We start from the raw sequence: 72,089 nt of genomic DNA on the forward strand, positions 1-72,089 counted from the left end.
TTTGGCTTAAAATGTTTTAATAATACTGGCAATACTAAAGGCAGAGAGGCAAATACAGGCCATTCTGAAGCAAAATAGTGCCTAGAAAAAAAACATTTTTTAGATTTACTACTGTTGGGTCACATAAAATCTCAGAAGACTTATATAGGATCACTAGTGGTTTTGGATAGTACATAAAATGGATATTTGTGTTGTCATGGCGACCCCTGGTTCCTACCACCACCACTGTAAAGACATCTGAGTCACTACATTTCTACAACGAACCTTTTTACATTAAACCACTCTGAATTACAGCAACAGTCACTGAAAAATGAGTGGAATTCCCCTTTTGAAGGCACAGAGCTTTCAAAACCTGCGCATAACATTTTATATATACATACATACATACATCATCTAAACTGCTTATCCTTCTGGGTCACGTTGGGGTGCTGGAGCCTATCCCAGCTGTCATTGGGTGGAAGGCAGGATACACCCTGGACAGGTCGCCAGGGCAGACAGACAGACATACATACATATACAAATCACACACACACACAGCTAGGGGCAATTCAGCATGTCTAATTGGCCTGACTACATGTTTTTGGACTGTGGGAGGAAACCGGAGTACCCGGAGGAAACCCACACAGACACGAGGAGAACAGGCAAACTCCACACAGAAATGACCCTGGTCACCCGGCTGGGTATCGAACCCAGGCCATTCTTGCTGTGAGGCGACAGAGCTACCCACTGCGCCACCGTGACGCACATTTTATATATTAATTCTAATTATAAAATAACATTACATTGCATGTGGGATAATTTATTAATCAGTGGTTTAATGTAAAAATCTGCCATTATAAAGAAACTAAATCAGAACTGTTGACATCTGAAAGGTTTAATGTCTCGAAAAGCTAGATCAGGATGTTATTACACAAAATACCTACAAAATTCATTGCCTGCGGTCCGAGACATTGTTTTCATACTTGTAGGATGTAAGACGTTGAAAAAGTCCCCAAACAAAACTTCTCCAGACACTTCACTATTTTCATAGTAGTCACCGCCAATACACAAGCTGGTTCACTGGTTTTCATATATACTCACGGTTTCCATCACCATCACTGCAAAGAAATCAGTCAGTTTCTCTACAGCCAACCATTTCACTTCAGTTTCACAGGAGTTACATCAGCAACTCTGAAGTGAAACCCAAGTGGAATTCCCCTTTTAAGGCACGGCAACAATATCTATCCATCTATAGACACACTACCTACATACACACCTCTATCTATATATGGACATATGGGCGAACAATATTAAAACTATTGTTTTAATGTCATTAGTTTTAATGTTAAAGCCCTCTCTGAATATGGTGAAAATGTTGCCTTTGAATTTTAGTCACTCGAAGAAAACAATTATTCATAGATACACCTTCAATATAATGAACAGCCTTATTTTATCACCCAAATCTCAATTCACAGAAAACACAAGCAGATGTTAAAGAATAGGTTTAATTAGCAGGTGAATAAACAAGAGCATTACGTATATGAAACAATGCATTAAAATCTGCATGTACATTTTTTCCTCCCATTAAAACTCAGTTAAACATTAACAGACGCATAATTTAACAGATTAAAGCTATTACAGTTACCGCAGCATCAAAGAAAGAGTTTACCCCCAGTCTGATGACCCGGAGCCTTTCAGCCTGGCTTCTCCTCCAGACCACGTTGAGCTGAAAGCCTCCAGTGAGGGGGATCAGCAGACCTGTAAAAGGCTCTTAAACACAGAGGAATCTGAAGGGCAAGCAACAGACCATTCACAGCACTTTCAAACGCCAACACCTTCAGACTGACCATGTATACCTGCGGGAGGGACAGGTTTACCTGTTGGTCACGTGGTCTGACCAGGCCTGGACGGGGCAGACTGACCGTGGACACCCGCAGGAGGGACAGGTTTACCTGTTGGCCACGTGGTCTGACCAGGCCTGGACGGGGCTCTCGCTCTGTGTAGGCAGCGGACACGTCCCTGCACTGCTGTGAGACAAGGAGAGCCAACCCTTATAATCAGTGCATACATACAACAGGACAATGAAACTGTGAGGGGGGGGGGACCCCCAACCTTGAGTTTTATAAGCGGATGATTCAACAGAGATTAACAATAAATAAAGATTTACAGCATTTACGCACATATGAACACAATGTCTCTGCGTTCGGCTGCTCGGCTATCTCCGCCTTCGGTGTTCGGAACCTGTTCGTTAAGTCTCGTCACAGCTCGTGGAGAAAGTACACGTCCTCGAAGTCCCGCTGCTGGAAGTCCATAGTTTCGTCGTCGGAATACAGAGACGAATAAACACTATGAGGAGAGAAAGGTTCCTCCCGACTAGAAGTCCGATTAACCTTACTCGGATTAGAGAAGTCCGACTCGCCCCGTGCTGAAAGGTCTGAGTAGACGAGCTCCATCAAGTACTGCGTCGTGTTTCTCGGCGCCATCGCTCCAGACGGCAGGCCGGCCTGCCCTCCACATAGCCTGGGCGACCTGCGGTGGCTCCTTCGCTTCTTCGCCTCCCACAGCGCCGTGTATCTGCGAACTGCTGCTTTCAGAAGGTTCACATACACGAGTCTCTTCTTCTTGGACCTGGACCCCGACGGTCGATCCACACGCTGCCGTTTCTCTTCCGCTGGCATGGCCTCAACGCACATAGCACCAAATACCACCCTAAATAAAGTCCGGTTCGCTGTGACGCCACTGAGAACGGGTGTGAACAGAAGCGAATGTGTGGAAGAAAAACAGAGTGTATTGGTTTTTGGTGGATATCGTTAATATTATTTGTTCCGAGAAAAGCTGAGTAACTCTCCGACTCCTGCCGTGAACGCGCCTCCAACGTATGTGCGCCGAAACCGCGCAGCCGCGTTTATATGGAACCAAGCAGAGTTGACGTAATTTTAATCGGCGGCCAACCACAGGCGTCGCTTTTCTACTTCGAAGTTGTGTCGCGTTGTCGCCCTTTTGCTCCAAAACTCTCTACCTCCCCCTGTTTCTCTTAGAAAGAGAGAAAGACCAGACAAGTTCAGGCAGAAGTCTGGTGTTACGTCTTGTTATACTAAATTCTGTCTTGGGAAACGTTAAACATAAACATTCCCCCAAAAAAGTTAAAGATGTATCCCATAAGCTTATTTGTTAGTTTTAGCCAAATGAAACGATATCTTTTATTATTATTATTATTATTATTATTATTATTAATTTTTTTTTGTAGACCCCGATTTATATATCCCAAGAAGTATATATATATATGTATATGTATGTATCTATGTAATACGAGAAATACAAACGATTTTTACAATACGATTTTTATTTATTTATTTTTAGAACATGTGGGGCCTAAATAACGTACTGTAATTTGTATGTCTGGTATTACATATATACATACACACACACACACACACACACACACACACACACATATATATATATATATATATATATATATATATATATATATATATATATATGAAAAAGAAGTCCCTCTTTTTTATTTATTTATTTTTAGAACCTGTGGGGCCTGAATAAAGTACTCTGTGCACTTTATATGACCGAAAAAATCCCCTTTATTTATTTATTTAGTTTATTTGTTTGTTTGTTCATGTGTTTTTTAGAACTTGTGGGGCCTAAATAACGTACTGTAATTTGTATTCCCCGTATTATTTATAAAAAAAAATAAATCGTATAAAAATGTAAAAGTGTGCTGCTTCGTGTCACCTTCAACTCACTTTTCTCTGTTAAAAAAATAAAAACACTCCAGTTTTAATCAGGTTAAGTGTCTGAAGCCCGACGCGTGCGGAGCGCGCACTCGAAAAGGCGGAAGCGAGGCGCCTCCATTTCCTTCGAAGTGCCCTTCGTGTACGCACTCGTCCACTTCGCTCCGCGAGTGAATGAAACTTTTCAGCATGGACCACGCGCTGTATGTCGTGCAGACGCCGCCCGAAGAGAACGACGACATCCTGATTAATCCGGATTTCACGTATAAGCGTGAGTACGGGCGCTCGGCGGGCCGCGGCGCGGCGTTTTCGGCTCTGTTCACCGAAACGGATGCGGCCATCTTGACTAGCAGCTCCAGCGAGTAGACTAGAGAGGAGACTCGAGTCCGAGTCCGAGACTACAGAGCAGCTGGATAATCGCAGCCCTGCAGCTTAGCGGCTCTGTAGCTGCGTCCAGGAGCGGAGCTGGAGTTTGTTTAGCCGTGTTGAGGGTCTCAGACGAGGCGGCCGAGAATAGTTACGCCTTCTCTTTGTTTCAGTGCCCAGTTCACCTTAAATGAAGCTTCAGCCGCGCTGAGCCTCTAAACTGACATGGTGATGATTTGTTTAATTAAGGCGTGCCCACAAATTAACCTATTTGGCCATGGATTGCTATATTAAGGCCATACATTGATTTGTTGAGGTCATGAATTGCTATATTAAGACCACGAATTACAATATTGAGGACACAAATTCATATATTAATGCTACAAAAATATATTGAGGCAATGATTTGCTGTATTATATCCAAATATTAAAATATTAAGGCCATAAATGACTATATTGAGGCTGCAAATTAATATATTGAGGCCATTAGTTACTATATTAAGGCCACAGATTACTGTGTTGTGGACAAAGATTAATATATGGAAGCCTGAAATTAATATACTAAGGGCATGAATTAAAATGTTGAGGCCGTGAGTTACTCTGTTGAGGCGACAAATTACTATGTTGAGGCCACAAAATAGTATATTGAAGCCACAAATTAATATATTGAAGCCACAAATTAATACACCGATCAGGCATAACATTATGACCACCTCCTTGTTTCGATGCTCATTGTCCATTTTATCAGCTCCACTTACTATATAGGTGCACTTTGTAGTTCTACAGTTACAGACTGTAGTCCATCTGTTTCTCTGATACTTTGTTAGCCCCCTTTTACCCTTCAGTGGTCAGGACCCCCATGGACCCTCACAGAGCAGGTACTATTTGGGTGGTGGATCATTCTCAGCACTGCAGTAACACTGACGTGGTGTGTGGTGTTGCGCTGGTCTGAGTGGATCAGACACAGCAGTGCTGCTGGAGTTTTTAAACACCTCAGTGTCACTGCTGGACTAAGAATAGTCCACCAACCAAACATATCCAGCCAACAGCGTCCTGTGGGCAGTGTCCTGTGACCACTGATGAAGTACTAGAGGATGACCAACACAAACTGTGCAGCAGCAGATGAGCTATTGTCTCTGACTTTGCATCTACAAGGTGGACTGACAAGGTAGGAGTGTCTAATAGAGTGGACAGAGAGTGGACACAGTGTTTAAAAACTCCAGCAGCACTGCTGTGTCTGATCCACTATATATATATATATATATATATTAATTTATGTCCACTCCTTATTAAAAAATAATCACTATGTCACCTTAGGGGCTCTATAGATAAGGAATTCATATTTCTTTAATAGACCTATATGTTAATACTTTAAGAAAACAGTTGCTTTGTTGACGGGTTATTGCTGTAAGCTTAAATCACACCGTAGATCAAAAATCATATTTTATTTACCCAAAGCGTGTTTTGTTTCTGTAATTGTCCATTGTAAGTTAGATAATATGGAGAAGTGTTCAGAAGTGAAATCCCCCCTTTTTTTGAACTAGAAAGATTTAAATATTAAAGTCACAGTTCACACAATTACAGCAAAGCACACTGTTAGGTGAAGAAATTCTCTTGTAAAATAAAAGGTCTTGAATTGCAAAATGAGACATTTTGGCATTTAAATCATTGCCTTTTAATCTGTATGTGTATATTAACAGTAAATCTGGAGATCATAAACTGTGTAAAGATCTACATACTTTAATACCGTGTTAAGTATGTAGATCACTGTATATTGGTTTATTTTATGGTCAAAATAGGATTTGAAGCATCTGCATTCCTTTGGATAATTATAAAAAACAGCATAAACTCAAAAAAACCATGTTTTTTATCTGCTTCTCCTTGAAGAAAAAAAATATAAGTTTGGCCTTTTTATCCATTGTGAAGTTTAAAAAGGAATTCTACAGGTTTTTTCAAAGTTTCTACATAATTAAATGGTTAAGATGTAAACAGAGTCATTCAGAGTGGTTTGGTGTGAAACACTCCGTTCTAGAGAAACTTACAGAGTCAGAATTGTTCACAGTGGTGGTGATAGGAACCCGACGTCCACCTCCAAAAGCTCCCTCACAGAAAGGTATTATTTAAAATGGTTATGCAAAATGTATTATATGTATTATTTAAAATGGTCGCCTGATGCCTGAAACATTTCTGAAAACTCAGAAGACTCGTGTAGGTTCACTGGTGGTTTTGGGTGGTAAATAAAATGTCTATATTTGTGTTGTAGTCATGGCGACCCCTGGTTCCCATCACCACCACTGTAAAGACATCTGAGTCTGCAAGTTTCTCTAAAACAAAGCATTTCACATTAAAAATGCTCTGTATAACTGTTTACATCTCAGTGGTTGAATTATCCAGAATATTTGAAAAACCTATGGAGTTTCCCTTTAAGCTTCAGGGTTAACAGTTCTGGATTTTCCTCAGTGTCCGAAGCCGAACTGGTGAAGTTTGTGAGGTTACGTGCTGCTAACGATGCGCTCTTCACTGGAAAGAGAAACACATCAGTCATTGCTTGGAGGTAATGCAGTCAGTCTGCACACTTCACTCACAAACTCACACAAATCCACTAAATACAGCACGAAAATATAAATAATAATTACAGTAGCTTTACAATAGTCTTGCTGTGGTCGGTGTGGCAGGGCCATCCTGAAAGAGATGGGAATCCAGAGGAAGATGTCCACCAGTCAGGCACGAAAGAAGTGGGAAAATCTCAAGAAGAAATACAAGGTGAGTCGTCGTCACACTTTCCCCCAAAGAGGAGCTTTTACAGTTCACTGTGCTTATAAACACAAAACCCAATTAATATAGTAATCAGCTCAAAAATACAGCTGAGTGAGACCAGGGCTGCCCAGAGTTTCTCTGAGACTACATTTGATTTGGCAAGTCAGAGAGTTTCTCTAACCCCACCCCCTCCTCTAATGAGAAAACAGTTTTATACCATATATAACTTCTTCAAGTCTTATTTTCACGTTAAAATTGTATTGTCCGAGTAGTTCAGTAACAAAATCTAGTGTATTGTTAAAAAATACATTTCTAAACCTCAGATATCTACACAGTTCAGTTGTTAAAGGGGAATTTTTGAAAACTTTGGAATAATTAAGTCCTTGAGATGTCAAATTCAGAGTGGTTTGGTGTGAAATGGTTCACTGTCGAGAAATATTCAGACTCAGGTGTCTTTACAGTGGTGGTGATAGGAACCAGGGGTCACCATGACTACAACACAAATAGCTATTTTATTTACTATCCAGAACCACCAGCGAACCAACACGTGTCTTCTGAGTTTATATGGAATGTTCATGATGGAAAATCTGAAAAAAAATGTTTTTCTTTTAAGAACTTTCTGTGAGGGAGCTTTTAGAGGTGGACGTCTGGTTCCTATCACCACCACTGTGAACAATTCTGACTCTAAGTAAGTTTGTAAGTTTCTTTATAACAGAACGTTTCACACCAAACCACTCTGAATGACTCTGTTTACATCTTAACCTTTAAGATGTAAGCAGAGTCGTTCAGAGTGGTTTGGTGTGAATCGCTCTGTTCTAGAGAAACTTACAAACTTACTTAGAGTCAGAATTGTTCACAGTGGTGGTGATAGGAACCAGACGTCCACCTCTAAAAGCTCCCTCTCAGAAAGTTACGACATGACGTTGTGAATTCACTGCCTGATGACTGAGACACTGTTTTACAGCAGTTTTTGGCATAAAACATAATCCATTAAATACACTTAAAATCCGTTCAAGGCAAAAAAAGTCCCCAAATATTTTTTTCCCCCACTATTTTTCCATCGTCAACATTCCATATAAACATAAAATGTCTATATTTGTGTTGTAGTCATGGTGACCCCTGGTTCCTATCACCACCACTGTAAAGACATCTGCGTCAGTGAGTTTCTCTAGAACGGAACATTTCACATCAAAGTGCACACTTGAAAAAGAGGGTTCTTTAGTAAAGTATAGTATAACAGTAGATATGCCTCTTGCAGACTGTGTCCCGGAAAAAAAAAACACTACATAACTGCAGTTTCATTTGTGCACAGCTAGAGGGAGCTGCAACCAGGAGAGTAAATCTCTGATCTCACAATGATTTAGTGCTGATTCCTTAGGAAGTTCGGTGCATCTCAAATTGACAAAACCCATTTAATAAAGCGATCGGCTTAAAACTACAGTTGAGGTAGACCAGTGCTGCCCAGAGTTTCTCTGAGAAGATGTTTAATATAGCAAGTCAAAGTTTCCCAACCCCACCCCCTCCTCGAATGAGAAAACAAACAGTTTATGCTATATAGAAGTTACTCAGTTCCTGTTAAAACTGTTTTGTTCATGCCTTCCAGTAACAAAATATAGTGTATTATTATAAAATATATTTTTAAAACTCAAATATCTGCACAGTTCAGTTGTTAAGATGTAAACAGAGACGTTCAGAGTGGTTTGGTGTGGAAGGCTCCGTGATAGAGAAACTTACAGAGGCAGAATTGCTCACAGTGGTGCTGATAGGAACCAGACGTCCACCTCTAAAAGCTCCCTCAGAGAGAGTTATTACATGACATTGTTATGAATTCACTGCTTGATGTCTCAGACTTTGTTTTATCGCAGTTTTTGGCATAAAACATAATCCATTAAATGCATTCATGGTGAAGAAAGTCCCTAAAGACGTACAGTGACTCTCAATGATTTAATGCTGATCCTTTAGAAAATTCAGTGCATCTCAAATTTCACCATGCAGAAGATTATTGTAGTCTGATTCAGACTGATAGAGCTAACGCTGGCCATATCTAGCGTAGCCATAACGTCTGACCTCTGCTCTTCTGAGAGATACTGCATCTGCTACACACTTCCCTGTCAGTGAGTCGATGTGCACAAATAATAATAATAATAATAATAATAATAATGATAGTAATCATTTGATTTATTTAGCATTTTTCATGCCGGTGGCAGCTCAAAGTGCTTTACAGACAGGTGATAAAACAGTTATACAAGAAATCATTAGTATTTATTTCGAATCAGAAGAAAATTAAAGATCAAATTGAAAGATAAACACCACAAGACGTGGAGTTTTATTTAAATGCTAACTTAAAGAGATACGTTTTTAGGTGCTTCTTAAAAGTGAGCACTGAGCTTGACTGCCTAATGAAAGGTGGAATTGAGTTCCACAGATTAAAAGCATAATAACTGAAAGGCCTCTCCATGGGCCTCAGAGTAGATGAAGACTGAGGATGTTTACATTTCCGCATTAAAATTTACTGGCTTTTTTAAATTTTAGCCAAAAATGAGCAAATGCTTTCAGTGCAATTCAATATAAGGAATATATCGTCAGCGTCTAAAGAAAAACAAGTATGTCCAAAATGGCGTCTTTACTGGGAATGACAACAACAGTATTTACTTTTGATGTAAAATAATGCAAAATAGTTTTATTCCGAGCAATTTTGGAGCATTTCATTATGAAACGTTCACACAGTGTAAAGGGCAGCCGCTGTGCTCGAATGATGTAGAAAAATGAAAAAAAAAATGCAGTTCGTTTTTCTGAATAGCGACAAAATGTTTCAATACTTCAGAACAAAACCTTGTATCTCCATTTTTGACAGAGATGCCTAGAAATCCTGATATTTATACTATTCCACTGTTTAATATTCTGTGTTACAAATAAAACATATTAAGCTTTAATGAATGTCATTAACTGGTCAGATGACATTTGAATGGTTTCAGCTATGAAATGTTGCTGTGTTGCTTTAAATGCAGTTAAACAGGACTAATTTTGCTCTGTTTATGATGAAACAGGCAGTTGGTCACTGTTCTACAAGTACAGACGATGTGTTCAGGAAAGCATATTGTACTGTATTGTGATATTATTTATCATGATCACAATATGTATTGCCATACTGCCCAGCCTGCTATGTCCACTCACTGTCCACTTTATTAGACACTCCTACCTCGTTGGTTCACCTTGTAGATGTAAAGTCAGAGACGATAGCTCATCTGCTGCTGCACAGTTTGTGCTGGTCATCCTCTAGTCCTTCATCAGTGGTCACAGGACGCTGCCCACAGGACGCTGTTGGCTGGATATTTTTGGTTGGTGGACTATTCTCAGTCCAGCAGTGACACTGAGGTGTTTAAAAACTCCAGCAGCACTGCTGTGTCTGATCCACTCAGACCAGCGCAACACACACTAACACACCACCACCACGTCAGTGTTACTGCAGTGCTGAGAATGATCCACCACCCAAATAGTACCTGCTCTGTGAGGGTCCATGGGGGTCCTGACCACTGAAGAACAGGGTAACAAAGTATGCGGAGAAACAGATGGACTACAGTCTGTAACTGTAGAACTACCAAGTGCTCCTATGTGGTCAGTGGAGCTGATAAAATGGACAGTGAGTGTAGAAACCGGTTGGCACAGTTGAATTTTAAATGGTATCTATCGTCTTTCAGGAAATGAAGAACCCACCGCCCGGGGTTACGGTGAATCCCACTAACTGGCAGTGGTTCTCCCTCATGGATGACGCCATGGAGGGCCGACTGAAGGACAGCGAAGCCATGGTGTCCACTTTGTCGCTCGGTGACGACAGTGACTTCCGCCCCGACAGGCCCAGGAAGAGAGGCCGCGAGTCGTACCAGAGCGAGATCGAGTTCCTCGTGGAGGGAGATGAGTCGAGGCTGTCGGGGGACCGGGTGGACGCGGGCAGCGACCGGGACGAGATGGAGCAAGAAAGGGCCCTGCTGGAGAGCGACCGGGCCGCCCTGGAGAGCGAACGCATGGTGCTGGAGCGAGAGAAGATGGTGCTGGACAGGGAGCGGGCCGGGTTGGAGAGGGAACTGGCCTCTCTGGACCGGGACAGGGCGTCTCTGGAGAGGGAGAAGGCCGCCGTGGAGCGGGACCGAGCATCGGTGGAGCACGAGCGCGCCCAGCTGGAGAAAGAGCGGGCCGAGATGGAGAAGGAGAGAGCGAAGCTGGAAAGGAACCGAGCCGCCCTGGAGAGACAGCGGGGGGGCGCTGGGGGGGAGCAGGAGGGCGACCGGGACGACTCCGGCCAAGAGAGCGAAAAATCGGCGGAAGCAGAAATGGAGACGGCGTCTCTAGAGAGGAGACAGAAGTTCCTGGATTTGTTCGAGAAGCTGATCGAGAACTTTTAGAAGGTGATCGCGTCCAAAAGAACTGAACTCTTATCATGTGTAGATAATGTCCTTACAGTGTGCAAAAGTTTGGGCGCCCTAGTCAAATTACATGTTTTGTTGATTGGAGAATAATAACTTGACACATCCTCTACAGAGACACACTTCTGCACATTTTAATGCACAATTACTGTTTATTTGATGAATTTAACGTACAGGGGGGGAAAAACAAACAAAGAATGTGGCTTGTGCAAAAGTTATGGCACACTTTATAATTATGTTTTTATAAATAAATCGGTGCTGTCGACGATCACCATTTTTTTTGTTGCTTTTCATTTTTTGATATCATTTGAAAACACCAGCTACCCTTTATATTTTTTAAAATGTTGTTATGATTGGACCATATATTTGGAAATTACTTGGAATAGATATTCGCTGCATTAACTTCCATTAACACTCAAGGGGGAACTCCACCGATTTTGCAAAACTACTTAATCTTTTGATAGTTGATGTAAACAGAGTCATTCAGAGTGGTTTGGTGTGAAATGTGCCTTTCTAGAGAAATTTACCAAGTGAGAATTTTTCACCATTACAGTAATAGGAACCAGACGTCCGTATGTCTGCACTACAAATATCACCATTTTATCTGCTCTCCAAAATGACCAGTGAGCTTACGTGTCTCATAAGGTTTTGAAAGTCATGCTGACGATGATAAAATAGTGCGAAATCCAAAAAAATTGTTTTCTTTGGGTTCTATTTATCCTTACAACGCCCTGCGTGTACCTCATGTACTGCATCTACGGGTGAGTAACTACAAAAACGTTAGCATTGCGCGCATTGATCTCAGTTGAGATGCGGTTTTGAGAGAAAACACTGAAGTAATCCTGGAGTAACAGTTTAGACTAAAAACATGTTTTAGCAATGCATTCATAACCATTTTATATAATAACAGAATGTAGCTTTTAGAGCCATTAACTGCTTTGGACGTCCGGTTCCTGGTACTATAATGGTATATAATTCTGACTCAGTAAGTTTCTCCAGAAAGACACATTTCACACCAAACCACTCTGAATGACTTTGTTTACATCCAAACCATTAAATGCTTGAGTAATTTTGCAAAATTGGTGGAGTTCCCCTTTAAGAACGTTTTTCCTTCTCCTGTAAAGTTACCATTTTTGTTCCGTCAGTGACGAAATACAAATTTTGCACTAAAATTTGCAGAAAATTGTAAAATTTAGGGTAACACTTTTTTTGGATAGTCCACTGTAGATGCTTTGTAGATACTTAATTTACTTTCAAGTTACATTCAACTAAATATCTACTAAACTGACCATAATTCTGTTTAATCTTAAACCTGCTCTAATCCTAAACCTGACCTTAACCTCAACCCAAAACCCAAACCCAACCCTCACCCTGGTGCTAGCTTTAACCCTGGTCCAAATCCTAACCCTAACCCCACCACTGTTAGAGCTTCAGCAGATAGTTTGTTACCAATTTGAACATCTGTAGATAAACTATAGGGGCCTACAGTGGACTATCCAAATAAAGTGAGACCGAATTTAGGCTTGTTCTGCAGAAGATTTGTTAACTTTTCATTTAGAAATTCAACAAAACATGTCATTTGATCAGATGCGCACCAGCTTTTACATACGACCTCTTCTTTTTCGGTTCTCTGTTGGACGATACAGCTTGCTTTGCCATGTTAGAAGTGATTTCTTTCTGTGGTAGTACTGAAGTGAACAGCGGTCAGTTTTGCTGTGTTTTTAGACATGTTCATCAAAAAGAGGGGATGGTCAAGCATTCTGAACACCCACACTGCAAAAAAAATGGCATCTTGTCAAGTGAAATGATCTTAAATCCAGTCAATATGTCTAATATTTTCCATTTTGAGATTGTCGTGCACTTATTATTAGATTATTTAGCTGATTTCTAGACATTATTTACCTAAGTAATTTTAGTTATTCTCCATATTTTGGTCTTTCCATCTGAATTTACATGCCCAAATCCTAAGGCAAATTATTCAGTAACTGCATGAAATAAAGTTAAAATGTTGGTGTTTTTTTGTAAAAGCTCCCCTCAAATTAACAAAAAATGTGTTTTATGATCATAAACATATTGCTATATGCTTACAATTTACTGCTGAAAGCCAAAAATCTTAGACGCTCTTTATATTTTTAATAAAAGGAATTTTTTACAGAGCAGATCACTGAAGAGACGCCATCTGTTTATAGTTTATAGCCCAGATTTGTGAAAAATGGGTCGACTTTCAGTAGAAAAAAAAAATTGTGAGTTCAGCTTCTTTTATTATAAGGGTTTAAAATTACATCACCCATCTATTTGACTGGAAAGAAGACAGTTACAGCTCTCATACGACCCCCACCTTCTGAATGTAGCTTATGAAATATGAAAGTTATGAAGTAAAGAATATGGCGAAGTGCGTTTTGGAGCCACCGGTGATCTCAAGGAGTTAAAGAGGTTAAGCAAAATTATCTCACTATACTGGCAGATAATGTGGCTGGTTTTAAGCACATTCCTTAAAACAAGCAAAATTATGTACTGGGATTATTTTACTTAATAAAATTACTTAGAACTGTCTAGAAATGGGCGGCACGGTGGCGCAGTGGGTAGCGCTGTCGTCTCACAGCAAGAAGGGCCTGGGTTTGATTCCTGGCCGGGCGACCAGGCTCCTTTCTGTGTGGGGTTTGCCTGTTCTCCCCGTGCCTGCATGGGTTTCCTCCGGGTACTCCGGTTTCCTCCCACAGTCCAAAAACATGCAGTCAGGCTGATTGGACATGCTCAATTGCCCCTAGGTGTGAATGTGTGTGAATGTGTATGTTTGTCTGTCTGCCCTGCGATGGACTGGTGACCTGTCCAGGGTGTATCCTGCCTTCCGCCCAATGACAGCTGGGATAGGCTCCAGCACCCCACTGCGACCCAGAAGGATAAGTGGTTTAGATGATGTCTAGAAATGCTCTAAATAATCCTAAATTAAGCTCACAACAATCTCAACAGGAGAAATATTAGGTTTACTGACTGTATTTAACTTGACAATATACCAATTTTTGCAGTGCAAAGATTCATCGCTTTAAGTTTTACAGCCCGGCATAAGCCGTCAATGAAAACGTTGAGCCACCTGTGTTGGAGCGGTCATGAAGACAACTTTATTCAATTGTGGTATTTCCATACAAAGCACACATTGCCAGGCTAGTATAATAGCCCCCCCTCCGTCCCCATTGGCCCCCACACAGTACAATAGTTTTGTTCATTTGAAGGCTGCTGCCTTGTGGTCAGAAAAACATTTTTGAATCGTTCTATACCAAATACTGCAGTTCACATACAAAAGGTTTCAGAATATATATATTTTTTATATTACAATACAGACTTTACAACAAAGTGTTCGTGTTTATAATGCTTCTTTTATTGCATTAATCAATTTTACCTTCCAAATTCATCGAGCACCAGCTTCAATTGGCGTTAAGCTATGCGAGTTTCCAAAAAAAGTGTTAGAATTATGTGAATATTAAGAATATTAACAATATATCATTATTTTTTTTCTTTACAAAACAAACATATTTATTTATTTCATTACTTATTTCATTTATTTGTCATGGCCAGTGAAACAAGTGGAAGATTTCTGGTTTTTTTTGGATCAATAAGACAGTTTGCGTTCGCTTATGTGATCCGAAACTCATTCGTCTGTGCAAGAAGTGTTCATTTTAACCACCTCAGTGAGTTTGAGCAGGAAAGCGTGACTGTCTCCTTTAATTTAGTCCAAATTATAATGAGTTATTAGGAATTTAAGTGACTGAATCCAGAGATTCAGAGGTTTATTGCACATATGTAGGTGTGGGTGAAGAAAACACAACAAAACAAAACAAAACAAAAAAGAACTGAAAAATGGTGTTATTGAGAGGAACGAGCAGCTGAAGAGTGGAAGTGTGTGCAAACCTCCAGTATAAGACAGCCATTCATATACAAGTGTTTACTCCAGCCCAAAGTAAAAAAAAAAAAACGTTGGAAACTCTCACAGAGGTTTTGGTGTGTATCTGTGCGTGTGTGTGTGCTTAAATTAGGGCGCCGACAGGAATACGCGGCAAACACACGTAAGCCTGCGGGGTTCTGCTGAGGTTGATGGGGTTGCCGTCCAGGCGGACGTCCTCCAGCGCTTTGCGAATGTAGTTCAAGTCGTTCAGATGGCAGAAAGTGTCCTCGTGTATCATCTGGATGTTGTTGTTCTGCGGGAGACATTGTTAACAGAGAAGTATGTCATGACTCTGCTCTTAAAGGGCCCATATCACAACTTTTTCTTGTATTATTTTCCTTCCTGAGACTCTTGTGTAGCATTTCTGTCATTTAATGTACCAAAAACAGTCATAATTCATTTGTACATGACTGTTTTCCCTTAGAATTCCTTTAGAATTAGGAATGAATTACATGTTTTGTTGGTTTTCTGAGTGGAAATAAGTTTATACATCCTCTACAGGGTACACAGTTCTGCACAGTCACTGTTTATGTGCTGAATTTAACATATTGGGGGGCGGGGTTACGGCTCATTTTATATTTTTGTGTTTTTTTTAATATCTTAAACACATTAATAGAAATTCTGCACTAGAATTTGCAGAATAATGCATTACTCACGTTTGCTCCCTGTAGAGGATTATGTAAATGAGCTCCGTTCTGATTGGCTGCCACATTCAAAAATCAGGCTGAGCTCCACTGCTGTAGGCTAAATAAGTTGATATATACACTCTCAGAAATAAAGGTGCTAAACTGTCACTGGTGCAGTCCCCTTCTTGTCACTGGGGTGGGACCCTCGAGGGTTCATCTCAGTACCTTTAGTCAGGGAACATAACTGAACCATAATCCACTGAAATGATATGTTCTAAGCTGTACTGACTCCACACACCCCGTCTCGTCTCCAGGCTTTTATTTTACTGTTCTGTTTAAAACATTCAGTTATGAAAAGGTACAAATACGAACTTTTCACCTGGAAAAACTTATTTAAGGTTCACAATCAGACCTTAAAACCACTGTTGTACCTTTGAGGGAACATTTACACTGTTTGTACCTTGATGAATGAAAAATGGACCTGCAGTTAAACAGTTAATTAAAACTGAGACTGTATAGACTGAGGAGCGAACAGCACATTTTAAAACGTAAACTGTGCTGATGTACTACATCAAACTCTTTTATTTGAAAATAAAAGTGAGGAAGGTTCAGTTTGAGGTGGACCCTTTAAACCAGATGCACATTTCTGGTAGCTGGTTTGAATTCAGGACTTTCTAAACAAGCTTAAACAACTGTGCGTGTTCGGATGCGTTAAACTTAGCCAGATATAAAGACGTTTCTCGAATCAAACCCTTAGATTCAGTCTAAGGTTGATAACAGGTGAGATGTTCTACCTCTGCAGTGGCAAACGGGGTTGCAAACGTTGATATGCAGCTCAAATGTGGAGCACATTAAAAGTAAAGTATGTTTTTTCCTTCTCCTGTAAAGTTACCATTTTGGAGATACAAGGTTTTCTTCCGACAACAGCAAAAGTCTGTAAAGTTACACCACTGTTGACTGTTCTTACTAAAATCTGAGCCCTTCTAAAATACAGTCCACTGCCGCTTCAGTTTCAAAGTCTCATTGTGTGTAGAAATGTACAAATATTGCGTTCATCTGCTTATTTGATTTCAATTTTAAAATCACTTAATGCTTCATGAGAAACGGACACAGTGTTTTTTGCGACACATGGAGCTGCCTGTCTTTACTGGACTTCTCAGAGTTAGTCTTTCTTCTAATGAGAGTCATGCAGGGTGTCATTAAAAAAAAATGACATTTTATGTTTCAACATACAAAGTGATATTTACACTGATCAGGCATTACATTCTGACCACCTCCTTGTTTCTACGCTCATTGTCCATTTTATCAGCTCCACTTACTATATAGGTGCACTTTGTAGTTCTACAGTTACAGACTGTAGTCCATCTGTTTCTCTGATACTTTGTTAGCCCCCATTTACCCTGTTCTTCAGTGGTCAGGACCCCCATGGACCCTCACAGAGCAGGTACTGGGTGGTGGGTCATTCTCAGCACTGCAGTAACACTGACGTGGTGGTGGTGTGTTAGTGTGTGTTGCGCTGGTCTGAGTGGATCAGACACAGCAGTGCTGCTGGAGTTTTTAAACACCTCAGTGTCACTGCTGGACTGAGAATAGTCCACCAACCAAAACTATCCAGCCAAAAGCGTCCTGTGGGCAGTGTCCTGTGACCACTGATGAAGGACTAGAGGATGACCAACACAAACTGTGCAGCAGCAGATGAGCTATCATCTCTGACTTTACATCTACAAGGTGGACTGACAAGGTAGGAGTGTCTAATAGAGTGGACAGTGAGTGGACACAGTGTTTAAAAACTCCAGCAGCACTGCTGTGTCTGATCCACTTGTACCAGCGCAACACACACTAACACACCACCACCACATCAGTGTTACTGCAGTGCTGAGAATGATCCACCACCCAAATAGTACCTGCTCTGTGAGGGTCCATGGGGGTCCTGACCACTGAAGAACAGGGTAAAAGAGGGCTAACAAAGTATCAGAGAAACAGATGGACTACAGTCTGTAACTGTAGAACTACAAAGTTCACCTATATAGTAAGTGGAGCTGATAAAATGGACAATGAGCGCAGAACCAAGGAGGTGGTCATCATGTTATGCCTGATCGGTGTGTATATTTGAAATAATTTTAACATTGTACAGACAATAAATTAAACTGAACAACAAATATCAAAATTGTTGTTTCACATAAAAATAATACCATCCGAGTGCGGAGGGGTGTGTTGAGCTTGATCGGCTACAGCATGTTCTCATTTAGTGACTGGCTCAAGGTCTGTGGTCAGAACCAAAGGCTGTGTACAGCATCCTTAGGCAGGTCATGGTTGGTGCCAGCTATTTACACGAAGGCACAGGTCAGCAGTGAAAAAATGTCTAAGGCTTGTCAGAGTCTTTATTTAAAATCGGCTGAAATCTTTCAGAAAATGTATCATTTTTACAGGCATGGTTTTCTTATTTTCTGAATAATGTCAGCGTAAAATAAATGCTTGCTATGCTGCTCATATCTCTGTGAATGCGACAGGCATTGTTATAAGTTCCTTGGATATGCATCGTTTATGCATCATCGTTTGACCTGCTGTCATGCTTTATTTGTATTTTGGGTTCATTTTAGTGGCTTCAAAGTTGTGGGGCACCGTTTGCCACCACAGTGGTAGAATGATCCATGTCCTGTGTGTTGCAAGTTGTGGTTACATAAAAAAGAAACAAAAAAACCCTACTTTGTTAATGCAAGTTAAGTTTTGTGACAGGTATTCAGCTGGATGCATAAAGTAGATATTTTCGTATCTTTCCTGACTATCATGAAGAAGCCCCTCAACAGAGGAATTGGCTGTATTAGAGAAAGAAAACAGTAAAATGTGGCTAATAATGTAAAGTAAGAATGCAGGCGGAGGAGCTCTGATGTAAAGTTTAGTCCCTACAATTAAGTAAAACAGTGAATTAGAGAAAGAATTTGTGAGAAATATATGTGAAAGTGAAATGTCACTTGCTGTGAATGTCCACTAGGTGGCAGCAGTGAGGTGGGAGTACAGGTACCTGTAGGTGCAGAGAGCGCAGGCTGTCCGGCAGAGGAAGAGGGATGTGGTCAATGTTGTTGTCCGTCAAGTAGAGGTAAAGCAGCCCAGTCATGTCCTAAAACACAGAGATACCGGCGTTACAGACGGACCATCCTGTCTGTGAGCTTCTCATCCTCTCAGAGTAAAACAGTAAAACGGGCCCCAAAAAGGGTGTTAAGATTGGCAGTTTCTTCCACCAAAAAGTAGCTCCACCACTGTTGTTATTCAGAAACCGGTGTTGAGCAGAATGACTCAGGTATGATGGAAAAAAAGGATATATACCATTTAAAATCATCCATATAAACATAGTTTTTTATATATAAATGAATGTTTCCAGTGAATTTATTGAATGCATGGCTTAATGATGAGGTGATGCATTTTCTGCATGTGCATCTGCTGTTTCATTGGATTAAAGGGAAAATCAGTGACCCTTATTAGTCCCACAAAGGGGAAATTTCACCTCCGCATTTAACCCATCCGTGCAGTCAAACACCACATGCACACTAGTGAAGACACACACTAGGGGGCAGTGAGCACACTTGCCCAGAGCAGTGGACAGCCCTATCCACAGCACCTGGGGAGCAGTTGGGGGTTAGGTGCCCTGCTCAAGGGCACTTCAGTCACGTACTGTTGGCTCAAGGGATCGAACCAGCGACCTTCTGGTCACCTCCCTAACCTCCAGCCCACGACTGCGCCTATACACTGTATACAGTGGATCCATTCTTTCACAGTGTGGTGCTACGATGGCAAGTCAGAGTGCCTCAAAATAAATGTTCATGTCTGTCAAAATGAAAAAAAACAACAAAAACAATTTGGTTCATGGCTCATAATCCTATTGATAAAGTACTGTGCAAAACCACCCTTCATTCACTTAATTTCCAATAATAAATAAATGAATACATTAATTAATTATTTTTTTCAGGTGATATTTCTACGCTGTTGTATGAGTTACAGTATTAGTCCATAAATCAGTGGCAAGGCCAGCAGTCATGAGTGGTTGACACCACAGAGATTCTCACTGGTTGTGTGCTGTATTTGTATAGTGCATGCTGGGTATTGTAGTGAGAGAACATTGATGAAGAACAGAGACAGAGAATTGTGAATTCTGTCAAATCAGCGAGGCTGAGGGACACAACGCTGAGTTACGGTATACCACAGAACACAACAAACAATATTCAACTATAGTTTTTAACTTTTACAAATTCCACTTTTGAACTAAAGTTACATTTTTGTGAACTGTTGTGGTTCTGAATGTCTGGACAAAAGGCAAAATTGGGCTTTTAATTCTAAAAGCATTTGGCAGTTACATAGTGAGGCTTAATTATCTTATCAGAAATTGAGGTACTAAACTGTCACTGGGGCAGTGCCCCTCTTCTCACTGGGGCAGTGCCCCTCTTCTCACTGGGGTGGAACCTAACTGGGAACATAACTGTACCATAATCCATTGAAACTGTATTTTCTAAGTTGTATTATCTCCACACACCCCGCCTCGTCTCCAGGCTTTTATTTTACTGTTCTGTTTTAAAACATTTGGTTATGAAAAGGTACAAATACGAACTTTTCACCTGGAGAAACTTATTTAAGGTTCACAATTGGACCTTAAAACCACTGTTGTACCTTTGAGGGAACATTTACACTGTTTTTACCTTGATGAACGAAAAATGTACCTGAACAGAACCTTTATTTTGTATCTGACTGAGAGAAAACTACACTTAGAAATTGACAAATGTACATTTAAATCAACCAAATACATCCTGCACAGAACAAACCAGCCTATAATAACAAGACAACTATTGAAACCGTTTGTAATCAATGTGTCCCACAGAGTTCACCCACACAAACTAATCCTCTTACCTTGAAGGCCTCGTTCTGGATGCCAATGCTGCCCAGTTTGTTGTGACTGGCGTCCACGAGGGTCATGGTGGGTGGCAGAGCCGGGAGTTGTGCCACCTTGTTTTCCCTAATTACCAGCTCTTCCAAAGCAGGCAGACCAAAGAGTGCACCATCATCGATCTTGGCGATGGCGTTGTTGGTCAGATCGATTCTCTTTAGCTTGTCTTTATGATGGAGAGTAAAAGACAAAAGTTCAATCAGTCATTTTAAAAATACTGTTTATCTCTTTGGCTCTAATTTCTGAGTAAATTTTTAACTTTTATTAATTCACTTTTATTAATCAAATAACTATTTTCTGCTCCATTCAGTTATAAATGTTTGGGTGCTACAAAAGCAGTTGCCTCATAATTGACAAACGTTTTAGGAAACGCTTACTCATGTTGGCAAAGTCGGATTTGTTGATCTTGGCGATCTTGTTGTAGCGGGCGTAGAAGTGAGTGGTATCTTTGGGGAGAGGAGGCACGTGCACCAGCTTCACGTCGTCGCAGTACACAGATCCTCCCAGGCAGGTACAGAGCAGACAGGTGGGCATACCTTACCACCAAAACAGAAGACGACGCGCACAAGACACGCAAACATGCGTCACAACACATGAAAGCAGGAAACTGACGAAGAACTTGAAGGAGTGTTTCTCTTTGAATGCTAAAGCGGAAGAAAATGGTGGGCAAATCGCACGCTCTCATTGATCTACGGTTCTCTGACCCGAACAATTTACAATGATCGGCTCTAAAGACACATTAGGCCTCGTTCACCAACCGTTCTTAAGAAGAAATTTCTTCGTAAAAGTGTTATTTGGGATTTGTTCTTAGGTGAGAACAGAATCTACACACACTCAAGAACACAGAGGTGAGAACGGTTCTGCGCTTTAAGAACACGTCATGAATCTGACGTAGACTTTTTCTCTCCTTTCTGAAGAACACATTGAAGAACAAACTCAGGAAGATATTGGAGAATGAGGCCCAATCTTCATGATTCTATAATAAGACTTATGCCTTAGTGTGTTCATAAAGATCATTAAGAGAAACAGATATTAATGTCTACATACACTGAGTTGCCAGTTAACTGTACACCTATCTGGTAATCTGCTCATTTGGCCTTCAGCAGAGCCGGTTCTACCTAATAAGTGACAAAAGAGGCTACTTAGGATTCTGTGTCCAACAGGGGGCCCCTTAACAACTTCTGGGTTCTTACTGTACCATTATGCTGTCAAAATGCTGTGCCATTTGCTAAATTTCCTTTGGAATCAATAAAGTATCTATCTATCTATCTATCTATCTATCTAAAAAGAAGGTACGCAAACCAGTTAGAAAGCAAAACAAAAAAGAAAATAAGAGGATGAAAAAAGCTAAAAGATTTTTGTTGTTGATTTTTTTTTTTTGCCATGTTATTTTGTCTTATTGGTTTTGGCTTTTAATTGAAAAAAAAAAAAAAGTAGTCGATCCAAATCGAGAACACTGAGATTATGTGTAATTTAAATTGTAACTCATTAGAACCTCAAACGAACATTCATTAGCATTCAATCATCAGTTATACATTTTCATAATTAGACAACTAGTGGTAGTCATTGTTACTAATTAGCCTCTAATTTTATAGTAATTTTGCAAAAATTTACAACAAGCTAACTGGTTTGCTAATGTAAACTAAGTGAAGATTCCTAAATTAGTTTTGGTTTGCCCTGAATGCAATGCTGTTGTTGATATTTTAACAACAATATAACTCTGTAAGACCAATTAAACAGGAAAAAAAATAACGAGCTCTATGAATGTTCTCTAACTAGCTTAGCCTGAAGGAAACTGCTATTGGATTGGAAAAAGCTGATGTCAGTTAGATAGCGGGCTCCAAGTGTTTTAGCCTTCACTAACAAAGCATAGTGTCAATACTACTTTATTTTTAAGCATTATAAAGTGTGTAGGTCCAGGGGAACCCCCAAAAGGCTAAAGCCAGCCCCGTCTTTCAGAACAGCATACATTTATCTGGGCATGGATTCTACAAGATGTAGGTTACACTGGGCAACGCAGTGCTACACTAGATTTCACACAGTGTTGGACGGCTGTACAGTCTTGCCCTTCCCACTTCATCCTAAAGAAGCTTGACAGGGTTGAGATTTGGGGACTGTGCATGCCACTGAAGCCATTAGAACTTGCTTTCAAGTTCCTAGAACCATTCAGTGGCTTGTGCCATGGCAAACTATCATGCTGGAATTGTTCATCCAAGTGTGAATAAACTGAAGTCATGACGGTCAGCAAGGATGTTCAGATACACCATCCAGATGGTCCTCAGTGATATCAGGGTGCTAATATGTGAGGAAAATTCCCCACACCACCACCGGCTTGCGCTGTTGACACCAAACTGGAAAGTTCCACAGACTCATCTTTCAAATTCTGACCCTTCAGCATGATGCAGAAGGATCCGGGAAACTTGACTGACCTGGAAACTTTTTCCTATTACTCAGCAGTCTAGTTCTGATGCTCTTTTGCCCAATGGAGAAGCACTTTGTTGTTCTTTCCTGACAACGTCGGCATTCAACATGCTCTTCAGCTGTTGTACAACACACACACATTATCCAAGTCACTTATCCTCCTGGGTCATGAGTGGTGCTGGAGCCTATCCCAGTGGTCACTGGGCGGAAGGCAGGAAACACCTTGGACAGGTTGCTAGTCCATCACAGGGCTGTTGTACAACATTCAGATAGAAGTCTGAATTCTGCAGTAATGTATTTTAAGATGCAGCAGAGTTGAATTTGGATGTGTTATTTTCATCCACAGGATCATTCTTGGACTACTTAATGAGAGAAGCCAAGGATGACTGCCTTTTGGGAGATGCTAGAACTAGTAAGCCTACTACCAACTATCAAGGCCTTAAGGTTGCTCATTTGCCCATTCTAATGCTTCACTGACCCCTAACTAATGTTCCAGACTCTCTGATTTACATCACACAGTGTATAATTTCTTGGAACACACAATTTGTGTGTACCTAATAAACCGGCAACTCAGTGTAGTATGCGACTTTATCAAACCGGGATTGTTCATTCTCTTAAATCAGGATGAGCTCCTTATGTATGCATAACAGCTCTCAAGTAATAGACAGTTTTAAATGATGTCTCACTTTATAAAATGTAAACACATGATTGTTATTCTGCAGCATCCTGCAAGATCCCAACAGCCGTTCAGGAACAGAGAAATGATGGAGCGAATCCCATCCAGATGTTCACTCTACAGATCTGAGGATCAGGGACCATATTACAGAAACTTCTTAAGTCTAAAATCTGTTTAGTCACCATGACAACTTCAGTTAGGACTGAACAGAAGCTATTACAGACTAACAGTTTTTAAGTTCATAATCTTATCCTAACTCCAGATAAGAAAACAGTTTTACAGAAACAACCTAACTAGACTAAACCTCCTAAATACTGTCCTAACTTTAAGGTAAACCCCAGAGGCGTTATGCAGTGTCAGGCAGCAGAGTTCACTATAACTTACCTAGCATAACAACGTTACATTTATCAACACTGAAAACGGAGCTTTAACTTGTGAGTTTTTTTTCGAACAGTGTTTTAAAACCCCAGACTCTGCAGACTCGATCTCCACCGCCCCTCTGATTACCTTCGTGTGTTAATGTTGATGATGAAATATTACAGTGATGGTGGTGAATAATGAGGAGACGGAGCTGAACGTGTGTCTGTTTATTAGGAGGAGTAACGTTAGCGTGCTCGGCTAAAGCGTTTGGGAAATGGAGACTGAAACTGGGGAGCGACGACGCTCTGATAAACAGCAGGGGGCGCTCTCACGGTATTCTTAACTCTCAGTTTATCGTGCTTTAGTTTTACTGGACCTTGATTGTCGACTTTGATCGAGTAAGTTAAGATTTCTTAACTTGAGATAAGATAAGATGCTGTAAGATAAAGTGAGATTGCTAAATTAAGATCAGATTTGCTTCTGTAATACAAATTTGTGAAAAATCTTATCTTGACCTGTCAGATCTTAAGTTAAGACAAAAAGATAGGAGGTTTCTGTAATACGGACCCTGGTGCTCACGGACGTCAAATGCCCATTTTTGTTGTGAAGGGCTTAAAACGTCTACATGAGTCCTGTTTTAGCACTAACAACCCCCTTGGCACTCAATCACAAGACTGTTGTGAGCTTGCAGGACATTGCACCAAAACAAGACATTTGGTTTTTCTACATACAAGGGACTAATATAGCTGTAGTGCCAATAAACAAACACCAGCCACTAGAACAACCTAATTCTGGTCACGTATCTCTTATCTCATTTGGATAAATGTACTTTGTATGTTTATCTCAGGTGTCCATAACAACAAAATAGATCGACAGGGTACTGACCTTGTATGTCAGTTTCAGTTTCAATGTCAAGGTCAGGTAGCCCAGACTCCCCTGACTCTATTGTTTCCCCAGTCCCCTCCTGGGGGGTGGTCTGGGTGGTGGGAAGCAGCTCCTCCTCTTGTTAGACACAACATTAGGGTGTTAGGAGATGGATTAGCACATGGTTGGACAAAGAGATCAGGTAAGTGAGTAGTAATGATGTTGAGTTATATGCAAATCAACAGACATTTAACCAACAGCCAGTTAAATGAAGTACATGGCTTTAGGAGAAGGGAAGAACATCATATATCATTTGATATACTGTACAATATATGTATTAGCATTAATGAAATGTAATAGAACTAGTGTGGATAAATAGAATGACCCAAGGTATCCCAATTTGGGCTAAAAACAAGAATGAGACTATATGTTAGGCTGTCATCCTACTACCAATTTGAAAATATTGCTCTACTAGGCAGTCAAAGTACCTTTTTCTATGTCAGGGATTATCGTTACCACTGGCTCCTCAGGTTCCTCAGGAGTCTCAGACTCCACAGGAGTCTCAGACTCCTCAGGAGTCTGAGACTCCTCAGGAATCCCAGGCTCCTCAGGTAAACCAGACACCTCAGGAATCCCAGACTCCTCAGGTAAACCAGACACCTCAGGTAAACCAGACACCTCAGGTAAGCCAGACACCTCAGGTAAACCAGACACCTCAGGTAAACCAGACACCTCGGGAAGACCAGACACCTCAGGAGCCCCAGACTCCCCAGAAACCCCAGTGGCTTCTTCAGGGATGGTGGTGGGTGTCAAGGGTAGCTCCTCCCCTTGTTAAAGACAAGGTGATGCAGTAAAAGAGAAATTAGCTTCCCCCCCCAACATCACAGTCACTCACGATCATGACAGCAATGCTTGCAACAATGAATGATAACCAGTTAAGTGTCATTCCTGCTAAAATCTACTATTTAAATGCCTAGAAGAAACTTTCAGCTCTATGCACTTGTAACTGTTCCCAAAGCAGACAAAACCACTTAACCCTCTGTGAAATGTATCACATTCTATTCTATGGAGTAAAGTAATTTTAGACGTGCAGACTACAGTTCACACTAAAGTCATTAGTACTGACCTGTGTCAGGGATGAGCGTTATCACTAACCCAGAACCCCCAGAGGGCCCAGAACCAAGGTCCCCAGAGACTTCAGAAACAAAGTCCCCAGAGACTCCAGAAATTAAGTCCCCAGAGATACCAGAAATAAAGTCTCCAGAGACTTCAGAAGGTAAGTCTCCAGAGTCTCCAGAAGTTAAGTCCCCAGAGATTCCGGAAACAAAGTCTCCAGAGACTCCGGAAACAAAGTCTCCAGAGACCCCGGACACAAAGTCCCCAGAGACTCCGGAAACAAAGTCTCCAGAGACCCCGGAAACAAAGTCCCCAGAGACTCCGGAAACAAAATCCCCAGAGACTCCTGAAACTAAGTCCCCAGAGTCTCCAGAAATAAGGTCTCCTGGAAGTCCAGAACCAGTGTCCCCAGAGCTTTCAGAAAAAATGTCCCCAGAGGCTCCAGAACCAACGTCTGCAGAGCCTCCGGAACTGAAGTCCCCAGAACCTCCAGAGCCAAGAGGTTCCCCAGAACCAGATACTCCAGAACTGAGAGTCTCCCCAGAAGTCTCTGAAGCTCCAGAACCTCCAGAGTTGTCCCCAGAACCCAAAGAGTCTCCAGAGATATGAAGGATGTCAATGGGTGTCAGACGAAGCTCCTCCTCTTGTTAGAGACAAGATTAGGTGTTAAGAGACTGATTAGAACAGCATGGACAATGATTCAATGTAGACAGTTAGAGATGATGGGAGTGATGCATGTAAGAAAGCAGTTACAGGATGATTAAAACACATTTAACCAATCAGATTGCCAGTTAAATGGAATAGTGGCATTATATTGTGGTGAGTACTTGGAGGCTAACAATAGTGGTCAGGAAGAGTTTAAGGATTTAAGGAGTTTGTGTGTGTGGTACAGACCTCCCTGGGTGTCAGGTCCCATCAAAACCCCTGGCTCCCCAGAGCCTGATGGAATAAGCTGGGGCTTTATTGGCAATTTCTTCTTATCCTGTCTTCCTCTTTCCCGCTCATATTCTTCTTCTTCCTCCTCCTCCAGTGAAGCACCTGGTGCAGGGTCATTGTCCTCATCTGGGGGCAAAGTGCCGATCTCTATCTGTGGGGAAAGGGAAGGTAAGTGCGCTGCCTCTGCTGAAATGGCAGGACACTTCCTGGACACTTCATCTGTGGCTGCATTTCTTTAGTGGGCAGCTATTCTCATGATGCGATCTAGGCTAGATCCATGTTGGTTAAGCTACAGAACCTCAGTTATCGTGTTGCGGTGCTGCCACCAGCAGTCATCCACCCCGCACCTTTCCAAAACATTATCCCTACATCCCTACAGGGTAATCTGAACACATCAAACCCATTGTTTGTTTACTAATGGCTTGATTGGATGAAAAAAGTAGTTCTTAAGAAATGCTAACATATCGCTGCTATCGAAAGAAAACCTTGTATCTTCATTTTTGACGTTTTATTGTTTTGGACATAATTTGAAAATCTCTGTTATCCTTTACATTGTATGTAAATTTCATGGTGAATGGAGTAAAAAAATGACCCAAAACAACTTGGAAAAAAGTCTTGTTCCATTCACTTACATTAAAAGTAAAGTAGGTTTTTTCCTTCTCCTGTAAAGTTACCATTTTGGAGATACAAGGTTTTCTTCCGACAACAGAGGTAGGAAAATGCTTGGATTCCAAAACCTTTTTTACTCCTAGCATTGATTGAGAAACATTTCTGAGATAGCAGGAAATGACAGCTGGCCTCTTAGATTTATATCACCTGGATGTATATTCGCATACAAATATCAACTGACTCCAACTGCACCTGCTTTGTACGTCAAATAAAAGTACACTTTCTGTCCTAATAAATAAAGCTGCCAGGTTTGTTTTCTGAATGCAAGCCATTCAACAACACAAATGCCAAGACAGCACCCACTTAAAAAGAGGTATTCAAATCCAACACAGTTTGGTGGTTTCTTTGCTCTAACTCACCTACTAAACCTGACAATTGTTGGATGAGGTAAATCAGGTAAGTTTGAGGAGGGACATTGCTGCCCTCCATGTGGTAGACTGGGATTCAATTCCCCACCTGCACACTACATCAAAAGTCTTTACACTGCATTCATTTACCTCTGTGACACGATTTAAAAAATGTGTCAACCTGAATAAATGTATCTGCCAAATGCCATAAATGGGCTCAATGGCAATTAAGATAATAGTGTCAGTGATATCACAATAAGCTTTTCTGAGAATATTGTGGATGAATACTGATCAGCTGCATGTTATTTTTAAATGCAGCATCACTGGTTCTTTTTTGACAGTTCAAAATTATCAGAGCTTAGAAAAACAAAATATTGCTATGCATACTGTGTATCGCAAAAATGTCTTGATGGGTGACCGACCCATCCAGCATATCCATATGGGCCCCATGTGGGTTTATCATGGGCTAAATGATAGGCCCCAACAAAGTGACCCATTTTGGACCCAACTCATTTTGTCCTCAGTCTCCACGTGGGCCCCTTGAGCAGCAGCCCATGTGGGTTAAAGATGGGTATTAGATGGGTACAATGTAGAACCATAATGGGTAGTGTATGTTGGGCTTATACAGGCCCTTAGCTTATAGTCCAAGTGGGTTTTACATGGGTACAACATGGGCACAGACTGGGACCTTCATTGGCAAACTGGGCTGTGGATACCTGGGTCTCTATAATGGGCCCCATCCTGGTAGCCCATTTTGGACCCATCTCATTTTGTCCACATGGGTCCCTTGAGGTGCAGGCCATATGGGTTAAAGATGAGTATAAAATGAGTACAGTGTGGGACCATAATGGGTAGTGTATGTTGGGCTTACATGGGCCCTTCATTTGGAGCCCAGGTGGGGAACGTTCTCCTCATTTAGCAGTCTATGGTTGCTTGGCATCAATACCGTACTCTAACGGAACTACATTGCTTGGCGGAGTACTTGTTTTTGTTGATTATTATTAATAATAACTTAAATTATTTTCTGAAATATGGTTTATTTTATCATAGTTTATGCTGGCCACCGTTTTTAAAAGCAATAAGCCACTTGAGGCTGTGCGTTACAGTGATTTTATCATGGGGAAGGGAGTTTTACTCAGGTTCACGTCATGCCTAACAACACCCTTCCCATGACAAATCACAGTAACGCACAGCCTCTCATGGCTTATTGCTTTAATAAGTTTCTACATCCTCTATAGAGTAAACACTTAAATTTGGCATTTTTCTGCTGATTTTAGATTACAATGTCTATTTATTGTTTGACGTTTTGGAAAAATTTATCAAATATAAAATATTCCATAACTTTTGAACAGGACACATTTAAGGTTTTATGTCAACAATATATTATATTTAGCAAATAAACAGTAGTTGTGTATTAAAATGGGCAGAAGTGTTTTCTGTAGAGGATGCGTTACTTATATTCAATTAGAAAATCAACACATGACCAGGGGAACCCAAACTTTTGCATGCAACCATGTGCACATTTACAATCCTGAGCCTTGCTAAATTCATAAATCCTGAACCTTAAATGACATTGCGCTCATCACTTATATTCAAAAACTGTTCCCTGAGGTTGTTCAGCAGTGTTGTAATATACATTGATTACATTACTGAACTATGCTTGTGCCATGAACATTTGCAATGATTTAGGATTATCAATGTGAGGCAATTTTACCCCATAGTTAAGAGTTAGAGGAGGAATCCCATGCAAGGCTCATAGGTGAGTTGGTTTACATGGATGTATGCAAGGGGTGAATACATAGAGGTCTGGGACCCCTAATTAATCTCTTGGACCACCTGAAAATAAACATAATATGACATTATGCTGTCAGATAGGGAAAGTAGATACTCAAACACAAATTCAGGGAAAGGGTGTTGTTTAACGGGTTCGCCCACCAAACAACTTTTCTGTTTCTGTCTTTGGTGTTCTTGACTAGAGCTGCAGCTCTGCTCTGCCTCATGGTGGCGCTGTAGCAGACTGGTTCACCCAGTTGGTCCTTCATAGCCTAGAAATTGTAACTATGCCCGGTATACCTCTGAAAAACTTTATAATGTGCCACAGCATGTGTGTAAATCTGAAAACTTGACAATTTTCCGAAAAGACTGGTGGAAAAAGTGAACTGTTGCTCGTTTCTCAAACTGAAGACAGTAGAGGAGATGTGTAAGATCTCCGTGTAACAGCACATCACCAATCAGCACCACTATGGTGAGTGAATTAGTAGCCCACCAACACTGGAGAAGCTGGCCAACATGTGCCCCCCCGAATACCAGGGGATATTTTGCACATCAAATGTATATGATGCCGAAATTAAATTGTGCAAAAACAATTTCACACGTTTCTGGCTGACAGGCCAGACAGGCCTGACTGACAGTTTAATCCTGAAATCTATGAGTTTTTAAAATCAAACATGGGGTGACTTTTTTGTGGCTTTGGCAATTCTGAATGGAGCACTTTGACACACCCGAGACATCAGGGCCACTTTTACATGAGAAAAGTCTGAGTGTCTCAGTGAGTGAGAACAACCTCAGGAGCATATTCACACCTCTAACGGCTGCTGGAGAGGCGTGAAGATGGATGGGCGCTGAGATCTAAATGACCAGGCATTTGGTCTTTTTCCTCACTCTCACACATGTTAATTGCATATACAGCCCTGTATATGCAAAATAAAACTATTTATTTTGGCGGTAAAAGTGTTTTACTTGTAAAATCACCACATTTCACTGAAACAAAGGCAAATAAACACAAATACAGTCAAAAGTAACACAAATTTCTAAATTTGAAAAAAAAAAAATTGTCTTGTGAACTAGTTAGAACAAAGTATTACAGTATAACTCCTCCTGTAGCATAATGTACAAGTGCTACTGTACATTTTTATATTCTGTAATAGCTTTTATTGTATATTTTAAAGTACATGTCCACTTGATCTGCATGCATACAGACATACACATCTGCATATGTGCATATGTACAGATATCCACTTCTCCTGAGCTCCTTCCACATTTTTAGGCTGTTTTTTTTATTATTATTCTTTATTCTATATTCTATATATTGTATTTTATTTCACTTTTCCCTTAGTGTAATACTTGTTAACAGTCTGTGTGCTTGTCTGGTCTGTTTAGTAGGTTAAATGTGTGACTGACCAAGACAAATTCCTTGTATGTGTAACAAACTTAGCAAAATAATCTGATTCTGAAAGCAGCATTCCTGATCTAACATAATATTGATTAGATAAACCAGATATTGGATGATAACTATAAATAATACTGGGCTTCTTCAAGGAGAGGTTTTTAAATGGTAAATGCACATACAGACATATATAAAATCACTACTCCTTGTATTAATTACTTGTATTAAATGTAATATTAGTACATGTCTAAGCAAATAGTCTCTTATTGACCATATAAACAGCATTTAATTGCAATTTTCACAGTACAGTAACTTTTACACAGTACTGTAAGTGTGATATATGTATACTGAAGTAGTTCAAAGTCAGAGTTGAAAACACATCAGATTTTTAACTGACTTGAACTTTAGACTAAAATTAAAATATTAGTTTTGCTTTGAGTGACCCTGTACCTTAATTATGTTTATTTTATCAAAACAAATGGCTAAACATTCCATTTTAGCACTTCCAAAACAATCATAACACTAAAAGAACTAAAATGTTTCAGTAGTGACTGTTTTGGTGATGACAGTTTTAGCTCATTTCGATGTACACAGCTTTGTACAAGTGTACACTCCATCCATCCATCCATCCATCATCTAAACCGCTTATCCTTCTGGGTCGCGGTGCAACTGTACACTCATGAAATCATAATATTTTTCATTAAAATACAAAAACATTTTCATAATTGCTGTAAATCTTAATGTTTCACACTGATTTTCAGAATTTGGGACACATTTACAAAAGAGTGAGATCTAACTGCTCACCATGTGGCCACGAGGGACAGGGATGCAGCCTCGCTTCCTGCTCTAAAACACAGTGTGGCTAAAAATTAGACTCTGCCTAAGGACTAAAACCTTCGGTGTTTCAGTAGTGACAAAAAATCATGGGACAACAGTTTTTGAATTTCAAATTTCAAATCAAGTTTTTTTTTCCTTTCAAATTTAAACTCATGATGAATCGAAATCTTTCAGATTCACTTTAAAATCAATAAGAAGATCTATAAAAACCTTGGAAAAAATATATAAGATTATTTTCAAGAGTAAATTTAGGGTTTAGGATTTAGGAAACATGCCTCCCAATAGATACTTCCCATCAGTTATACCATATAAATGATGATTTTGTGCATATTCAGCTTATTACTATATCCATTCATGCTTTGGATTTTTTTTTTTTTTATGTAGTTTTTCATTATGGAAAGCTCGATAAAGTGTGGTTCCAAAATTGTAAGACTACATCTCTGCTAAAATAATGATGCAAACCAATCTAATCAAGCTGTGCAGTAATAGCAAAGAAAAACTGCACTACAGCAAAATGGAGATGGACCCCAGTTCTGGGTGAAGTGGTAATCTGACCCTCACTTCTGTCCTCAGCAAATATCGTCCAGCAGTTCCACCGCAAACCAGAGAGTGGCGCCATGAAACCACATTCTGTCATGGGTATGTGCATACTGACTCTCACACTCAAGAAGCTAATTCTATCGTCTAGATGTGAATGGTCCTTGTGGAACCAAGACATACATGGTAGCAGAAAAATCCCTATTCTTGCATATTTCTCCACAGCCTGCAACTGTACAGAGAAAATAGGGAGCAGTTCACGCATTTCTCCAACTTTAACCCAAATAAACTAAAAGTACCAAACATGAAATCCATATTAACAGCATATAGAAGAGCTTAATTAGTGACCACACTGCACATATACTGGTCAGGGTTAAGTGTGACTCCTGCTAATGGGCGTTTAAAGGGAATAACTGTAGCTCGGGTTTATTGACATCGAGAATGTTTGAGAGACAACAAGGACAGCCTTTGAGAAGGCCTGCACAGTGTATGCTTGCTGTACCCCACCTCCTGACCACCAGCCCCCCCCAAAAGCAAACACATATAGCTAAGGGGAAACGAGGAGCATAAAGGCTGGCTAAAAAAGTCCTGACACATTAGGGCCAACACATACACGGATACTAAACGATTAGACGTAATCTAATATAATCCTTAGGGCAGCTAGTGGAACGGGTGAAATCCACTGAGGAGAACTGGAGAACTGGGTTCTTCACAAAGCACGAAAGGCTTATGAGCACTGTGTGAAACAATGCGCCCGGTCAGTATGAGTCAAAGCCTTTGTCTGTGTTTTGGTTTGAGGGGAAAGTGTTCATGAGTGTTCAAAGGGCTGAAGTCCTACATTTCTCTTTATCTTATCTTCTCCCTTGAGGACCACTTATAATGTCTGTGTGGCTTTATGTGCCAAAACAGTCATAAACCATTTCTACATCACCATTTTCCAGCCTCTCTGAATCCCTTAGAATCAAACAGGCTGTTTTTGTCACGGCGCCTTTTAGACTGATATATGTAAACTAGAAGGGAAAGTTTGTAAACGAGCTTTAAGTTGGCTTGAAAAAGCCAAAGGTGTTAAAACGTTAAAGTTTTGGAAGATTGTTGACGTTTGCTAAAACGTTGCTTAGACGTTGCTATGCGGTTGCTATGCGGTTGCTATGCGGTTGCTGTTGTATCCAAGGTGTTTGGTAAGGTGTTGCTAGGTGGTAACTATGCTAATAAATACACTAATACCTTTAAACCACCATCACCTTGAGTTTACTTCCACCTTAAATTCACTGATACCTTAAGTTCACCGCCACCTTAAATTTACTGATGCCTTAAGTTCACTGCCACCATAAATTCAGTGCTGCCTTAAATGCAGTGCCACCTTAAATCCATTATTTGTGCTGATATTGCTGTGCATTGTGAGCGCGTGAGTCTGTGTGTACTGTGGATGAGTGTTTGTGTGAGAGATGTGCATTGTGACATCACTTGTGGCAGTTACATTTGGATGTCTTTTTACGATCGTTTTACGAAAACCGTACATCACACCGTGCGGGAATATGACCTATGATCCTGCAAAGTTTCGTGGTTCTGACTCGAAAACTGCGGGATGAGAAACATTTTATTTTTAGAGCATAGAATAATGATAAGAAGAAGAAGAAGAAAAAGAAGATTATGAAGAACAGTAAGTTGGTTCTTCAAGCCAACTTAATGATCTCACTTCTGATTGACGGCTGCCTCATTCAAAAAGCAGTCCATGCTGAAACACTCCTTATAACTTCAGTGTGAGTGGGCGGGGCTAAACTGCTGTAAGCTGAATAGGCAAATAAATGAAAAAGGGGTTTTTGTCTGTGACATCACAACAGCAGTGGATTTAAAACTGTTTTTGCATCATAGTTTCCATATATGGACTGGAGAATGAACAGTACGTTTTGGATCCAAAACGCACTTCATCATATTCTTCATAACTTTCATATTTCATAAGCTACATTCAGAAGGTGGGGGTCATACGAGAGCTGTAACAGTCTTCTTTTCCAGACAAATAGATGGGTGATGTAATTTTAAACCCTTATAATAAAAGAAGCTGAACTCACAATTTTTTTTTCTACTGAAAGTCGACCCATTTTTCCACAAATCTGAGCTATAAACTATAAACAGATGGCGTCTCTTCAGTGATCTGCTCTGTAAACATTATTTTTATGAAATAATACAAAGAGCGTCAAAGATTTTTGGCTTTCAGCAGTAAATTGTAAGCATATAACAATATGTGTGATCATAAAACACATTTTCTGTTAATTTGAGGGGAGCTTTTACAAAAAAATGAATAAATAGAATAAAATTTACATTTATTTCATGCAGTTACTGAATAATTTGCCTTACAATTTGGTCACGTAAATTCAGATAGAAAAACCAAAATATACCCTGGAGAATAAGAGGTTAACAATGCTTACTTGCTACATCAAACTCTCCTGTTCCAAAAAAGTAAAGAAAATTTTAGTTTTCCAAGATTTGGGCCCTTAAACGGAGTTTTCCACCAATCATGTCAAAATTTCTGCATAATTTAATTGTTGACATGTAAACAGAGTCATTCAGAGTGGTTTGGTGTGAAATGGTTCAGATGTCTTTACAGTGGTGGTGATAGGAACCAGGGGTCACCATGACTACAACACAAATATAGACATTTTATTTACTATCCAAAACCACCAGTGATCCTACACAAGTCTTCTGAGTTTATATGGAATGTTGATGATGGGAAAACAATGGAAAATCTGAAAAAAAATAAGTTTTCTTTGGGGACTATTTTGCCTCACAACACTCTGCATGTATCCCTCCACTATGAAGGCTTTTTAAAAACAATGAGCCAAAACCTTCTCAAAACTATCATAAAACAGACACCAGGCAGTAAATTCATAACAATTCACTTGATAACTTTCTGTGAGCGGGTTTTCCGAAGCATTAAACTTTTCCGGCAGCTGGTTCCCATCACCACGGTGACTTAGTAGTTTGTCTAGAATGGAACATTTCACACCAAACCACTCTGATTTAACACCAAACCACTCAGAATGACTTTGTTTACATCTAAATGATTAAATTATGTGGAAAATTAAAAAAAAAAAAATTGGTAGAATTCCCTGTAAACCTGACGAGGTTATGAAGGACATGATAGGACACATGCAGTCGTATCTTTTGTATTTGCATGTTTTGAGAGCCCTGCTCTGGCCTTCCAAAGGTCAAGGTTCAGAGGAATGTGCAGTTCAGTGTTTTCAACCACTTAGACGAACTCATGCAATACAAGCTGAAGGACACAATTTTATTGTTTTTTGCTGACAAAAGCATGTAACGCTGGCTTAGTCAGGGTCAGACTCTCTCACGCTCAGCTGGGTTGGTCATGTCATGGCAGATAAGGCTGCTTTTGGAAGGGTTTTAAAGGCTACAGATGCATTCTAAAGCTCCACAGTATGTAGGATGGTTCTAATGATCCATTTTGGTGATGCAGTCAAGCAGCATTACATTTACTCCAGTCTGTGTACTTACAGTCATGTGCAAACGTTTAGGCGCCCTGGCCAAATTCTATGTTATGTTGACTTTCTAAATGAAAATAAGTGAACTGTTTATTGGCCAAAATGAACATACTGGGAAAGAAAAACATAAAATGTATCCAGCACTAAAGCACATTTTATTCATTATATTTTTCCAAATGTGTTGAACTGTTGAAACAAAAATTTGCATCAAAATGCCACATTTTAGTTTATTCTCTGTAGAGAATTATTTTCACTTTGAAAATCAACAAAACATGGAATTTGACCTGGGGTGCACAAACTTTTGCACACAACTGTAAGTAAACTTTACACTTCACTACTTTCTTCTCCTTAAAAGGCCCATATCGTCCATATTTCCAGTATTAATTTCCCCTTGTGGTCCACTTCTATAGTTTGTGCGGTTTTATGTACCAAAACCAGTCAATTCATTTTAACCTGACCACTCAAATCTCTCTTTATCCTCTAGAATCAAACAGGCTGTTTGTTAATGTAGACTGTTTTAGACTTTTAAGACTGTTAATATGTAAATAGGCTCTGTTCTGATTGGCTGTGCCTCTCTCAAAAAGCTGTTTGTGCTGAAACACTCTTTATAACTTCAGTGTGAGTGGGTGGGGCTACATTGCTGTAGGCTGAATAGGTGGATGTATGTAAATGTGTTGGTTTCTGTGACATCACAGAAACAGTCAGGGAAGCCAAAATGGCAACATAGATAAAATCAGAGATGGAATAAGAGACCGGTAACCTCAAACGTCTCCTCTGAAGTTTTGTGCTCAGATTTGAAGATAATAACATTCATGTTTCTCTTTGGAAAATATGTTTTTTTTCCAAAGCACGGGCCCTTTAAAGTAGTTTTCCACTGATTCTTTTTTTAAAAAAAAAAGATTTTAGTGGTTAAAATATAAGCAAAATCAGTGGTTTGATGTGAAATGGTTCAGATGTCTTTATAGTGGTCTTCTGAGTTTTATATGGAAAGTTGACGATGGTGAAATAGTGATAAACCTGAAAAAAAAAGTTTTCTTTGAGGACTATTTTGCCTCATAACACAACATAACATTCCACCATGATTTGCTTTTAAAAAATAATGTTTATCTGCAGCTGAACCAGAGACAGAGATCATTTCCCATCCTGCACTAGAAGCCTCTCCGTTTTGATGCTGTGAGTTACTACTGTAATGTTTAACTGGGCCAGAACTCCAGTTTTGCTGGAATCTTCGGAGAATCTGGCTGAGCCATAAAAGAGCAACGTTTGAGCAATAAAGTTTTCCTCCGGGTTCAGAAGCCTCTTTTTGTTTAAGAGCGCAGTCTAAAACCATTCTCAAGTAAGGTTTTACTATCTCCCTGCATAAACTGCAAGCGCTAAAATGAAAATGCATTATAAAATGTGATTTTAGCTGCTCAGAGCTTGATTCCATCAAACGATGATAATGTTTTGGTTTATCAATAAAAACAGTTGTGATACGTTTCCATCTCTAGTTTAATGCGTGTCGCAGCTTATGTAACTTTGGCTTCTCTGACTTCCCATAACTTGATAATGACCATTACCAAGTTATTATTTATTTATTTATTTATTCCATCTGAACTGTTACATGAGAGAGGGTGTGTCTCTGTTGTATAGAGCTGTTTGAGTTCTTTTCTTTCAGAAAGCCTGTAGTCTTTTCTGTCTGTCTCTCTGTAAGAGTGTTTGTGGTTGTGATTGTTTTGTAAGAGGCTTGTGAGGGAAATCTGTCACGTGACACCACATTTATGCATGAATATGTTATTTTCCCAGAGAGAAAATATTTCAATGTAGGTTTATGTATATATATATATATATATATATATATATATATATATATATCGCTGTTTTCACGTTTTTGAGTTTTTGAGTTTTTGACATAATGTGAAAATACCTGTTGTCCTTTTACATTGTGTATAAATTTCAAGAAGAATGGACCAAAAGAAACGGCCAAAATTACTTGTAAAACATTCTGGTTCTATTGACTTACATTAAAAGTACAGTAGGTGTTTTCAGTTTCCTGTAAAGTTACCATTTTGGAGATACGAGGTTTTCTTCTGACAACAGTGAAATACTAATTATATTTAAGCAATGTTGAAATAGACCTTCTATGTCTACAAGAGCTTTTCTGTTCAAAACTGGAAATTGTGATGAAGTTAACTTAAGCATGTGTACTTAAGTGCCAGTAAATTCTACTAAAACTTCTTTAAGAGTCATTGCTTTAAAATAAACTTATAAATAATACACTTAATGAAATACGCTTTTGTTTAAGTATACTTTAGTGTACTTTAAACTTATAAATAGACGTAATGAAGTTTTTGTTGAAGTATACTTTAGTGTACTTTAAACCTATAAATAATACACTTAATGAAATACGCTTTTGTTTAAGTATACTTTAGTGTACTTTAAACCTATAAATAACAGACTTAATGAAATATGCTCTTGTTGAAGTATACTTTAGTGTTCTTCCATGGCACAACTGTTTTTAGCATTTTTATTTTTACTCAGCCCAACTCAGCCAAGCAGCCTAGAGCAGCGTTCCTGAGGAGAGAGAAGATCTCTTTCTTCAACTCTCACAACATTCCTGCAGTCAGAAGCCCCCTCAGAACCCCCCACCCCCGGCCTTTAGGTTCCAGTTTTATGACTCCTTTTCATTCCGAACATTTGGGTGGAGGTGAGACTTGAGATTTCTCCTCCAAACACACACAGACTCTCATTTACATACATTTGCATTAAGAGACTGACTCCCCCTCGACTCTAGAGCTGCATGTGCTTAGAGTTAATAACTGGTACAGGTTCAGTCCACTATTTCGAGTCATAACAGTTTAGAGCGTGGAGCGAGTCGAACTACATATCATTCACATCAGGATGGGGTCGTGGCTCCTGGCATCTTTGGGATTAGCTTTAAATACAGTCTCGCTCTGAACCACTCAGAGTTCTCATTTCACTCCACTGTCGAACAAAAACTGGATGACTTGGTTCTATTTTAAAGACAGAAATGTTCTCATCTAAAATGTTCCCGTCCAAACCTGCATTCCCGGCTTGGCTGGAGCTGAAGAAAGTTGCTGGCAAGTGGCAGAAAGAGCTGTTTTTTTGTTGTTTTACAGTTGAAGAGAAGACTCCACTGAAAAATGTATAATCTCACCAAGCTTTCTGTAGCTGGGTAACTGATGTTGCCGTTTCTGATAAAGAGTCCACATCATGGAAAACTGAATTTTCCTCATTATTTTGAAATAAAGGTGTGATGGATGTAAATGTTGTTAAAGTTTCAGAACATGTTGTCCCCTCCTCAGTCCGTACACCTCATAGGTGGAAACTAGGCGGTTAAAAATCCTATTCAGCCTAAATCAGTTTAGCTCCGCCCACTCACACTGAGGTTATAAGGAGTGTTTCAGTCCGGACTGCTTTCCTAATGAGGCACATTATAGGATAGCCAAGTAGAACAGAGCTCATTTACATAAACCAGTCTTAAAGGCACAGTAATAAAAGCAGCCTATCTAATTCTAAGGGGTAAAGAGAGGCTGGAAAATGGTCATGTAGACATGAATTATGACTGTTTTTAGTATATAAGTGGACCTCAGGGAAAAAATAATATACAAGAAAAATGAAGCATATTGGCCTAAATAAATAACTATAGACCTGGCCTTCAGAACCACAAGGGGCGAGCGAGCATTAAACCCATCACCTTTTCCCCACCAATTTTGAATTGAGTTCAGGAATCTTCCATCAAAAATCATAAACAAACAAACAATTCCACTATTTCTGAATGACTGCTGTGAGGGTTCATCTCAGCAGCAGAACCAATCGAAACTTCCGTTTTACCTGGAGGGGGTGGAGCATTTCCCAAACAACAACCCCTTTGTGATTTCATGCTGAGAGAGAAGAGCTGCGGCTCACTAATCTGGTAAAAATGTTTTACTGCAATACATGAACTAATGCAGCCATAGCCAATGTTAAAACACTGCGAAACTGATTAAATGCCAGTTTCAGTTTCAGCATTTCCTACTGCTACCTTATAAATAATGATGTGCTATTCTTCAGAGATGTTATCTATCAAAGATTGCTTTCTAAACCACAGACATTATAAAGGAGGGTGGGTGTTTTCATGCATTTGACTTAAACATATTTGAAAGCACTGGTAAAATGTGGCTTAAATAGTTTGTTGCATTTGGATGAAAAAATGTGTGGGTTCCCACTCGCAGCTTTAGCACTAAGCCGATTTGCTCTGTTTGCTGAAGCATGTTATGCATTATGTGCTCTCGGATTCAGTGTTCAACCAGTAAACTGTCTCTTCATCTTTTATAATGTGTGATTCAAGACTTTAGCGAGACTAAGTGAACATGCAGCTTCAAAACATTCACTGACACTGTTTACTTTTGGGTTTATTTATAACTGAAAATGATATTCTATTCTAGCTATGATATATATGCTGTATGTAGTGCTGAATGGTAGTTTCAGTCAGTCAGTCAGTCAGTGACCCAGCTGTCTTTTGACAGAGAATTTTGTCGTTTGGCAGTCAGTCAGTCAGTCGGGTTTTTTTAATGCACTTGCAGTACTGTGTAATAGTCTTAGTCACATAAGCATTATTTAAAAGCATTTATCTTTGCAATTAAGTGTGTTTGTAAAACACCAATTAGAATAAATGCAAATAAACATAAATACAGTAAAAAGAATCAAATGAATCCATTCAATTCTGTCAGCAGCACACCTGATTTAAAAATAATGAAATATTGATTAGCCAAACCAGGTATTGGATAAAGAGATGGTTGGAAAAAAACACATTGACATACATAAAACCAATACTTATTATATCAATGTTGGGTGTACATTATTGTAATTATTGTTTTTTCAGAGCAAAGAAATACTTATTGACCAGTCAAACTTTTTTAATGTATTAATATATATATATATATATATATATATATATATATATATATATATATATATATATATATATATATATATTTTTTTTTTTTTGCCCCATTGCCTTTGGAGGTTTGGTGTCACGCCTGACTATAGCCTATTTTTGCCACTTACTAGAAAGCTTGCATAGTAATTTTATGCCTATTTCACCATATCTGTTTCATGCTGGCCCTGTAGTGGGGCATCTACAACCGCTTCTATGGTTGAATATTTTAAAATGATCGCATTTAAGATATTTATGCTGTATATGGAAGAGCTGTCATGGCTATTGGATGCAATCTGCTCCATTTATAGAACAGCAGATATACCATGTAAACACCTGTTCATCCACCATTATTCCTGAAATCAAATCTCTACTCTCCTCGGAAGACTTTACATGAGATGTTGGAAAATTGCTGTGAAGATTTGATTGCGTTCAGCCACAAGAGCATTACTGAGGTCAGGTACTGATGTTGGATGGTCAGTTCTGGACCACTCCAGCTCATCCCAAAGGTACTGGATGGAGCTCCATCACTCCAGAGAACACAGTTCCACTGCTCCACAGCCCAATGCTGAAGGGCTTTATACCCCTTCCACACTGGGCATGGTGACCTTAGGCCCACGTGTGGCTGCTCTAGAGCATCCCATTCTATTGGTCAGTGCTTTTCTATGGAGGATATACAAGCTGTTTGTGCCAATGAACACCTGTACACTTTAAAGTGAAACAGAAAGACATACAGTGTTTATTCAAACTGTTAACGTCACCTTTTTGGTGCTGGAAACTCCATCAGTGAAAGGCTGAACTGTTCAGTTTATGTCTGTGTGTTATTTATTTTCTCTCAGTGGTGCTTCATGACAAAATCTATAAACTTTCAGCTTTGTTGATCTGTTCCTGTCACGGCTGTGTGCTGAGATCATGTTATTGGAAGAGAAGAGCAGTTTAAAAGGCAGAAGTAGTCATTTTCATCCTCTGCACAATGGGGTTCACTAAGGTTGATTACTCAACATAATGCTGGATGATTATATAGCTCGCGCAGTAGCACATGGTTATGGTTATGTATGGGTGTTTATTTGTCTGTTAGGCTGAAGCAAAAAGGGAGGGTGCAGAGTAATTTCTATCATTAGAAATAATTTCTATTGCTTTAATAAATATGGGCATCACAAGTATATATAGCGCCATAATCCTTCTGAATAAGGACCTTTCCTACTTTCTTCCACTGTAGTCGGTGCACACATGCACTTTAAAGGGCCCGTACACTACATATCTGTGTACTCCTCAAGGTTTTTATGTATTCCAAAAACAGTCATAATTAATTTTTACATGATTATGTTCCAACCTTTCTTAGTCCCTTAGAATTATACAGGCTGTTTTGGTCACTGTACCTTTAATAATAACTGACATATGTAAAAATGCTGTGTTCTGATTGGCTGCCCTGTATTTGCCTTCATTCAAAAAGCAAAAAGCAGTTTGAGCTGAAACACTCTTTATAACTTCAGTGTGAGTGGGTGGGGCTAAACTGCTATAGGCTGAATAGGTGGATATATGTAAATGAGCTAGTTTTATGACATCAAAGAAAAAACGAACTCAAAATGGGCTTAGTTCCACATATAGACTGGGGAGTGAACAATATGTTTTACATACTACATTAAACTCTAAAAGAAGAGAACATTCTGGATAGCTGAGATGTGGGCCCATTATTTCAAATATATATATATATATATATATATATATATATATATATATATACGTATCATGGCTATTGGGACCAAACCTCATCTCTCCATTTTCGTTGTTTTTCATTTTTTATCAAAATTTGAAAAAGTCAGTTGCTCTTTATGATGTCTCTTTATGAATTTTATGACGAATGGACCAACATAAATAGTCCAACATTACTTGGAAAACATTATTTATCCATTTACTTCCATTAAAAGTTAATAACGTTTTTCCAAGTCCTGTAAAGTTATCTACTTGATACAAATATATAAACCTTGTATCTCCATTTTTGTTGTTTATCAGTTTTTGAAATAATTTAAAAATACCTTGTGTGTAAATTTCATGAAGAATGGACCAAAAGAAACGGCCCAAAATTGTCTAAAAAAAAAAGTCTGGTTCCATTGACTTACATTAAAAGTAAAGTAAATTTTTTCCTTCTCCTGTAAAGTTACCATTTTGGAGATACGAGGTTTTCTTCCGACAGCAGCGAAATATTTGCATATATTTTCACTGCTCTCATCTTTCGCATTACATACTGTATATATGTGCTTCAGTACTTAATTGTTATCATTTTTAATTTTTTTTATCATTTTCTCTAATTATTTAATTTATTTCATTTTATGTTGACAACTGCACCAAAAGAAAACCTTTGTACATCTGGCACATGTCAAATAAAGATTCTGATTCTGATTAACAAAATAAAAGCATGTGTGTTACAAATCTTAAGCAGAACACTCCTAAACACATATTCCCTCATACTGACCACTAGACTGTGACTAAATATTTTTGGAAGTGCTTTCTTTTACAGTTCTTGAAGATCCAAGAATTAAGCAGGTAAGTATAAGGTACAATCTCTAAAGCACTAGATGGTTATTATAAGTAATATGGTGGTACCAAATTATACTGAAATGCCCAACAGGTTCTATTAACCAGGTAAATGTGAGGTACATTTTCCAAAGTGCTGTCTGATTACTCTGTGTGAAATGATAGCAGGTATAAATTTAACTGTAATGTCACATGTTTAGGCAGTAGACTGTCTTGTCACTGTCTTGGTACCTGGCATCATGTTACCCAAACAATTCCCTGGTATTATGAAGCACCTCACAATTACCTGGTTAATACCTAGAACTTAAAAGAACGTATTACCACTTTTTCTGAAAACATCGGACAGGTTTGATAATCCTGCATAAACATAACCAGACATAGATAGTTGCAAATGGAAAGCATGAAACAGTTACCAAACATAGCTTTCTTTAGTTCTGCCAACAGAAAACTTCACAGGCCAGTACAGAAAGTGTCTGAAGCATACGGTCCACATATTACAGATTCCACGCATCTCACTGAAAAGTTTCCAGTAGAACACTATAACACTGCAGGAATTTATGTGCTTGTGTAATGGAACCAATCCAGGATGTCTGAAGAACACTTGGAGAGATGATCTATGAAAGCAAAAAGCTTTAAAAGTATTTTTTTCCCCCAAAATACACACTTTTGAAAATCAGAGAAGAAGCAGAGCTTCTTCTTCAGAGTGCTGAAATGTAACGCTGTACCGTTTATTCATCCCTGAAGAGCTTTGCTGATGATGATTCATGAACATTCAGTAACCCAAGTGTTTCCTCAAAGAATGATGGTGCTTTTCAAGAGAACTCCACTGATTATCACTGTTAAGATGAAAGTCGTTCAGAGGGGTTTGGTGTGAAACACTCTGTTCTAGAGAAACTTACAGAGTCTGAACTGTTCACAGTGGTGGTGATAGGAACCAGACGTCTGAAGTGTTCTGATAGCTATCTTACTGAAAGCTATGGCACTAAATATTTACAAATATGCTGCCTGATGCCTCAGTTTTATGATAGTTTTGTGGTTAGATTTTGGCCTAAAGTGTTTTTTTTGTTGTTGTTTATCAGTTCATGGTGGAGGGGTGCATGCATGGCATTGTGAAGCCCCTCAAAAACGCATTTTTTTTTAGATTTATCACTATTTTATCATCATCAACGTTCCATATAAAAACCCAGAAGACTTGTGTAGGTTCACTGGTGGTTTTGGATAGTAAATAAAATGTCTATATCTGTGTTGTAGTCATGGCAACCCCTGGTTCCTATCACCACCACTGTAAAGAGAGTTGGCGAGTGAACCATTTCATATCAAAGCACTCGGAATAACTTATAAATAATGAGGACGAAATTCAATAATAACCCCTTAAAAAGGGTTCTTTAGTAAACACAATGGCTTTATTTAGAACCATAAGTTCTATTTAGAACCATTTCATGATTAAATGGTTCTTTGTATGGTGACATCGTTCTTTAGATTAATGGAGATTGTGCTGTGTATGATTCTATACAAAACCTTTTTTTTACATAGTACCAAAACTTCTGCTATTGTTACAATGTCAAGCTTATAAATAATAGAAGAACCCTTATTGATGATGAGCTATTATCAACATAAGTTATAAAAGTGTGTAATAAAACTTTGAGCCCACCGGTAGGCCCTGAAATGGTTCTACATAGACACCATGGTTCTAAATGGAACTATTGCCATTGCAAAATGGTTCTATAAAACTAGACTTTGTGACCAAACAGTTCCTTTAAATATGAATCAGAAGTTATATTTGGAACACTTTGGCATGAGATAAGATCAACAGTCAGCATCAACAGTTAAGGCCTTAAATAGAAGCCTTCAATTCACTGCCCAGTCAATCATCTGTATTACTTTGGCCAACCTCTGTTCACTGGTTTGTAACCTGTTCTCAGCTGACCAGTAGAGGACTAGCTATCCATTAGAAACCTAGACTGCTACTTAATAATATGAAGGTGCGCAGACATTTATTACATGTTTCAAGCATGTATTCAGTTGGCTACCCTGCCTGGCTCTTATACCCAGAAATCTGAGGTCACTTGCTGTACACAATGTTAATGTTATGGCAAAGAGTCGTGGATCATATTTCTGAAATCTTAGTAAATGTGTACGAAGCTTTTCTCTCACTTTGTCTCAAAAACATCTGCTAGGTTCATTTTGAACACCTTTGACGTGACCTTCGCTTCATTGTCCTCCATTCAGTTATTCTTTTCTTAGCCATATAGTTCAGATCAGTAAGGAGGATCAAGTCAATTGGGCTTAGCAGATTATCCTCTACCCCTACTGTTATCTTTGAGGTCAGCTTGGCTCCATTCAAGGTTTAATGTCTCTAAATAAGTGATTGACATATTTTTTGACTTCATATTTAATAACTTTTCCTAATTTAATGGAGACAACTTGGTAAACATAAAATTAACATGATGATACACTGAACAGGCATAACATTATGACCACTACGCTCATTGTCCATTTTATCAGCTCCACTTACTATATAGGTGCACTTTGTAGTTCTACAGTTACAGACTGTAGTCCATCTGTTTCTCTGCATACTTTGTGGTCAGGACCCCCATGGACCCTCACAGAGCAGGTACTATTTGGATGGTGGATCATTCTCAGCACTGCAGTAACACTGACGTGGTGGTGGTGTGTTAGTGTGTGTTGTGCTGGTACGAGTGGATCAGACACAGCGGTGCTGCTGGAGTGTTTAAACACTGTGTCCACTCACTGTCCACTCTATTAGACACTCCTACCTTGTCAGTCCACCTTGTAGATGTAAAGTCAGAGACGATAGCTCATCTGCTGCTGCACAGTTTGTGTTGGTCATCCTCTAGTACTTCATCAGTGGTCACAGGACGCTGCCCACAGGACGCTGTTGTCTGGATATTTTTGGTTGGTGGACTATTCTCAGTCCAGCAGTGACAGTGAGGTGTTTAAAAACTCCAGCAGCACTGCTGTGTCTGATCTACTCGTACCAGCACAACACACACTAACACACCACCACCACGTCAGTGTTACTGCAGTGCTGAGAATGATCCACCACCCAAATAATACCTGCTCTAAGGGGGTCCTGTGAGGGTCCATACCACTGAAGAACAGGGTAATAAAGTATGCAGAGAAACAGATGGACTACAGTCTGTAACTATAGAACTACAAAGTGCTCCTGTATGTAGTACTAGACATATTTTCACTAAATGTCACTGGATGCTCTGAGTTTCTGAGGGCTTATCGCCTAAAATGACTATAAACTGACCCATGACCTCAGAGGTCTACGCTATATAGTGTGAAAAAGACTGAAAAGGAACCTGACCCATAACCCATGGCACATTCACTTTCCCACCTGAGGCTCGTCAATCAGCTCGTCGTAATACTCAATGGTATCGTGGTCCAAGTTGTCTATATCCACATCATAGTTGTCTAGTTCCACTTGCCGGGCGTTTCTTGTGGGAGAGGCCAACACCACATTCAGGACCAGGAGTCCCAAAAGCAACCGGCAGGGCATCATCATCATCCACCTGTGAGAGGGAGACTCCAATGAGTGAGAGTGTACCAACATTTCAGATTCCTTTAACCCCTAAAAAGGGTTCTTCAGTAAACACAATGGCTCTATTTAGAACCATAAGTTCTATTTAGAACCATTTCATGATAAAATCTTTGTATGGTGACATCGTTCTTTAGATTAATGGAGATTGTGCTGTGTATGATTCTATACAAAACTTTTTTTACATAGTACCAAAACTTCTGCTATTGTTACGATGGCAAGCTTATAAATAATAGAAGAACCCTTATTGATGATGAGCTATTATCAACATAAGTTATAAAAGTGTGTAATAAAACTTTGAGCCCACCGGTAGGCCCTGAAATGGTTCTACATAGAAACCATGGTTCTAAATGGAACTATTGCCATTGCAAAATGGTTCTACATGGCACCAAAACAGGTTGTGCTGTTGTTACAATAGAACCGCATACAACACATTATTCACCATGTAAAGAACCACAGAACTTCTTAATATCCCAGGCTTATTACATACTAAGGCTTATTTAAGCAATAGAACCTGAGAGGGAGTGTGTTATCGCGAAATAACATCACGGCTGTGATTTGGTGATGTTATTCACAATAACACACTTCTCGAGTGTTCTATTGCTTTTATACAACAGTTAAATAAATAAAGTAATAAATTAATAAACTGGGCCGTGAACGCGGCGTTTAGTATGTTTTAATGTTCGCAGTTCTTTCACCAAATTATAGTTCCTTAACAAGCAGCTTGTTGCTACGTCAGAGTAACGAGCTCCGCCCACTCGCTGCACAGCCGGCAGTTCGTTCTCCAGCTCCTCACACTAAATTCCCAAACTGTCATCACCACTGAGCAGCTTTTCAGTCGGCAGCTGTGACAGAAGAACAGCTAAACAACCTGGAATCAGCCAGAAATGAACCCAATACCATTCGCCAAACGTGTAGTCTGATCTTCAGAGTCTGACCAGATCAGACTGAACCATAAAACTGCCGCAATATCAAGTTTAGCTCAGTTTCGTCAATTTTTGCTAGATCAGTATTAATGTTGTTTTGTTCCAGCCAGTCTGTAAAGCATCTTACAGCCCATTTAGTTTGGCGAATGGTGTTGGGTTCATTTCTGGCTGATTCCAGGTTGTTCAGCTGTTCTTCTGTCACAGCTGCCGACTGAAAAGCTGCTCAGTGGTGATGACAGTTTGGGAATTTAGTGTCGTCTCATCTTCAGAGTCTGACCAAATCGACTGTCGGTCAAATGTGATCTTAAAAAGTGTCCATTTTCTGTTTGTGGCAATGTAAGAATTAAAAATGTTCAAATGGCTTGAGCGTCTCATACAGCTGTCAAAGTCGTTGCTTAGCAACAGCGTCTCAGCGGAGTGATACAGTTTTTGTAGGGTAGTGGTTGTTTCACCATAACAGCATGGTTAAAACGGTTCTCAACCAATCAGCTTGCGTGGCCGGAATTAACTGTTGTATGATATCCAGTAACTACAGGGACTTCAATGCAAACTAGCTGATCTATTCTAAGGTTATAGAAGTGTGTAAGAAAACTTTGGGCCATTTAAGGGGTTTAACTGATTTACACTGCTGAGAAAGTTTTTGCGCAGAGCTAATGAAAATGAAACGTGTGAAAAAGGATTGTTGGAGGGACTTGATACAAGAACCACTTTTGGTTCCCTAAAGGACCTTTCAAAGGACCACTTGCTATTAGATTCAGTTTTTAACATCTATGGTTCTTCAAGGGTTCTTTAGTACAGAAAATGGTCCTGAACACTCAAAGCAAAGTTAAATGGTTCCTTGCATTGTGAAAGCGTTCTTCAAATTGGTGTAATATAGAACCATTTTTGACAATGGTTCTATATAACACCAAAAAGCGTTCTTCTATTGTTATGATGTCAAGCCATTTTTGGTGCTATATGGAACCATATACAGCACATTCTCCATCAAACTGAAGAACCTTTTCACCATGCCAAGAACCCTTCAATCATGCAAGGGGTTCTTTGAATGTTCTTGGTTCTATCCAGAACCATTGTCTTTACTAAAGAACCCTTATTTTTTAAGTATGTACATAATGTAAATGTTCTAGAGGCGTGGGCTCAAGTCGCATGCTTTGGACTTGCAGCTCGACTTTAACTCAGACACCGATGAGTCAGACTATGACTTGAATTCAAGCCCTATGACTCGAGGCCCAGAGTGGAAGAGACATGGGAAGAAGTCTGTCTGCAGACAGGACTCCTCACAGTCACTTATTTTTCATGTAAAAGGATAGATTTCCTAAAAGCTTTCCAGAACTGTAGAGAAAGTGTACTTGGCATGGACCACTAACAGTCACTTCATCAAAAACTATGGCTGTGTTTTGCTTATTTCATTTCAGAAGATAAGTGAGACGAGCCAGAGTGTTCGAGTTTGCCTCTATGTGTTGAAAACTCAAGTTCAAATTAGTATCAATGAGCCTTCACTGAGCACTTAAACTCCAGCTTTACTGGATTAATTAACCAGGCTAGCTTACTGTTTTCTTCATACTAGTTAAGAGGAGCCTGAATTCTCCCTGTTTGAAGGATTTTCTAAAGGATTTACAAGCTCAAAATTCATGGTAACACTTTATCTGTAGTTGTTCTTTATAGATGATTAATAAACTCTTAACAGATTATCAGTAACACATCAACAACATATCAGTGAAGTAGCAGTAGTGAAGCGTCTGAACAGTGAAGTAAATATCTTGTAGATGTTCTGTTGATTCATTACTTATATTAAGTAGATGTGTTGTTAATACGTTATTTCAATTACACGAAACCTAACCTTACCAACCTTACCCAAAACCTAACCCTAACCCTGGACCTAATCCTAACCCTAACCTCAACCTCAACCCAAAAACCTAATCCTAACCCTAACCCTGGACCTAATCCTAACCCTAACCTCAACCTCAACCCAAAAACCTAATCCTAACCCTCTCCCTGGCCCTAATCCTAACCCTATCCTCAACCTCAACCTAAAACCTAATCCTAACCCTCTCCCTGGCCCTAATCCTAACCCTAACCTTCACCTCAACCCAGAACCTAATCCTAACCCTCATCCTGGCCCTAATCCTAACCCTAACCTCAACCTCAACCCAAAACCTAATCCTAACCCTCTCCCTGGCCCTAATCCTAACCCTAACCTCAACCCAAAACCTAATCCTAACCTTCTCCCTAGCCCTAATCCTAACCCTAACCTCAACCTCAACCCAAAACCTAATCCTAACCCTCACCCTGGCCCTAATCCTAACCCTAACCTTAACCTCAATCCAAAACCTAATCCTAACCCTCACCCCAGCCCTAATCCTAACCTTAACCTCAATCCAAAATCTAATCCTAACCCTCACCCCAGCCCTAATCCTAACCCTCACCCTGGCCCTAATCCTAACCCTAACCTCAATCCAAAACCTAATCCTAACCCTCATATGTTTTTGACATGCTACTGAGAGTCCATTGAGTGTTTGTTTCATCTAAAAAGGACCCTCAAAATAAAGTGTCACCAAATTCACCTTCATTTTGCTCTCCTTTCTGTAAACTGGTCATTGGTCATTGGTCAGCATGGTCATTTTTGGTTTCTATTGTCTGTCATCTAAACAAAATTAACACTAGTTATTGTTTTTAGTTTATGTTCAGCTTGTTCATGTCATTGAACCACTTTTTGAATGAATACTGACTTGTTTAGGACTCAAACTTTAAGACTCGGGACTCGAGGCCTGTCTGTACTGATCTGCAACCTGATTTTGGACTTGAGTGTCAAGATTTGAGACTTACTTTATTCAGTGGTTTGTTCCCAATTCTGAAATGTTCTATATCAATTAAGGGCTTTTTCTACACCAATACAGTCCAAACCGAGAACCTGGAGATCCACCTTCCTGTAGACCTTAGCTCCAACCCTGATCAACCCCACCTTATCCATCTAATTACTGCCTTCAGAAGTCCTTGTTTAGCTGAATGAGGTGGGTTAGACGTGGGTTGGGGGTGAAACCTACAGGAAAGTAGATCTCCTGGAGGAGGTCTAGTGACCACTGCTGCAAAAGAACCACTTTGGTTTGTTAATGGATGGTTCTTTGAAGATCTAAATGAGATGTGTGAGTGTGAAGAACCATTTTAAAGTTTACAGAACCTACACATTATGTAATGGTTCTATAGATTTTTCCTAGAACTACAAGCTCAACTCCAAGAACCATTAAGGAAACTCTATTTTAATTAGAGCTGCAGGAATATTCACATGATTCAGCTGATTTCTGAAGACAACATCCAGACCATCCATAACCCATAACGCCTTAAATGGCCAGGGTTTTATTATACACTTCTATAACCTAAGAATAGCTCATGAGTATCATGAATAATAAGTCTTAGTATGTAATAAGCCTGAGATTTGAAGGGATTAATCAATATGAACCATGGACACACCCTGAATGAATAAAGCTCAAGTATTATTTTCCCTCATCCTAATGCATGAAATCCACTATCTGCAGAGCAATGCAAAATTCAGAATTACTAAAATATATTTCCTGCTAAATCCTTCCAGAGTAAACTATTGTGCAGAATGTTTTCATTATGTTCACGTTATATGAAGCAGCACAGAGGTTGCACTCTGTGACCCGAGTCTTACCAAAAGCAAGCAAAGGCAAAGACATTCATCGCCAAACATCCCGACGAGGGCTGCTTTATTTGGCCATGAAGCAAACCGTCCTCAAACAAACCTCTCAAAAATCATGGGCTTGGGCTCACCAAACGCTACCCGCTGTAGTACAAGAGAAAAGATGTGTTCCTGTCCTTTTATTCCTTGTAATAAGAGGCTATTTTTTAGTTTGGCATTCCACGCTATTTAAACGTGATGGCAAAAACATACCATAAACGTGGCATCCATCATTAAGTGCATTAGCCTATTTCCTAAATCTCAAATTGCTTTCAGGCTTTAGGGCGGCAGGGCGCTTTTCTGAGGATGGAGAATTTCAGTACTCATTAACAAGGTGCCGACAGCCTGTAAGAGCTGTAATACGAGGCCATCCTGGCTTCCAAAGCCTGAAATTCCATCTCAGGAGCCAAGCAACCATTCAAAAGGGTGGTGGTCCTGAAGGCACTCAGTGATAGCTTTGTTGTGTTTGAAAGTTCAGAGGTTGGATGGTAAATGCTGGACAAGATTCTTTTCACCTCTTAAATGTCGCAGATGTTAAGGCTTATTTAATAACTACATGCAAAATCTCAGTTATTATTATGTTATAGGAGTAAGGAATGGAAATCTGGACCTACTGGCAGGTCTGTGAAGATCTGGGACCATATTACAGAAACTTCTCAGCTATGAAATCTTATCTTTTCTTCTTAGTCACCATGACAGCTTTAGTTAGGACTGAATTTAAGACAGAAGCTGTTACAGAACAACAGTTCTTAGATAATTATAATCTTATCATTAACTCCAGATAAGAAAACAGTATTACAGAAACATCCTAACCAGACTAAACCTCCTAAATTCTGTCCTAACTTTAAGATAAACCCCAGAACTGTCTTAACTTCTGTTTAACCGTCTGTTTCTACTGTTTTGTGCAGTGACAGCAGCACAGTTCACTGTAACTGATATAATGACGCTACATTTATCTACACTGAAAATTGTGCTTTGACCTGAGTTTTTTTTCTAATAGCATTTTAAAAATCTCAGACGCTGCAGAAACGACCTCCCTCTGATTACCGTCATGTGTTAATGTTGATGATGAAATATTACAGTGATGGTGGTGAATAACGAGGAGACGGAGCTGAACGTATGTCTGTTTATTAGGAGGAGTAACGTTAGCGCGCTCGGCTAAAGCGTTTGGGAAACTGAAACAGGAGATCAGCGACGCTCTGATAAACAGCACTGAAACAGTATTCTTAACTTTCAGTTTATTGCGCTTTAGTTTTATTTGACCTTTTTCCATCAGTGACAGTAGCTGTCTTTGGTTACGTATTTACGTTTCCGCTGTGCGCGTGTGGTCAGTTTTCAGGTAACAGACATGATAGTTGAGTTGCTTGTCGACTTTGATCGAGTAGGTTAAGATCTGCTCACTTGAGATAAGATCAGATTTGCTTCTGTAATACAAACTTATGAAAAATCTAATCTTGACCTGTCAGATCTTAAGCTAAGACAAAGAATTTTCTGTAATACGGCCCCTTTGATATTTGAGTATCAGTAAAAGTTAATGAGCGCTTATCAGGTTTACAGCAGGGAAGGAAAAAGTAACAGCAGAAAAGGGGAAAATATATAATTACACACTTAAAAAGACGGTTCCTCAAGGGTTCTTTCATAAACATAATGGTTCTATTTAAAAGCATAGGTTCTATGTAGAACCATGTCATGCTTAAATAGTTCTTTACATGGTGAAATTGTTCTTCAGATTGATGGAAAATGCGCTGTATATGGTTCTATACAGAACCTTCTTGCAAATGGTTCTACATAGCACCAAAAGAGCTTCTGCTGTTGTTACAGTGTCAAGCTTGGATATGGTAGAAGAACCCTTATTAGAGCAGTACGCAGAACCATATACAACACATTCTCCAATCTGAAGGTCCATGTAAAGAACCACTGAATCCCTTAAAATCTCAGGCTTATTACATACTAAGTCTTATTATTCAGTAACTACAGGAACTTCAATGCAAACTGGTCAACACCTGGCCATTTAAGGGGTTAAGCATAAAATAGTTCAATATTGAACTCGTGCTTCTAAATAGAACCATTGCCTTTACTAAAGAACCCTTGAAGAACCGTTTTTTAAGTGTGTAGGCTTACGTTTAGACCAAGTATATATCATATTTTTTCCATTATATTACACACACACACATCCTCTAAGCCGCTTATCCTTCTGGGTCGTGGGGGGAGCTGGAGCCTATCCCTGCAGTCATTGGCCGGAAGGTAGGATACACCCTGGACAGATCGCCAGTCCATCAGAGGGCCCATTATATTACTATAAGTTTAATTAGAAAACATGCATTATTCAAAAATAGCCAAGGGACATGGGTAGGTTTTGTGTCTGATGACTTTGCTGCCTCTTCAGAGAAGCTAAGAAGGTAGCAAAAACTGGTGTAACAAAAGCTGTCAAAGTTAATCGCAGGACTAACTTCTAACGTAGAACTGCAAAGGTTAAAAGCTGATGCTGAAAAAAGTTGACAGACCTTTCTAGGTAAATTTCCTTGTTTAGGCCAGTAACCTGGTATTAAAGTCAGTGTTTAGAGCAAGGTAGGTGTACCTAATAAACTGTCAGCTCAGTGCTTTATCACTTTGTCACTGCACTGTATTTTATTACTATTCTAAGTACCTTAATGTGTGACTGAGAAGTGGTAGTGTGGCTACCCTTCTAGAAGAAAACATCATAGACCAGCATGGCTGATCACCAGCATGACCAGCATAATGTTTTGTTTTGGATGCTGGTAAGCTGGTCAGAGCACAATGGCTAAAGGATTTCACTTCTGAATGACAGAGACAGTCAAAAAAATCATATTTATAAATGTTCTTCTTTGTCTGTGTTTGTTGTGTTACTGAATGTGCTGTACAGCCCTGTTGGATAGATCACTGACATCGTTATTGTCTGAAAAATGACCCCTCAGAATGTGAACAGTACCTAAAGAACCAAATCGAGTGGTCTTTTTTTGCTCCATATTAGCTCCTTTCCACTGGATAATGTCTTCCTTTTCAGCTTAGTCCAGCTGTCCCGCTTAGAAGAGCGTCAGCTTTTCATGCAAGTTTAGTCCGACTATGTCTTTAACTATTTTCATTATATGTAATGTAGGCTGTTCATAAGGATTCATCATCTTCTACACAAGATATATTCTCCTCAGTGGAGCACAGAGGTGGAAACAAGCCACTAAGATGCAAGTAACAAGAAAGTCTCAAGTCTTCACACTCAAGTCCCAAGTCAAGACAGTTGAGTCTCGATTCAAGTCCCGAGTCAGTACAGGTGAGTCTCAAGTTGAGTCCCAAGTCAATAGTCCTAATCTTTCAGTCATAATCAAGTCAGTCTGTATTCTTCAGCTAATTTAAGGCCATAACACTGAGTAATGTTAATAGTACTGTAGCCTTTTAATGACAGCATGTTAACAGTTTATGGCTGTATATTAAATTTATAGTATTACTTTAGTATTATTTATATTTTTTTACACAGATAACCATGACAGACATACTGGTATACATAAAGAGTAGTGCGGTACATATGAAAAGAATTTTAAAAGTACTACTAAACTTAATAAAAAAAATAAAAAAAAAACTTTATATTTGAAGATTATTTTCTATGATTTTTGGGAACAGGATTAAAATAAAAACTAGCTCAGCCAACTAAAAACAACTGCTAGTTTGAATTGAATTTAGAGAACAAGAGAAACCAAAACCACCGAGCTGAACAAAGTTTACAGAAAAGACAGCAAAATGATGGCGAATGTACGAAGCTGAAGTTGACTTTATTTCGCCAGCTTCTTAATTGAATTTTCCCTTAAGGTGGAACAGTGAATTCCTATATGAACCTGCAGAAGCTGTTAAAATCGGTCTAGCAGAGATGCTGTGAGGAACACAGTCAGTTCGCCTGGTGAGCTCCTTCAGTAAGAGTCAGCTTAGTGAGCGTGCATTTATGCTGTTGATGCTTCGCTTGTTTCCAGCTTACGGAGACGAACTTGAGCCCTGGCGCTTCTCTTGTCTTCCGCAATAAAATAAACCGAGCATGAGCACAGTGACTGCCATTTGACGACATTGTTGTTTATTCAATTCACAGCAGGAAACAAATTCACTCAGACTCTCCACATTTCTTCCACTTTGAGTCTCAAGTCTTTCTGAGTCATGACACTCAAGTCCAAGTCCGAGTCACTGGTGTTCAAGTCAAAGTCAAGTCTTGATTTAGATTCGAGTCGAGTCTAAAATCATGAAATTCGTGACTCGAGATGGATTTGAGTTCAAGTCATATGACTCGAGTCCACACCTCTGGTGGAGGAAGTGCCAACATGTTAGCTTGTCATGTCAGTATGTTAGATCTAGCTTACATCAGTTAGCCTAATTCGGGGAAAAGCCGTACCAGAGCTGGTTCACGGTCATGTTCGGTCATTCTTTCTTCACAGTAGCAAAGTATACTGTGGTGCCCACCATGGACCACGCTGCAATGAGGAGGGGATACAGCCGTGCAGGGTGTCTGGAGAGCCACACTCTCAGGTAAAATGGATGCTCAATGTTGCTGTTGTTGCTGATGTCGTTGCTGTTGTTAGTGTAGTTGTGTGGCTTAGAGTCAACTGTGTCCGAGGAGGGTGGGCTTTGTAGTTCAACTACTGGTTAGATTGCTCACTTCCTAATTAAATTGGCTGTTTATCTGACATGTTATGTCTCTTGTCCTGTTCTTGATGTCCTAGCCAATGGGAGAGCTTGCTTGGCTACATCTATGAATGTCACCTTTATAAGCATCTATAAACACATTCATAACATGTAATAATGCATTCATAAGGCATTATAAACATGGCTATAAATATTTATAAATATGCATTGCACGTTATAGCCACGCTTATTATGCATTATGAATTGTTTACATAATACATTATAAGTACTGGTCATAACAAATTATAAGAGCTCATAAGTCGTATTTGTCCACTCTAAGTAAAGTGAAGCGTACTGTACTAAAGCCTCCTCCAGTGTTCAGAGTGAGGCTACAAGTTGAAGTATTTACTGAAGGATTTACTGAAACACTAAAACATTCACAGTAAAGCACATTACAGGCTTCAAATGTCAGAGTTTAAACTAGAGCTGCCATCAGTGTTTTACCCAATGTGGGAAAGGTAATGTTCACCACCGTTAGCTTGGTATTTGTCTTTACTTTACGCTCTCCAAGCTGGGACTGACTTCTTTGGCACTGGCAGTATAACATGTTATTAACACTACTTATAATGCATTATATTAACAATTCATATTGTATAATAAACATGACTATAAAGTGTAATTCAGTGTAATTCTTTTTTATAAATATTTATAATCATGTTTATAATGCCATATGAAGGCATTATAACATGTTACAAATGTGTTTATAGATGCTTACAAATGTGACATTCATAGAAAGTGTTACCAGAAATTCTGATCGGATGATTTTCCATCGGGTGTTTCAAGATTGTATCCCTTTGATGATGATTAGATGAATTAAAAATGAGCAACAATTACACTTTTTTCAATTACACAGACATCATTAATGCTTCTCTGAAGGCCTAGAAGGCCCTAATGGTCCTCCTGTGAGAAAAACAATCAGTAACTACTAAAAATAATTTACTGATTTTAGTTTGTGCATGAAGTGACCTGTGTAGACAGTATTGATGGGCATTTTCCTTTAAATTCTTAAAAAGTGGAGCAGAGTGGGGGAAACTAGCATACATGAGGGACTGGAGTTCAATTTCCAGGAATACCACTGCTATACTAATAAGAGTCTGTGGGCTAGACTCCTAATGTCTTGCTAGAATACTGCTGTGAATTGTTCTAGATAAGAAAGCAAACTAAATATTGTAATCTTTAGAGTTTTAACCTGCCTTACACATAGTTTAACCTCTTTTTTTAAACAAAACTTAAAAGTATGAGTTATTAGTATTGCTGGTGTTAATTACCCGTTATTGTTAAAGAGCCTTCATCACGTAAAAGCAAGTTTTTCTTGCTCTTTTCATAATAAAAGACCCAGAGTTGTTAAAGTTTGAAGACAGATAGACACTAAATGGACACTAAACTGCAAAAGCAGCCCACTTTAAATCTATTATTTTTTGTGATGTCATGAAATCAACACCGTGTATCCTCCTATTCAGCCTACAGCAGTTTAGCCCCACCCAGTGTTTCAGTCCAGACTGATTTTTGAAAGAAGCATAGCCAATCAGAAGAGAGAGGTCATTAACATATATGAGTTTTTTAATTCTAAGGGATATAGAGAGGTTGGAAAATAGTGATGTAAAAAGAACTAAAAGTGTTTTTGTTCCATATACTCACACAATATTATAAGATTCAAGGAAAAACAATAAATAATACACAACAAATGTATGATTTGGGCCCTTTAATGACCCAGAAATCCAGTATGGGTCCCAGATTTCTATAATGGGTTATGAAGGTCATCGCCATCAGGTTTCAGAGCGAGGGAGGCTAAATACAAAATCAGAGCTGAGGAAGAAATGCTGTGGACGAGGTTCTGGTCCTCGGGCTGAGACGGAGAGAGTCCAGCAAGAGGGAGAGAGAGAGAGAGAGAGAGAGAGAGAGAGCTCTGACAGAGCTTCTTTATAAGCATCTATCCAAATCTGTGTCAGCGCTCACACTCGAAATTCCACCAGGGTTTGTGGACAGGATGGCAGTGAGTTACGGCTGAGGGGAGAAGTCTCAGGATTCACTTTTTTTTTTCTTTGGTCTCTCTCTCTCTCTCTCTCACACACACACACACACACATGCACAGAGACACACTTATACACATACACACTTCTTTCTGTGAACTTCTTCAAGATTTGGCTATTTTTAGGGTCAGATGTTTGAGAAGCATTTTTGCATTTATATTTATATTCAGGTGCCGCTCTATGACAGTGTGTTTACAGTAATTTACAGTACTTAATTAAGGATGCAGCTGAACGCCTGCGTTCGCTCTGCAGCCCTGTGAGGAGAAACGAGCTCTCAGTGAGGCTGTTCTGTGGCCAGAGCCTGACTTCGAACTCAGCGGGGAGATACTGAAAGAGGGACTATGCTTCACACAGAGCTGGGCTTTTATGCTCTCCCATCAGTGTGTGCAGTGTGCCTGAGTGCGTGTGCGTGTGCGCGCCCCTATGTTTTCCTTGGCTCTGCGTTAAGCATTCCACATATTCATTCATTTCACAATTTCTGTGCCAGCAAATTCAATTTCCTTTGAATATTGATACATTTGAGACAGTCCAGCTTATGATTGTCCTACTTTGCACAAATGAGTACATGCACATGCTATTACTGATTAATTTACCACTCGCTATTATGGCTGTTATGAATGTAATCCTTGTTAAATGTAAGGAAACTTTGTATTAGGCTCCTGGTTTGGATGACCAGCTGGAATTATATGGTCTGGTCCAATACATTTGCATGGTGTTATTATTATGCTATCCACAGTTCTCAGTGTTAAAACAAACAGAAGACAGATAGCAATAAAAAATGAGCCATAACTTGCAGCAGTGTGTTAATATTGCAACATACAAGCCAGCCATATGAGGCAAAAATGACAAAAATGGAAATTACAGAATGATCACCATTACACTACCACAAGCAATAACATGTATATCAAAATGCCAAGATTTTGCAAAAATATGCCTACAAGCAATATATATATATATATATATATATATATATATATATATATATATATATACATACACATCAGGTGCAAATTACAACAATAGAAGTGCAAAATTAAGTCTAATACATTACATTTAATAAAAGCACATTATTTTGCATAATAGAGTCCACAGAAAGCTTACCTCTGTCTGCTGCTGTCCCAAATGGTCCCTCTCTTCAGCGTGGACATGCACAGGGCTGGTGGGCCTGGCCAATGTAACGGCTCGCTCAGGGCACCTTTGAGAGGGGGAGTGTGGGTATATGTGTGTGTTTGTGTATCGTTGTGTTATAGTGTGTGTGCGGGTCGGGGGGGTGATGTGTGAGGGTGTGTGTGCGCGCCGGGTGCTCTACCTGCCGTGTGCTCGTGAAGGTAGGCACTGAGACCGAGCGCAGGGGAGAAGCTGGTTTTGGTCACATCAGCCTGCCCACAGCACGACGCATTAAAACACATACACAAAGGAAGAACCTGCTGCGGAAACCAAATACACTCGGAGACGCGGCCCCCCCAGCAGCTTCCTATCCTCTTTTTTTCATCTGGGGACGCATAACTTAATCAGACTTAAGCATGAGATATTTGTCTTCCCCTTTTCCTGAGGTGAAAGCGAGGCATGCGCTGCTTTCATGTACGGCTCTACAGGGCCACCGCGCACAATGGGCCCTCTGTGAGGCTCCTCTGTTAGCCCTGGACCGGGAGGAAGTCTCCGCCTGGAGAAAGGCCTCCACTCTCTCCTCTGCGCCAGCACGGAGAGCTAATCGCTAACACTGAGCCCACTGCTGCTCCGTCCCTCCGCCAAGAGATGCAACGCTCTACAGAATCTAAACGCAACCTCTCTGCCAGGAAATATCTTACAAGCTCTCGTGTGTCAGCTTCCTCCTCGTTTGTTTTACAGGTCAAGACCTCTCTCTCTCTCTCTGTTTCTCTTTCTCTGGGTGATTATTTTTCTGCCTCTGAATTTGATCCCACATAATCTGTCTCTTTGTAGAGCTCATTTCTCCATTAACCCCAGTATTATACTCTCTATTACATTATCTAGTGTACTGGACTCTCAAGAACAAAGGTTACTCAATGGGCCTTGGCTTAGATGGATGCCTGTATATTATGTAGAAGGTTCTTCACACTCGTATGCCCGTTTGCAAAGAGCTCTATCTTTAAAATACATAACGTAGCCCTTTCTAGATATAGAAAAGTGTATTATTCAGCAGGAAGGAGTCCACAGAAGGCTCACTTCCCTCTGCTAATGTCTCAAACGGTCCTTCATTTGAGTGTGTACAGGGCCGGCGGGCCTGGTAGAAGGTTCTTTAAATGAGAAAACGTCCTTCACACTCACACATTAATTTGCAAACAGGTCTCTTTTAAAAATAAAAACAACATCCACTGAAAGTTTCTTAAAGGTGAAAGATCAAGAAGTAATTTTCCACTCACCCCAGATGTAGATCAGCCAAGACATGTCTTGTGTCCAAATTTTGCTTCTTTAGTTTAGAGCTGGAGCTAGTACTGCAAACCGGCACAGGGTTCGAATTTGTAACAGGACAAAACCAGCCAGACGCTCGCAATAAAAAATAAACAAGAAATGAGGCTTTACTTGTAAAGGGTTTTTCAGTTGGCTCGCAGTCAGTTGACAGGCGGTGGTCAAATCCAAAAAGGTCAAAATACAGAGAATGACAAACATAACAAACAATATCAGGCAACTGGATCTGAAAGAGCAAAGACAAAAAGACAAAGTCAGGAAGTCCAAAAACATGATTAGAAAAACACAAAGGCAATATAACAGACAGAAACATTCAGTAGCTTTACAGACAGGAGCATTAACTCACAAAGAACCTATACTAAAGCCCAGGCTGAAATACTAAGCTAGATCTAGTCATATGATACACATAACAGGTGACACAGGATAGTACTCAGGTGAACTGGAACGATGATTGGTGGATTGTGGAGGTTCATCTGTTCTGGGTTCTGGGAAATGGAGTCTTCATGAGTGTCAGAGCTGGAGGGATTCGTGTCAGAATTGAAAGTGGGCTCCTGTCATCATGTGATGGCATGTTCGATCACCTGTGATGCCACAGCCATCTGAGGCCAGGAGTACAAGACATCATAACTGTCCCCTCTCTCTGGGTGGGCAGGGTGTTCTTTCCTCTCCCCTCATCACTCAGCGTGATGCTAGCCAGTGTTAGCTGATATAACAGAATTGGCAGTTAGTGTTCTCCTCCAAGCGTGTTGAGCTCTGATGATGATGTCCTAGCCTCAGTTCAAGACGATGCAGTGCCTGGCTGCAAGTGACTCAGAGTAGGCATGTGATAGCCTTCACCCTCCTATCGCTGGGAGTATCATGTGATGGGGAGACCTAGCCAGAGCCGGTTTATGTGGAGCCTGGCCACTTTCTATTCTCCCCGTTATATCAAAAACATGACTGCCAAACAGCAGAGGGCGCCCACAAGTGAGTCCTAAATGAACGAGAGTAAATGGCGCTCAAGAATAAAAATGAAAAGTTAAAACTTTCCTTTAATTTTAGAAAGTAGAAGGATGAATTTCGCTAAAAAACAAAAAAAACTCACCTGTATGTTTCCTTTTTCTACAGCAAACTGGTTTTAGGCAGCAGGAGGCGGGCATTACTGCTAGAGAGTGATGATTGACTGGCGAGCGGAGCAGCTCATTGGCTGAGCTGGATTCACTTGAGTTTAAAAGCTCAGAAAAATCTAACAGTAGTGTTAAAATGTTTTATGCTGTTCTGTGTTTTTTATATATATATATGTATATATGTTGTATAGAAATATATTACACATTATATATTATAACATTATATAGGGGATAAAACTATAGGGGATAAAACTGGATGAAAAAGAGGGGGGCTGGGGATGAGTGTCTCCCAGATTGTAAAAGCACCCACAAATTTGGATCCAGGTCATTCATTAAGTTTGTACACATTTGTTAATGTGGTTTAGGACACAGTATGACTTACTGTGAGCTATAAAAATAAACAAAACCTGTGTATATATGTCACAGTAAAGATATATGCTGTTTGGGGAGACTGTGTTCAGCTGCAAGTGAAGTTTTGTTTGTTTTTATAGGTCACAGTAAGCCATGTTGTGCTCTAACCCACATCAACAAGTCCATGCAGCCTTAATGAAGAGCTGGAAGTGGTTTGAGCAGGTTGAGAGAAGTTTTTAAGGATATATTCACGGAAAAGGTTTGGGTGACTATTGACTTCTAGTGTCTGTTAACAATATTGTACGTGTAGCTCCTGTGCTGAACTAAAGAAGCAAAATTTGGACATCAAACATGTCTCGGCTGATCGACTACAGCTGGATTAAGTGGAAAATTGTGTACATTTGATTTTTTGCTGAACCATTTCTCTATGCAAAGGAAATATATTTCAGTATTGTAGCTGTTTTTAGATGTAGGTCATTATAACCTGAAACTGTTACATATATTTCATCTACACATGTGCATATATTTCACTATATTAACATGTATGTGCAAATATTGGCATTTACTCTAATATTCAAAAATAGTATATGTAAATACATTTAGCACATATGTTTTAAAACTTGCACATATTTTTTTAGCTGAGCAAGTGCATTTACATGTATTTTCTTCCATATGGTCTCCAAGGTAAAAGTGTCAAACATTTCTAAATGTAAGCATATTACTGTTAATAACAGCTCATAGAATTAAAGTTTGTTCATTTATTTGCTTGAACTGTTCTATTTTGCTGATTTTTTTTATTTTGAGGAGGTTTTAAACCTTGTGTGGTGTTCAGGTCTGTGGGACCCATTTTCAGTGTTTACCAAAAGAAAAAATGATGTGATTTATTGTTATTTCATCCTTTTGCTCATTTTCTGTGAAGAACATATAAAATAACCCATTTTCAGTGTCTTCACTCTGTTCACCCCCCACACATTTATATTACACACGTGGTGTTGGGTGAACCCGCAGGGAGTAAAAGTGTGGAGGTGCTGTGTCCTTCACTCTGTTCTCCACCTACATGGCCTGCTGTTGTTAGTGTGTGTGTGTGTGTGTGTGTGTGTGAGGGAGGACAACATGGACAGGCTGCTGACTGGCTACAGCTGCTAAAGGAGAACCCTACGCTGGACACTTGTGATATTTTAAACATCTGGTATTTTTACATAAATTGTTATGGCTGTATTGATTTAGAAAACAATAATGTGGTGGGACCACCAGACCACTGAGTAACAAACACATCAACACCACACAAGGGTTAAACTTCATGTCCTCTAGTTCAGTGATTCTTGAGTCCTCAGGGCACTCAAGCCGCTCCACATTTTTGCTGTAACCCAGCTCCAACACACCTGTACCAGGTATTCAGTGTTCTTAATGGCTGTGTTCAGGAGAGCTGGGCGCTTGAATAGTGCAAAAATGTGAACTATCTGTGAGGTCCTGAGGACTGGCTGGAGAACCACTGCTCTGGTTCTCCCCTCTACCCTCTAGGAATTTTGCTTCTCATGTTGTCTGAGGATAGCACCAGCCTTTTCAGTTTTGAGAAGCTGTTGTTTAAAGTGTGCTTGGAACGGCAAGTATTATCACCATTTGTTGTAAGAAATAAATACCAAATTGAGAACTACTGTAGTAAAATGTCGCTGGAACACAGTGGAAAGTTTTTTAGGGGAAGGAAAGGATGTTCTTTCTTGCTAATAGAAGTTAATGAGACACGATTTCTTTCACAATTAATATTGAATTATTTATATTGGTCCGTTTGTCATGATGTTTTCACACAACGTAAAGAGCAGTTGGTATAAAAACAAAAAATAATTACACGGTTTTGATCTAACATCAAAATTTGTCTCATCAATTAATACATTTCAAGTTAGTTCACAGGATCTATGTAACGCCATGCTGTGCCTTTCTGATGAAACTGTCCAGTGGAAAAAGTTGTAATAGATGTAATTCAGGCTCTGTTGGGGATTATATTCATATATTCTGGCAGTGCCCATACATTATGTCTTTTTGGAGCTATGTGGTACAAACGTTGTCTGTTTTCCGAAATGTTGACATTCCTTTATGTCCAGGTTTGCTTTCACTAGGTGATGATTCTAATGTAACTCTTAATTCACAGCAAATAAGAGTTTTAATTGCAGCGTTAACAGCTTCTGAGAGTCTATGTTGAAAGGTTGGTTTGTGCCAGATATTCAGCTGTCTTCCTCGTGGCATTGCTTCTTTTTTGGATATTCTTATTTTGGAAAGGGCTACAGGTGGATTTCACAAGGTGAAGGCTGCCATAATTCAGAACTGGTCAAATGATATTGCTTTTGTCAAGGCCTCGTAGGGCCAAAGTATTCTAATGTGATTTAATGTTTCTTTTAAATTTCATTGTTTGATTGCTGGTCTATGGGCATGAGGCAGATACTAACATAACAACCCCCATATCTGTTTTGTGTTTTTAACATGTTTTTTTTTGCATTTTAAACATGTCGGTATGTACTAGGAGGAGTGTTGGTTGTACTGGGGGGTTTGGTTGTACTAGGAGGAGTGTTGGTTGTACTGGGGGGTTTGGTTGTCCTAGGAGGAGTGTTGGTTGTACTGGGGGGTTTGGTTGTCCTAGGAGGAGTGTTGGTTGTACTGGGGGGTTTGGTTGAACTAGGAGGAGTGTTGGTTGTACTGGGGGGTTTGGTTGAACTAGGAGGAGTGTTGGTTGTACTGGGGGGTTTGGTTGAACTAGGAGGAGTGTTGGTTGTACTGGGAGGTTTGGTTGTACTAGGAGGAGTGTTGGTTGTACTGGAGGAGTGTTGGTTGAACTAGGAGGAGTGTTGGTTGTACTGGAGGAGTGTTGGTTGAACTAGGAGGAGTGTTGGTTGTACTGGGGGGTTTGGTTGAACTAGAAGGAGTGTTGGTTGTACTGGGGGGTTTGGTTGAACTAGGAGGAGTGTTGGTTGAACTAGGAGGAGTGTTGGTTGTACTGGGGGGTTTGGTTGTACTAGGAGGAGTGTTGGTTGTACTGGGGGGTTTGGTTGAACTAGGAGGAGTGTTGGTTGTACTGGAGGAGTGTTGGTTGTACTAGGAGGAGTGTTGGTTGTACTGGAGGGTTTGGTTGAACTAGGAGGAGTGTTGGTTGTACTGGAGGAGTGTTGGTTGAACTAGGAGGAGTGTTGGTTGTACTGGGGGGTTTGGTTGTACTAGGAGGAGTGTTGGTTGTACTGGGGGGTTTGGTTGTACTAGGAGGAGTGTTGATTGTACTGGGAGGGGTTTTGGTTGTACTAGGAGGAGTGTTGGTTGTACTGGTAGGTATTTTGGTTGTACTGAGAGGAGTTTTTATTGTACTGTGATGGGTGTTTATTGTACTGGGAGGGTTTTGGTTGTACTGGAAGGGGTTTTTACTGTGCTGGAAGGGGTTTTTATTGTACTGGGAGGAGTTTCAGCTGTATTGGGAGGGGTTTTGATTGTACTGGGAGGGGTTTTGGTTGTCAAAACTGTCTTGGAGAGACATTTGTGTGTACACTGCTATAACATGGCTCAAATGTGTCTCATATCACCTCCTGAAGTGGTTTGAGTGATCAGATTTATATCTGTTTAAATGTGGCTCAGCCTCATCCAGACATAAGCCTGATACTCAAGACATGCTCAGTGATCAGATATAAAAGGGGTCAAGATGATTTTGGAAAACTGGGCCCAGGTTCTCAATGCCAGTCCTGTAAAGTTTCACATTTTCTTGCTCACATGTGGCTTAAAGTAGACTTGATAGTTAGCTGATGAGTTGAATAGGTTATTTAGGATTACAGAAAAATAAATATCTACACTAACTGGGGGTACACTAAACTGGGACTGGACACTAATGCTGTAAGAGTTGCTGAAAATTGGGTTCACTTTCCAATAATACCATGAGAGATGTCATGAGAGAAGTATTTCTACCTTCCAAATAGGTTCCTCTCAGCCCACTGATACAGTGATATGCTAGCATATCTGGGCATCTGCTGGGTTACATAGACAGAGCAGAGCGGTTAGCAATTAGTGGTTTCCTCAAGAATGTTGAGCTGTGTAGAGATGTGGTGATGGCTGACTTCATGGTCTTTGGAGGAAGGCATGTATCAGCCTTCATCCTCATATCACTGGCCTTGCTAGTGATGTAAATATGGAAAATATATGAAATGTTGAAGCCAAAAAAGTTCTACAGTATGCATTTAAAAATGAGGTTGCCTCACAAGTGAATGCTGAATCAGAGAGTCATTTAATCAAGTCTGAAGAACATCCAAAATCCAATTTTAGTACTTATTACTATGTAATACACTCTGAATAGTTCATAAAATAAAAGATACATTAGGATTTTGTCACATTGCTTTTTCACTAGTAGATATGCAGTGTAAAAACAACAAAAAATTGAGGACTGTTATTCCATTTGTGCAGTAAGTGAACATTCACACAGGTATTTATTAATGAAATGTTATAATTACAGTTATGAGCACATTACTAATTTGAAAACACAGCAACGTTTTTGGGAAGCACCTTTTATAATTCTGTAACCTCTTGTCTCTGTGGTCCACAGCATTCATAAACTCATAAACTGTGGCTTCTTTTTCATGTATTTCTTAAACATTTTCTTAGCATAAAATGCTATGCAGCGTAGACTTCTCCTGACATCAATAGAATACATCATGAAAAATGGTCACTAACATGAACTGCGAGATGTGACATACAAAGGGAATGAAATAAAAATAAATTCTCCTGAATGCAAGAATACAGCACACTGTAAAAATAACTTCACAAGTTTAAAAAAGAAAGCCATTAAAAGTCGTGGTTTGGCTACCAAAACGTGCAACAATGCATGTTATATGAACTTGTGGAATTGGACCCAACTCACTTTTCATCAATATCTCCGCCACCTCGCTTGCATACTCATTAAAAAACGGGCAGCAGGGCTCTGACCAATTCCACCACTGATTAAATGAAAGACTAGATCAGCCTAGAAAACTGAATGCTTGTTTTTCTTTGTCTATTCGCAAACTACTCATGATGCCACAGCAGTGTTGTGACAGTAAGTCGTCCAGCTTTAACTACAATGTACGGCAATCATACTTATAACACCTACTACATAAAAATGTACATGATTTTCAGCATATTCTTGGCTCCATAACAAAAGAATCACTGTCCAACACAGTAGCGTTATGTAATTTAACTTACTATATAATAGAAGGGGATACAGCAAAGTGTGCTGAGATGATTTGATTGCAATCTGATCACCTGCCTTTACCAATAAATGGAAAATAAATAATGCTGGTAAAAAAAGCTACACTATGTAAGTTTTAGGGATTTGGAGACCTCTCTGGTGAAGAAGTGTAACTGCACACAGCGTGCAGAAGAACATTTGGTAACATGGGTTGCGCTTTGGACCCCTTCCCCAAGGGGATGAATCTGATGCTTCCAAAACTTACATAGTTCAGCTTTAAGTGAATATGAGAATCACTGTCTTCAGAATATTCACATTCTTAAAAAAAGGAGCCAAAAAGGGTTCTTCGAGCAAATCCACACTCTTAAAAAAGATGGTTCTTCAAGGGTTCTTTAGTAAAGACTCAAGAAAGTTCTTTAGCAAAAAATTAGTCTTCAGATTGATGGACAATATGTGTTATATATGGTTCTATATAGTACCAAAAAGAGTTCTTGTAATGTTGTCAGCTTGACATCGTCATAATAGCACAACCCTTTTTGGTGCTATACAGAACCTTTTAAAAAAAATCTGTAAGGAACCATATACAACACATTCTCCATCAATCTGAAGAACCATTTCTCCATGTACAGAACACTTTACGCATACAAACTATTCTTTAAGTTTTCTTGGTTCTATATTGTCTTTACTAAAGAACCCTTGAAGAACCATCTTTTTAAATGTGCATAGAAGAACCACCTTTGATTTCCTCATGGAGCCATATTTTAAAAATAAAAAAAGACTTGCAAGTATGAAGAGAATGTTAAAGGTTTAAAGAACCTGTACCAGTTTAAGGTACTAGAACCTTTAGTTACAGTATGTAGAGGTTCTTTAAACTTTTCTCTCATTTAGTAAAAGAGTTCTCTATCCATTGAAAAGTTTATACGGAACCAAAAGTGCATCACACAAAGAGCCCTTTTTGGTGCCTTTATTTTTAAGAGTGCAGTAACTACATAGACAATGCAGTTTCTCTTGTACTCAACTTTGATCTAAGAGGAATAAAAGAAGGCACAGCGGTTTTACAGTGAAGTCACATTGGAAACTGTCTACAAAATGCATCTCTGAACAACCTCGGCTTGTCTTTCTACTGTGTACAAGTGCAAACAATATCGAGAGAATCTGATCCTCGGCATCACAAGTTGGCTTTTACTGGAAATCGTTCACTATTATGTGTTCACTATTTTATTTCTTCAGAATATTTGAAGTAAATTGCTCTGGACCTTTTGTGTTGTGTTATGTATTCGCATTTCTGGTTGCTTTGGGACAATTAAATCGTAGTGAAGCTCTAGATTTATATGACTACAGCCCTGAGAAGACGGAAGCAGACCATCAGCTCTCTGGAGATGGGGGGCTTGATTTCGTTGCCATCAAGACGGAGGTAGCGGAGTCGAGGACCTCTCTCTTCAAAGTAGTCGTCGAGCATGGCGCTAGACACTGGGCACACTTCGGAGCCATTCACGCCTGTAGACAAGACAGGGAAGACACATTTTAGTTAGCTTAGATTAATTTTGCTTTCTTTTTACATTTACAGCATTTTGGCAGATGCTCTTATCCAGAGCGACTTACAATTTGATCATTTTACACAGGTAGGTGAAGGTAGTGTTAGGAGTCTTGCCCAAGGACTCTTATTGGTATAATGTAGGGTGCTTACCCAGGCCGGGATTGAACCCTAGTCTACAGCATAGAAGGCAGAGGTGTTACCCACTACACTATACCAACCACACCAACCTTTTGCAAGTATCCTCTAATAAAAAGAGAAAATAGGAGTACTTGTGATGTTCCACTCCTAGTAGAACTAATTCTTTACTTTATATTGTTCCTATAAGATGAAGGTTACCAATCAAATCCACATAAATGTGGCTGCAGGTTTTCCAACCAAGCAGGAGCACCTCGTAGAACTAATCAACTGCTTGAAGACTGAGAGGAACAGATTAAACAAGTGGAATCAGGTGTGCTCCAGCTAAGTTGGAATGACCTGCAGCCACACCGACCCTTCATGGATAAGATTGTAGACACTACTGTTGGGGAACCCTTTTGGGAAGCTTTTCAACAGTGTTCTATAAGGTACTGCAAATGACTGTCTTGCAACAAAGGGTATGTCAATATCAATTAATTTGATCATTCTTCAAGACTAGGGATTATAGTTTAGTGCACAAGAACAAGACTTTGAATGAAAGGGTTCAAAAGCTAATTGCCTTATCTTTTTGCAATAATCTGGAATGCCGTGATTACGGTTGCAGGGTTGATTGTCCAAATGGTGGCATTAAAGAATGTTTCAAAAGTACCTTGTCCACAATTCATTTGAGCAACAGACACATGAGGGACATGTTGATGTACACTTACTCTTGATGTTGTTGTGGTCCAGGTGAAGATGCTCAAGGCTGGAAGGAATAAATGGAACCTCTGTAATCTGGTTGTAGGAAAGCTGCAGGTCCAGCATGCTGGAGATGTTGAACACATTCCTTTGGAACCCTCCATTGGCTAGCTTGTTGCGATTAAGCCTTAGGAAAGCAATTTTGGGGAGCCCTTTGAAATATTCATCAGGGATCTTCTCAATGTTGTTGCCATCCAGGTAGAGCTGTGCGGTGGTCGGGGGCAGACCAGGAGGCATGTTGTTCAGCTGGTTCTTTGCCAGGTTGATCTGAACCAGATTACTCAGGCCTTTAAGGCTGACTTCAGTCACTGCATCATCCTGTAGTTTGTTCCCCTGAAGGTCCAGCAGGGTGAGACGGTTCATCCCAGAGAAGACACCAGCTGGGATCTTTGAGATCTTGTTCCTGGAGAGGCGCAGCTGTTCCAGCTTTGGTGGGAGAGGAGAGGGTACAGAAGTCAGCAGGTTGTCATCCATGTAGAGGTGCACCAGACTGGTCATGGCTTTGAGGGCGTCCTCCTCGACACCCTCGTTTGAGATCTTGTTGCGGTTGAGGTTGATCCACTTCAGTTGCGTGGCGTTACGGAGGGCATCAGTGGAAAGCACCTCAATGAGGTTGTTCTGCAGGTACAAGTACCAGGTGAAAGGAGGGATCTCGGGGATGCGTTTCAGACTCCGGTTGTCACAGTAGACGGCGTTGGGAAAGTTTGGAGGACAGCGGCACTCTTTGGGACATGCCTGCAGCTGGGACAGCATGTGTTCGTAAGGCATTTCCTGAGAGCTCACTGAGACTGCTAGCAACAGGACTGCCAATGTAGTGAAGAACATCTCCATGTTGAAGCTCAGTCTGTTGAAACATGAAGAGCCACACATTATTTAAGGTCTCTAGGCACTGTTTTCTCAGGCTTGGACAGTCCTAGATTAACTTATACTACAAATGAGGATCATCCATTGAATATCCATGTATTTGTTTAGAAACTGGGCTTAATCTGTGCTTGGGAAACTGCTTGTCCCAGCAAATCTCTATTGATTTCAATGCATGCAAAAAAACAGGCATGTAGTGACCCTGTACAAACTCACTGAAGAATAATTGATCCCTTAATGTTCTTCCAGCTTCCTGCAATGAGCTAATCCTCTTTGATGCAGGATACATCGCCAGGTCAACTTCAACTGCATTAACAATGACATCATGATGATCCCTTCCATTCATACAGTGGTGACATCAGAGCTGGCAGCAAATCTCACCAGCAAGTCAAACAAGTACAGTCACAGTTTATGGAGTAGCACGTCGAGCCAGACAACAAACAAAGCTCCAAGAAACTCTACGCCAGATTCGTCTATCCAAATAATCAAGCACATTGAAACCATGATGTCAACATGGTGCAAGTCATAATGAAGTTCTGGAAACAACCAAATTCATGAAAGCATCATTAATCTAAACTGTAACTATGGGAGTCATGTAGCAGCTACAGGTGACACCTGATTTCCCTTCAGGCCCTGCATACAGTAGAAACTTACTTAATAATCTGACTACAGTCACTGCTTTTGTAGCTTGAAGGATATGTTCAAAGGCACTTCTTCAGACACTTCTTTACAATGAAGGACTGTGTCTACTTGAAATAGGGATATGAAAGCTACAATTGCTACAGTTCAGGTCCAGAATTGAGTCTCAGGCTATCAAGTGCAAAGAAATCTCAAGTCTACAAACCTGAGACTTATTCTCACCTTTTTGGAGGGACGCTGGAATGGATCCAGGTTTCACACAGTGCACATGTGTATATCTGTGACTAATTGTTTCAATGCATGCCCATCTGATACAATGGAGTCACCACTGGGTCCACTTTTTAAACGAATACAAATATTCTATCCATCTGCTAAGCCTTTGTTTTCTTTGCATGCATATATGTTCACTTTGTGTTATGTGGAAAGGGTCAAATACAAGACTAAAAAGGCATTTACATGTTTAAAAAAGCAGGCAATTCAACAAATCAAGGCATTATTTTCAAGATATCAACAAACAGCCGTGTGCAAAAGTTTTGGCGCCCTGGGCAAATGACATGTTTTT

General features: G+C 39.7%; 3 protein-coding genes across 4 annotated transcripts in view; 1 reads left to right on the plus strand and 2 right to left on the minus strand.

Moving 5' to 3' along the window:
* Positions 1–3,854: 3,854 nt before the first annotated feature.
* On the plus strand, positions 3,855–15,428 carry si:dkeyp-38g8.5 (uncharacterized protein LOC568385 homolog). Of its 2 annotated transcripts, XM_036577693.1 has the most exons (5): positions 3,855–3,999; positions 6,555–6,648; positions 6,770–6,857; positions 10,550–11,254; positions 15,304–15,428. In XM_036577693.1, the coding sequence occupies exons 1-4, from the start codon at positions 3,903–3,905 to the stop codon at positions 11,249–11,251; spliced, it is 981 nt and encodes a 326-aa protein (XP_036433586.1). In that variant the 5' UTR covers positions 3,855–3,902; the 3' UTR covers positions 11,252–11,254; positions 15,304–15,428. The 2 variants fall into 2 exon arrangements, with proteins under 2 accessions (XP_036433586.1, XP_036433585.1); XM_036577692.1 differs by lacking the exon at positions 15,304–15,428 and having other exon boundaries at positions 10,550–11,403.
* On the minus strand, positions 15,078–59,867 carry epyc (epiphycan). Its single transcript, XM_036577691.1, has 10 exons — positions 59,647–59,867; positions 47,015–47,189; positions 27,103–27,295; positions 26,219–26,851; positions 25,581–25,919; positions 25,114–25,230; positions 21,149–21,307; positions 20,735–20,937; positions 18,861–18,956; positions 15,078–15,465 (listed from the first exon to the last, which is right to left on the minus strand). Exons 1-10 carry the CDS (start codon positions 59,691–59,693, stop codon positions 15,295–15,297), a joined length of 2,133 nt encoding a protein of 710 aa, XP_036433584.1. The 5' UTR covers positions 59,694–59,867; the 3' UTR covers positions 15,078–15,294.
* Positions 59,868–66,678: 6,811 nt separating this feature from the next.
* kera (keratocan) overlaps positions 66,679–72,089 on the minus strand; it is a 19,304-nt gene continuing 13,893 nt past the window's right edge. Inside the window, exons 3-4 of the mRNA XM_036577694.1 lie at positions 69,997–70,871; positions 66,679–69,114 (exon numbers count right to left, since the gene is read on the minus strand). Of these exons, the coding sequence (XP_036433587.1) occupies positions 68,945–69,114; positions 69,997–70,871 (1,045 nt within the window). The 3' untranslated portion in view covers positions 66,679–68,944. The remainder of the gene's footprint in view (positions 69,115–69,996; positions 70,872–72,089) is intronic.

The sequence above is a fragment of the Colossoma macropomum genome, unplaced genomic scaffold, assembly GCF_904425465.1.
Source record: "Colossoma macropomum unplaced genomic scaffold, Colossoma_macropomum, whole genome shotgun sequence".
Classification (NCBI taxonomy): domain Eukaryota; kingdom Metazoa; phylum Chordata; class Actinopteri; order Characiformes; family Serrasalmidae; genus Colossoma; species Colossoma macropomum.

Excerpts from the sequence above, each read along its gene's own strand:
- si:dkeyp-38g8.5 (XM_036577693.1), top strand. The coding sequence starts at position 3,903 with ATGAAACTTTTCAGCATGGACCACGCGCTGTATGTCGTGCAGACGCCG. Across the intron at positions 4,000-6,554 it reads TCCGGATTTCACGTATAAGC|TGTCCGAAGCCGAACTGGTG; the intron begins GTGAGTACGGGC and ends GATTTTCCTCAG. Across the intron at positions 6,649-6,769 it reads ACATCAGTCATTGCTTGGAG|GGCCATCCTGAAAGAGATGG; the intron begins GTAATGCAGTCA and ends TCGGTGTGGCAG.
- epyc (XM_036577691.1), bottom strand. The coding sequence starts at position 59,693 with ATGTCCACGCTGAAGAGAGGGACCATTTGGGACAGCAGCAGACAGAG. Across the intron at positions 25,231-25,580 it reads AATCCCTGACATAGAAAAAG|AGGAGGAGCTGCTTCCCACC; the intron begins GTACTTTGACTG and ends GTGTCTAACAAG. Across the intron at positions 21,308-25,113 it reads AACTGAAACTGACATACAAG|GTATGCCCACCTGTCTGCTC; the intron begins GTCAGTACCCTG and ends TTTGGTGGTAAG.